Source organism: Leptopilina heterotoma, unplaced genomic scaffold, assembly GCF_015476425.1.
Source record: "Leptopilina heterotoma isolate Lh14 unplaced genomic scaffold, ASM1547642v1 Lhet_130, whole genome shotgun sequence".
Taxonomy (NCBI): domain Eukaryota; kingdom Metazoa; phylum Arthropoda; class Insecta; order Hymenoptera; family Figitidae; genus Leptopilina; species Leptopilina heterotoma.
In genome coordinates, this window is record NW_025110849.1 from 2,172,819 (window position 1) to 2,244,907 (window position 72,089).

Consider the following 72,089-nt stretch of genomic DNA (forward strand, 5'->3'; position numbering starts at 1 on the left):
CGTAAATCAGAATTATTTAAATAATAAGTACTTTAAATACACTTTATTATTATTTAAATACTTTTTTAAGTATCAACTGAGAAATATAAAAAAATTTACCTTAAAAATAAACCATTCTTCATTTTATCGGGATTTTGAATGTTTGTAACTTCGTTGGAGAAAACCCGATTTATGCCAAATTTTTTGAGCATGTTGATTGAAGCAATATCTTCCTGCTACTAAAATTTCGCGATGGGTTTTGCACTAGTTTTCAAAAGCAATTGATTTAAAAAAAGTGTTTATTTTGAAGGTTATTGACAAGTATTATAGCTGACTTGAAGTTGGTTTGTCTTAAACTGACTTTAAAAAAATCGTTTTATTTTGAATTTGACTTTTATTGCAAGTAGCAAACCAACTTCAAGTTAGTTATAATACTTGTCTGTAACCTTCAAAATAGACAATTTTTTTAAATCAATTTCTTTTGAAAACTAGTGCAAAACCCATTGCGAAATTTTAGTAGCAAGAAGATATTGCTTTAATCAACATGCTCCAAAAATTTGGTATAAATCGGGTTTTCTCCAACGAAGTTACAAACATTCAAAATCCCGATAAAATGAAGAATGGTTCATTTTTAAGGTAAATTTTTTTATATTTATCAGTTGATAATCAAAAAAGTATTTAAATAATAATAAAGTGTATTTAAAATACTTATTATTTAAATAATTCTGATTTACGAAAATTAAATTACTTTGTCAAAAAAAATTGTTAAATATGATCGATTTTTGACATTTCATACAGAAACTTAAATAACATATTTTACAGTTTATTATAAATTATTTGATACTTTTATTAAGTTCAAATCACAAATTAAGTCTTTAAAAATAAATATCAATCGCTTTTTTTATATTTCTTAAAGAGATTACTCCTTTTTTAAATATTTTGTAATGCCTGTCAATGTAACCTTTTTTCATGTACTCTCAATTTATAATATCTTTTTTATATGAAATGAAATTATTTTTTACAAATCATTGTGCATTTCGTAATCCCAAAACATATAAGAATATTTTCCCGAAACATTGAAATTTTTTATAAAGATCAAAAATACATTAGGCGAAATAAAATGGTTTGACCCAGGATTCATTCACTTTTGATTTTACTCTTTAATTTTATCCGAACGTTTTGAATTTTCTAAGTTTATTAATAAATTTATTAATACTCATGCCAGATTCGTATGCAGCGACCCCAAAAACCGCCATAAAACGAGTTCTAAGCAAATTCTGTTCATTTTTTATTTTCGCGTCCGCCATATCGGATCCGCCATTTTCAATTTTGAAACTCTAATGCCAGATTCGTATTCAGCGACCCCAAAAACTCCTGAGTAACCAGTTTCAAGCACATTCAGTTTATTTTTAATTTTCGCGTCCGCCATATTGGATCCGCCATTTTAAATTTTGAAAATCTGATGCCAGATTCGTATTCAGCGACCCCAAAAACCCCCGAGTAACCAGTTTAAAGCAAATTCAGTTTATTTTTAATTTTCGCGTCCGCCATATTGGATCCGCCATTTTGAATTTTAAAAATCTGATGCCAGATTCGTATTCAGAGACCCCAAAAACCCCTGAGTAACCAGTTTCAAGCAAATTCAGTTCATTTTTAATTTTCGCGTCTGCCATATTGGATCCGCCATTTTGAATTTTAAAAATCTGATGCCAGAATCGTATTCAGCGACACCAAAAACCCTCGAGTAACGAGTTTTATGAAAATAGGTTTGAAATTTCATCTGAAATACTTTTATTTCATAAAATATTACAAAAAATTGTTATTTATTATTAAAAATTATAAAAAAAAATTTCAAAAAAGTAATTGTAAATATAGTTTAGGATCTAATTTGTAAAGAAAAAAAATTATCATCTCAAAAATTAGTAAGGATAAGTAGAAAATGAATTTTTTCTGAAAAAGAAGCATTATTTTTTGTTATTTATTTGTTTATAATATTTTTATTATTAACAAATTGTGAATCAACAGTTTTCTTAGACTTGTTTAGGTATGAGGAACATGCCCGGAAAAAAAACTCTAAATTTATTAATAAATATGCCATAGATATACTGAAAACTGAGAAGGAAAAGGTGGGTCGCTGAGCGACCCACTGTGACGCAAAGGGTTATTTCACTTATATGTATAGACGCGGTTAATTAATACACTAATAATGCACAACTGCACGCACGACAACGAATTTCACTGAAAGTATACATCTTTGTTTCCTTATATATTGAATGATGAAAATTTACAGCACTTACGAGAAAGCAGTATACTTTTAACAACTTTATTATAAGACATAGTTCTTGGGACAGGAATAAATGCAAAATTTATTAATTTATAATGGTCAATTTCTGAGATAACGAACGACCTACGTTTCACTTTATATTTAATTATTATAGATAATATCCAAATTAATTTTACATACGCGAAACATAGTCACTGTCAATGATCGGACGGCATCGGCTCATTTACGGAGATTGACGAAGTTAGCAACCAATAGAAATGCAGGCGCCATATGACTGCACTCGCTAGCCACACTTGCTTACCAAAAATTACTACAGTGGATAGTAGGTTTTAGTGGAAAATGTTTTCATTTGTCAGATTTTGTCTAATTAAATTAGAGAAAACTATAATCAATTTTCACTACATTTACAACTCTTACACAAAATATTAAAACTTGCTATTTCAATGTAGCAAATTTATCTATTTCTTTTGTAAATTTATCTAATTCTGTAGTACATTATGCTAAAAGTCCCCTTATTTCCGGTCATTGCAACCATTTTTAGTAATTTTTACAAATGTGGGTCTCTCCGTGTAGAGGCCGAGAATCAAAGGTTCTTTTTTCTGCGAAATTTCTTTTACTTTTATAAATATTTTCATCTGCCATAACAGGACATTTCCTTTGACGCCCACGGTTCCACTCGCAAAGTTTACTAGTGCATGCATTGCTTGATTGAACTGTCATTAGGATTTCCAACAGTGCATACAACAAAGCAGCAACGTGGCTACATCGACCCATCGTGGATGCTTCAGGGTGGAGTCCCATGACAGCGTTTTGCGTTGCGTCGTAATGGGAGAGAAAAAGACGCAAATATACGTTTGCTGCATTCTCTCTTATTACAACGCAACGCAAAACGCTGCCATGGGACTGCGGCCTTACATTGACAATTCGCATCTACTACATCTCCAGTCTCATTGTGCAACATTACATTAACATTATAATACTGATGCCTGAAAGAAGCTAATACATGAGCTTTAGAACAGTAATTTTTTTCTTTCCCATCACTTACAGCATCAACAATATTCTGTACGTGTCCACTATCAAAATATTGTTTCCCTCTAGCTAGAGGTTTAGAAGTACTGTAATCCACATTATTATTATTGTTCTCTTTGTCCTCTGTTGCAGAAAAAATATTATTTGTAGAAAGTTGAATGGGTTTCTTTTGTAAAACGCATGTTGTTATTTAATGTTTGTAAATGTGACATAATTGAAATTTTCCGGTATTTGGTTGTGGGGAAATTTCCCCCATGTTATTGGAAATGGAATCAAATTTTTTTCTACCAGAGGTTTTCTTAATTTCTTCTCTTTCATTTTCAACCATTTTCCCGAATCGACGTAAGGATTGACTTTAATTTAATTTTCAATACAATGTTTGACCCTAAAATAAATATATCCTTTCTTTAATTAATTCAGAAATTTTATTTAACATGCATATTTCTATTTTATTCGCAATATTACATATATAACGGTTGGATAAAAAGTACTTCTTATTAAATGATTAATTATATTTTAAATATTTTTTCGTAGAAATTTAATTAATTTCAAAAATTTGTCGAAATTCAATTATTTTCAATATTTTTATTTATTTGGTTTATACACCCATCTTAAGCTTATCTAGCTATACAAGTGTGTTTACATTTTCTCTTACATAATATTTCTTATATACATTTTCCTAATACTAAGTTTTGCGCCTACAGAGCGACTTGAAAATAAGGAGTACTTGCATTTGCCTGGACCACCCGTCTATTGGGTTTTCTCGCCAGCGGAGAGTGAAACTGTAGAAAACCTCTCCTGAGTACAACCGGTTTATCGACAGTCGAGTTCTAATGGTGTGTACCGGACAATAGTCGACGGTGCACATCATTATACCTCGACGTCAAACCTCCCGCTCAGATTGTCTCACGTGCCGGATATGATGATGTGCACCGTCGATTATTGTCCGGTACACACCATTAGAATTTGACTGTCGATAAACCGGTTGTACTCGGAAAGGTTTTCTACAGTTTCCCTCTCCACTGGCGAGAAATCCCATTAGACGGGTGGTCTAGGCAAATGCGAGTACTCCTAATTTTCAAGTCGCTCTGTAGGCGCAAAAATTTAGGATTAAGAAATGTTTGTAAGGAATGTTCTACGGTTGTAAAAACACTTGTATAGCCAAGATTGTAGGCTTAAGACGGGTGTATAAACAAATAAATAAATAATTATTTTTTTTCTTTATGATAACACTACTCTAGAATGCTACAGTTTACACATTTTTTTGTTTTTAAAACTTTTTTTTTAATAACTAAAAGATGTTTGAAAATATAAACACTTATATTTCATATATTGTATTTGTATAGAATATATTTTCCCGTGTTTACGTGTTTAGATGCGCAGAAGTCCAAGTGGTCTATTGCGGCGAAAACTTTCTTTTAAAGTAAACGCCTGACCATAAACCAGCTGAGCGACTCAGCATTGCCATACCCCCACTACCGAAGTTTTACCTCCTGTCTCTAGTCTTCTTGGTGATAGTAAAGCAATTCAGTGGAATAGAAATTTCTACTGATTTGTTGTACTCTCTCACTCTTTTGAATGCACGTTTCATAGTTTGGTGAAGTCAATTAGGAATAATAGATTTTGCAACTTTTCCTTGCTCCACCGAGGAATTAGATTATTTTGAAAATTCGCCCATTCAAAAGAAACGAACTTCTGAATTCTTTTCAATTCCTCGCTTCTTACTTCGAAAAAGTTCTTTGTCTTTAGTAGACATTAACTTAAAACAAAGAACTTTTTCGAACTTTTGACGATTCGATGTTTTTAGCATTCGACGTTTTTATCATTCGACGTTTTGAGCATTCGACGAATTAACAGTTCGATGTTCTGAGCATTCGACGTTTTTATCATTCGACGTTTTGAACATTCGACTACTTTACCATTCTACTACTTGGCAATTCGAACAGATGCACGGAGAGAAGAGTTATAGTGAGTTGTACTATTACGCATTTAGTAAGAAAATTTGAGTTGTGACAAATAAATATTAAGTAAAGGTTACAAAACAGCGTTCAATTTTTTTTTTGTCGATCGAACTAAACATAGTAGTAAGGATGAATGTCTGCTCAGTAAAGCAGACAAAACTAATTCTGTTTACATTTTTAATCTTATTATTAATTGAACTTTAAAAAAAATATTAAAATTAATTAAAAAGCTACCTATTAAAAATTAAACGAAATCGAGAAAAAATATTATTTTTCAAAACTTTATTTGCAGTGTTATACTTATTATTTATGCTTGTTATTACAACAAATATTAGGTTATTGTTATCATAATAATTATAAAAAAAAGTTTAGCTGTTTATTCAAATATGCGACAAATATATTTTGTAAAGAAATAATTATAGCTCTTATAATTTTTTCTATTTAACTAAACAATTACAGAAATTATAATTTTTAAATTGATTTATTATTGTTACCTTATATCACCGTCAGTGTATTTTTGTAAAATATTACTTGATTTTCTTCTCGTTCCCCATATATAATAAATTTTTGGAAAAATAATTAATTAATAATAATTATTTCTAAATAATTAATTATTTATAAAGTGTTAACTATTATATTAATTATTATAAAAGAGGTTAAATTTTATTTTGGTAAATTGTAAACAGAATCGCAGATATGACAATTTATATCGTAGACGATACTAATGAAGTTAGTAGTCTTAATAACTAAACGGCCGTTTAGTGAAGTTTACTTTTTGTTTTGTTGAACGAAAATGTCACCATATTGTTTAGTAACTATGACTCAGGGCTGAGTGAGATTGACTACTTTCTTCTCTCCGTGTGGCGTTTCAACTACTTTACCATTCGACTACTTTAATATTCTACTACTTGACATTTCGAACAGATGGCGTTTCGACTATTTGAGCATTCGACGATTTGAGAATTCGATGTTTTTAGCATTCGACGTTTTGATCATTCGACGTTTTGAACATTCGACGAATGGAAAATTCGATGATTTAAGCATTCGATGAATTAACAATTCGATGTTTTGAGCATTCGACAAATTGATAATTCGACGTTTTGAACATTCGACATGTTGACGATTCGATGTTTTTAGCATTCGACGTTTTTATCATTCAACGTTTTGAACATTCGACGAATTGAGAATTCGATGTTCTGAGCATTCGATGTTTTTAGCATTCGACGTTTTTATCATTCGACGTTTTGAGCATTCGACGAATTAACAGTTCGATGTTCTGAGCATTCGAAGTTTTTATCATTCGACGTTTTGAACATTAGACTACTTTACCATTCTACTACTTGGCAATTCGAACAGATGGCGTTTCGACTACTTTACCATTCTACTACTTGATAATTCGAACAGATGGCGTTTCGACTTTTTGTCCATTCGACTACTTTACCATTCTACTACTTGGCAATTCGAACAGATGACGATTCGACGTTTTGAACATTCGACAACTTTACCATTCTACTATTTAAGCATTCGACGAATGGACTATTCGATGGTTTTACCATTCGACTAAATGACGATTCGACGTTTTGAGCATTCGACGTTTTGAACATTCGACGTTTTTAGCATTCGACGTTTTAAACATTCGACGTTTTGAACATTCGACGAATTGAGAATTTGATGTTTTTAGCATTCGATTAACTGAAGATTCGATATTTTTAGCATTCGACTACATGACGATTCGATGTTTTTAGCATTCGACGTTTTTATCATTCGACGTTTTGAACATTTGACGTATTGAAAATTCGATGTTTTTAACATTCGACGAATTGATAATTCGACGTTTTGAACATTCGTCATTTTGACGATTCGATATTTTTAACATTCGACGAATTGATAATTCGACGTTTTGAACATTCGACGTATTGACAATTCGATGTTTTTAGCATGCGACTAAATGCCGATTCGATGTTTTTAGCATTCGACGTTTTGTCCATTCGATTACTTGGCATTCGACTATTTGATCATTCGACGACTTGGCGATTAGGGGATATGCATGCGTCTCGACGATTCTACTCGATGCTGTTTGGAATCGCACCGATTCCATCTTGAGAATCGATACTTTTTTCGATTTTTATTTGTGAGAGAATCGAGTAATGTGTTTTTAATTTTAAAGGTTTTAACTTTTTTTTTATTTTGAGTGCTTTTTCCACTTAATTAATAAATGTGAAGGATGAAAACTGTAAATGTTGATAAGAAAATGTTAAAATATATATATATATATATATATATATATATATATATATATAATAATGTATTATAAAAAATAACATTTCTATTTTAATTAGTAATTGTATATTAGTGTTAACATTTTTTATGAAATAAATATAAAATTTTTTGCAACACACCATAACCTATAAAAATATGGATTGAAATCTTGTAAAGAAATTTTATTATAATAGATATTAATTTTATTATTATCATAAATTAATTTTTGTGAGATTAATATTGCAGTGTTATATTTATATGACTCTAATATATTTATTAAGGAGATTAATTGTAAAATTTTATCTGATTATTTAATATAAAAATTAAAGAATGTATACTTTTCAATTTATTAAAAATGCTTTCATTCTTTACAATTACTTAAGATTTTAAATTAATATTAATATCATTTTGTTATTATGTTTAATTATTATTTTTATATTCAAAAAGAACGCTATAAGTATTGCACTCGATTCCTCGATACTTTTTGAAAAAAATTGATTCTTAGGAATCGATTCTTTTTTGAGGTACACTCAATAACATATATTATGCTGTCCTTCCGGTTTGGACAACTTTTTGAAAAGTGATGTGCCTTCTATAGGAATGTTTAAGTCTATGGACTTAAACCACAGACTAAAGCCATAGACTTAAAAAATTCTTATAGAAGGCACACCACTTTTCAAAAAGTTGTCCAAACCGGAAGGACAGCATATATGTTATTGAGTGTATCGTCCATCCCTACCCTACTTCTTTTGATTTAAAATCGCATTTGGTTTATTGTGTACCGTGCCAATGTGGAGCTTGCTACATTGGTGAGACTGGTAGATATATTAAAGACAGATTAAGTGATCATAAGAGGGATTGTAGAAACGATAGTAGAAAAACAGCTTTGGTCACTCATGCACATGAAAATGACCATCTATTTAATTTCGAAGCAACAAACATCATCTGTAACGAACGCAATTACAGACCAAGGAAATTTAGAGAGATGTTTCACATTCTCAGATCCGAAAACTCTGTTAATAAACAAACTGTTTTAAATAATTTAAATCAGTTTTATTATTCGTTATAATTCTCAGCACTAATTAACTAATATATTTATTTTATTTAAAAATTTTCTTAAATTGCTGCTGTTGTGAAATTCGAATATACCTACTGTATAGGTTTCTTCCTTACCATGTATAGAGGTATTTTCCATCTTCACATACTATCACTGTTATCCACTACTACATTTAAACAAGAGGGATCAAGCATGCAAACACATGTTTTTGCTTTCCTTTCCTTTTTTCCGTTTGTAATTTCTATAATTAACAACATGTTCTTAATCCTTTCACACCCAGGCATAACTAAGCGGTTAAAAAAACGTAAGTGTAACGTTATTCATAGTTTTCGGGGTCGCTGATTACGAATCTAATATCAAAATTATAAAATTTTTTTTATTCAAAATGGCGTATCCAATATGGCGGGCAACTTTTTTACAGATTGATCGGATTGGCTTGGAAATTATTACTCGGGGGTTTTTGAGGTCGCTGATTACGAATATGACATCATTTTTTAAAAATTCAAAATGGCGGATCCAATATAGCGGACGTTATTTTAAAAATCGTTTAGTTTCACCAGAAACTTGTTACTCGGGGGTTTGCGGGGTCGCTGATTACGAATCCAGTGAGAGTAGAAAGAAACAAGTCCATCTACTGACAGAAATAAATAAATAAATACACAATCGCAATTTTAAAATAAACTACAAATTCGTGATAAGAGACCATAAAAACCCTTGAGTGACAAGTTTCCCTCTAATCCACACAATTTTTACATTTGTCGTCCGCCGTATAGGATCCGCCATTTTAAATTTTTAAAAATTAACACTTAATTCGTAATCAGTGACTCAGAAAACCTCCGAGTAACAAGTTTCTGGTGAAATTAAAATGTTTAAAAAAAATCGTCCGCCATCTTGGATCCGCCATTTTGAATTTTAAAAATATAACACTGGATTCGTAATCAGCGACCCCGAAAACACCTGAGTAACAAGTTTCTGGTAAAACTAAACGATTTTAAAAATAACGCCCGCCATATTGGATCCGCCATTTTGAATTTTAAAAATATAACACCGGATTCGTATTCAGCGACCCCGAAAACCCCCGAGTAACAATTTTCAGGTGAAATTAAAATGTTTAAAAATAATCTTTCGCCATCTTGGAACCGTCATTTTGAATTTTAAAAAACTGATATTATATTCGTAATCAGCGACCCTAAAAACACCCGAGTAACAAGTTTCATGCCAATCCGTTTAATTTTTACATTTGTCGTCCACCATATTAGATCCGCCATTTTGAATTTTGAAAAACTGGCACCGGATTCGTAATCAGCGACCCCGAAAACCCCCGAGTAACAATTTTTAGGCGATTTTAAAATATTTTAAAAATTCATGATTTTTAACAATAATTTATGAATTTTTTTAAACAATAGGAATTTTTTAATATGATCTAGGTTACTTATTTTTAAAGCCCTATTCTTCCTGACGAGAACGCACTAAATTAGTTTCAAAAATATTAAGTTTCTTCAAAGATATTGAGGTTTTTGTAGGTGGGACGTATATGTCCCATGGGCGTGAAAGGGTTAATTAAATGTGTCCTTGTTGACAAATTAAGATGTGGATTTTTAGAATATATATTCAGTAATTTTCCGCGAAGAAACCTTCTTGGTAAGTTATAAGTTATGTTCTTCCAGATATTTTTCGATATATTTCTTTCACTAATAATTGTATGTAATTTCAGTTTAGGATGCCTGTCGTCGACGGGCGAAAGCTAAATAAATAATTATAAAATTATAAGAATGGATTTTTTCTAAAAACAAAATAAGATCTCACTATTTTAATAAAAGTTCAGATATAAATCGCTTTTTTATAATTTCTACAGTGCTTTAAAAAAACTATGGCCATCTCCCCCGGACTTACACTAATAATGTTCGTGGGGTTTAAGATTGGTTTTATTAATTATTCTTTTTATCCTTTTAGGCCACGAAACCCTAAGGTGTAGGCGCATTGCGCCTGCTTCTCTCACTGATTTTTTAGAATACCAGTAATTTCGTAATTTCTAATCGAATTAGGTTAAACAAGTTGTTCAATTCATGATCATTTAGCTTCCTCAATATAATATATATTCCAATTTTTTATTTTAAATTAATTATTCTAATAAATATTACTTGTTTTTCCATAATAATAAAGAATCCTACTTTTTGTTTGTATTTATAATCTCATACAACAAGAATTTAATGAATTTTGAAAAAAAATTCAATGTTTTGTACAGTTATTTGATGTCACCCCATTTGGAATCCCAAATGGGATTTTAGCACTTTCTCAGAAAATACGATATAAGTTCTTTCAAAAATTTTTTTCCCCGCTATTATCATAATTTCCTCAAAGCTAAGTGTACAAAGAAGAATTCTGAAGTTTAGCTGGATCGATTTATTCGTTTGGTTCTCTGTAAACAGCCAATTTCAAAAAGGTAATCCATTTTGCCCCACTCTCCCCTACTTCAATCAATTCGTTTTTATGTCAGGAATGAAATTTTAAAAAGAATTAATGTAAATTTTAATAACGAAAAACGTTATTTCAAAAATACAAAAATCGATTTTTTTCAAAAATTAAAAAATTGCTAAAAATTTTTTTTATATTTTTGAAAATCCTTCTGTCTGATGTTTGGTATTCGTGGCCGTAATACACCTACCAAATTTTATCAAAATCCGTCAAAACGCGTAAGAGAAAATTTGTCCACAAGAATTGGTGACATACACACACACATATACATACACACATACATCCGGAAATTTGTTCCTCTTGACGAAATACATATAATACACTTGAAAATTTGTAAAAATAATTGGTTCTAAAAAATTTAGAAATCGACATCATTATAAGGCTTCCTTTAAGAGAAAGCAAAAATAGATCATTTAGGGTGACAAGTGAAAACGGTTTTTGAAATTCCCTGCCTTTTCCCTGAAAAGACGTCCAAAAGACATCTAAAAGACATAAGTAAGGACGTCTAAAGTACGTCTTAAAGACGTCGTTTGTACGACTAAAAGACATAAAAGGGACGTCTAAAAGAAGTCTTTAAGACGTCTTTTGGACGTCCTTTTTACAATCCTTCAGATCTTAAATAAACATTTCTTTTTTAACATTTTCTAAGTTGAAATTCAGTAATATTGTATTAAATTTATTTTAAGTTTAATTTTATTTTTTCTAAAATGTGAAAAAATAATGAAAAAATTCCTATCAAGCTGGGATCGAAACTCGGATACCTTGGGCTTGAAGCATTGCGCCCACGAAGTAGTATAAGGAAACCTCACGCCAATGCTTAGCAGCGGCAAAAATCAACACATTTTGGGGGGGTTAGAGTTATGAGTATTTGCACCACTAGCAGAGGTTGCGCCATTACGGCTGAAATGTAAACCATGGCCGCCATAACACTTCGTCGTATTTTACTAATTTGTAGGTTATGTTCATATACAGTAGCAGACAAAAAATTTTAGTACAATAGTTTAACCACAGAGGCGCAACCTCTGCTACTGGTGCAATCTCCTATATTTCTCAAATCAAGGAAATCCTCATGAAATCATCGCGAATTCTTCATTCAATAATATCACAAATTGATTAATTGAATAAATTAAATTTTAATTGAATAAATTAAATTTTAATTCAAGAAATTAAATTAAATAAATTTTTCAATTTTTAACAATTTTAGGACTTTACTCTAAGGCTGTCACGAAAAGAATGAAAATCTTTTCCTCTTGTTTATTATTTTCCATGGTTACCATCGTTTCAAAATTTAGTAACAATAGAAAAAGAACTCTACATTTTTAAACAATCGAAATTACAAATCGAAATAATTAAAAATTAAATACAATTAATAAATTCTCTTTTCTACTTTTTCTTTTTATATACTCTTTTTTTCTGGTTTGTAATGATATAATTTATTTTCTATAATTTTCCAGGTGGGAAAGCGTTCAGGATAAACAGAAACCGAAAGAAAACGTCTAGTATACCATAAGGACATTTTTTGTACAACATTTAAGGAATCTCTATTTTCATAAGCGCGTGACAAGGCATCAGGGACACAGTGGAATTTCCCTTTTCTATGAATAATCTCAAAATCGTATTCCTGAAGGGACAATGCCCATCTGGCTAACCTACCCGTAGGATTTTTGAAATTATTCAACCACTTTAAACTACTGTGATCTGAGATAATAGTAAAATGATATCCCTCTAAATAGGCACGAAACTTTTCAATTCCCCACACTACAGCGAGACATTCCTGTTCTGTAGTAGTGTAGTTTCTTTCACTTTCTGATAATGATCTACTTGCATAGGATATAACATTCTCTTTATTATCGATCATCTGTGTTAGGACAACTCCAATACCTGTACCGCTGGCATCGGTTTGTAGAACGAAAGGGACACTAAAATTTGGAGGAGACAAAATAAGAAAACTTAATTTTTCAAAAAAAAACTCGAGACAAAATAGGAGCTTCAACTAAATGTTTCTTAATTTGATCAAAGGACGATTGCTGTTCTTCTTGCCATGATTAACGTTCCTTTTTCTTTAAAAGTTTATTCAATGGAGCCGAAATGGTAGCAAAATTATCAAAGAACTTTCTATATTACGAAGACATCCCAATAAACCGACGCAACTCCTTGACGTTTTTAGGGGTTGGAAAATCAACAATTGGAGCAATTTTGTCAGGATCAATACTACGTAATTTTTGTAAAATTGATTCCATTTTTGGAAGAGGATACGCATCAGGTTTAGTAGCCTTATTCAATTTTCTGAAATCAAGGCAAAATCTGTAGATTCCATCAGGCTTTCTCACCATAACGATTGGGTTGGACCAACCACTTTCCGATGGTTCGACTACATCATCAGCTATCATTTCATCTAAATCATTATAAATGGCTTCTTGAACTTTTGGGGAAACCATGTAATGTCTCTGTTTGATCGGGGGGTAATTTTTCCACATTAATGACATGCTCTGTCAAATTGTCAGACCTGGTTTACCAGTATTTTCCGGTAAATTTTCGCTAAGAAATTTTTGGAGAGCGTCTGTCTGTCCAATCGACAGTTCACATAAACCATTACATAAATCGGGATCTCCGTCTTTCAAATTAAATTCGTATTCTTCAAAAGGATTGTCAGAAAAACTCCAAACTTTACTGCGCCATAATTAATATTAATTTTGAAACTTTGAAGAAAATCTAGGCCGACAATAAATGGGACTGATAACGATGGTATAATTTTAAAATTTATCGGTCAGCCTTTCTTTTTAAGAGTAACAGGGATATTAACTTCTTGCGAGACTAATTTAATATTTCCATTAGCGACTTGTATAAAACTATTATTATTTTTAATATCGAGATTCAATTTCTTTATCAATTCTAATTCTTCTGCTCTAATAAAAGATCTAGAAGCACCACTATCGACTAGCGCTTGAACGGTATTACCTAGAATATTAATTTTTACAAACAATAATGGCTCAGATTTAGAATCGCTTCTTTGTTTATAATTAATTTCAGAAACATTAAAAATAGGAATCGAATTATTATTAGGATTAATTTTAAATTCAATATTCTAAGCGGATTTAGCTGGGTCTAAAATTTCAAAATTTAAATTATTAGTTATTTTAAAAACTTCTTCGTTTTTAATATAATATTTACTACATTCACAATAAATACTTACATCTAAATTTTTGGATTTGTAAACTCCTTTAAATTCGGATAAATCGCTATTAGAATCTAAGTATTTAATTTCAACTAAATCTAAAAGTTTCGGATTATTTTCAATCAAGTGAGGACCATCAGGTTTGACAACATTAGAGGGCTTATTGAGATTCGAAAGAGGCATATTTGCCCTAATGAACGTCTCTTTAATTAGTTTCCCGAACATTTGGGACAATTAGGACGGGTAACATCCTTCTTTCCACATTTGAAACAAAATATGACTCGAGGTTCCAGGCAAACATCATATCTATGACCTGGACCGTCACAGTTCCAACAAATAAGTGATTTGGATGGGTTTTTGGTTAAATTTTGATCTGATTTAGTAATGAAAGGATTAGTCGAAACTTTATTTTTATCGGATTTATTTGAATTATTCAAATTGTTAGATTTATTACTAATATTTGGATTTGACTGGGCATTTTGATGATTAACCTTTTGTTGCTTGGTTTCTTTAACTGAAAGAACATTCTCAATCAAATCTTTGGAACTCGTATTGACATTTAGATCGCATTCGTCAAGTAAAGAAATTAATTCTCTAGCCCCTCTGTGTTTGGAACGAGCTGGTTCCTTATATGCCAGATCTGGCAATAGTGATCTTTCTGGAATCGGTGGGGGTTTAAAAGTTTTACTAACAAGGTAACTTTTCTCCACTGAAATAGCAATTTTTTCAAACTGAGACATGTTCTGAATATTATGTCGGGGAATAACCAACTGAAACCTAGGAAGGAGATTGCGATGTAAGAAACTAATTTCTTCATTAGGAGATAATCTAGGGACAACTCGATCAAATAGAGATATTAAGCAAGTGAAGAAATCAGCCACCGGTTCGAATTCTCCCTGGGTTCTTTTATGAATTTCCTGCCGCAGTTCAAATTGAAAGTCGGCGTCACCGAAGCGTGATCTAAAATATTCGGAAAATTCTTGAAAATTTCTCCAAATACCTCGCATCCCATGATACCAATTTAAGGGCAATCCCAGAAAGAAAGAAAGGAAGGACTTGAATAATTATAGAATCATCAACTGGAACTATTGATCGTCCATCTTCAATTTTTAAAATAAATGCCTCAGGATCCTCTAATTTAGTGCCAGAAAACCTTAAACCCCATTTTCTCATGGTTTCAAAAGCTTGAGATGCTGTTACGGAACAATCCTGTCTACTACAATTATAACAATTAAATCTTCTAGCATCATTATAGTTTCGAAATTGATTGCTGTCTCGAAATTGATAATTATATCGAAATTGATTGTCTCCACATTGATTAGAATCTCGAAATTGATTAGAATCTCGAAATTGATAAGAGTCTCGAAGTTGATTGTAGTCTCGAAATTGACTATAACCTCGGAATTGACTATTATCTCGAAATTGATTGTCTCGGAACTGACTATTATTTCGAAATTCATTATCTCAAAATTGACTATTATCTCGAAATTGATTGTCTCGGAACTGACTATTATTTACAAATTGATTATCTCGGAATTGACTATTTTCTGGAAATTGATTATTTTGAAATTGATTATTATCTCGAAATTGGCTATTTTCTCGAAATTGATTATCTCGGAATTGACTATTGTCTCGAAATTGACTATTTTCTCGAAATTGATTATCTCAGAATTGACTATTGTCTCGAAATTGATTATCTCGAAATTGACTATTTTCTCGAAATTGATTATCTCGAAATTGACTATTGTCTTGAAATTTATTGTTTTTTCTCAATTGATTTTCTCGGAATTGACTATTGTCTCGAAATTTATTGTCACGGAATTCATAATTTCGGAATTTATTGTCATAGAATTTCTTGTCTTGAATTTGATTATCACGAAATTGATTGTTGTCTCGAAATTCATTGTCTCGAATTTGATTGTCACGAAATTGATTGTTATCTCGAAATTCATTGTCTCGAATTAGATTCTCACGGAATTGATTATTATCTTGAAATTCATTATTACCTCGAAATTCATTTTCTCGAATTTGATTCTCACGGAATTGATTACCACGGAATTGATTATTTTCTCGAAATTCATTGTTATCTCGAAATTCATTTTCTTGAATTTGATTGTCACGGAATTAATTATTATCTCGAAATTCATTTTCTCGAATTTGATTGTCACGAAATTGATTGTTATCTCGAAATTCATTGTCTCGAATTTGATTCTCACGGAATTGATTATTATCTTGAAATTCATTATTACCTCGAAATTCATTTTCTCGAATTTGATTCTCACGGAATTGATTACCACGGAATTGATTATTTTCTCGAAATTCATTGTTATCTCGAAATTCATTTTCTCGAATTTGATTGTCACGGAATTGATTATTATCTCGAAATTCATTTTCTCGAATTTGATTGTCACGGAATTGATTATTATCTCGAAATTCATTTTCTCGAATTTGATTGTCACGAAATTGATTGTTATCTCGAAATTCATTGTCTCGAATTAGATTCTCACGGAATTGATTATTATCTTGAAATTCATTATTACCTCGAAATTCATTTTCTCGAATTTGATTCTCACGGAATTGATTACCACGGAATTGATTATTTTCTCGAAATTCATTGTTATCTCGAAATTCATTTTCTTGAATTTGATTGTCACGGAATTAATTATTATCTCGAAATTCATTTTCTCGAATTTGATTGTCACGAAATTGATTGTTATCTCGAAATTCATTGTCTCGAATTTGATTCTCACGGAATTGATTATTATCTTGAAATTCATTATTACCTCGAAATTCATTTTCTCGAATTTGATTCTCACGGAATTGATTACCACGGAATTGATTATTTTCTCGAAATTCATTGTTATCTCGAAATTCATTTTCTCGAATTTGATTGTCACGGAATTGATTATTATCTCGAAATTCATTTTCTCGAATTTAATTGTCACGGAATTGATTATTATCTCGAAATTCATTTTCTCGAATTTGATTGTCACGGAATTGATTGTTATCTCGAAATTGATTGCCACGCAATTGATTATCACGGAATTGATTATTATCTAGAAATGCATTATCTCGGAATTCATTATCACGAAATTGATATTCTCGAAATTCATTATTGTCTCGAATTTGATTGTCACGAATTTGATGGTCATCTCGAAATTCATTATCTCGAGTTTGAATTTTGATTGTCACGAATTTGATGGTTATCGCGAAATTCATTATCTCGAGTTTGATTGTAACGAATTTGATGGTTATCTCGAAATTCATTATCTCGAGTTTGATTGTCACGAATTTGATTTTTAAAAAAAATCATTTGATTGTTGTTGATTGACTCCGAGGACCAACAGTTATACTATTACGAAGATCTGGGTTGGGGTTAGGAATATTATTAGTAAATTCTGAATTGAAATTTTGACCTACTAAATTATCTTGAAATTCGTGATGCATTTCTAGATTTTGTAATAAATCTCCATCCTGATGATCATTAGAAAAATTACCGATTGAATATTCTAAATGGGAAGAATTGACTAAATTAGGGTCAAAATTTAAGCTATATTATTTTCAGGATTTCTATCAGAATCGTCTTGCATTTGATCGCGTAAAAATTTAGTAATCGATTACGTTTAGCTGCAATTCCACCAACTGCTGTTAACTCACGATTTCTTAATTCATCAGCAAGTTGGACATTGTCTAAATTATAAATCCAAGCAAATGGATCATTCATTTCATTAGCTTCTGCCATTATGAAATCAAAGTTTACTAAATTTAAAAAAAAATTAGGGAACAAATCTAAATAACAGTTTTGATAAGAATCGTTGTTAAAAAGATCAAACAATTTGAACTTTTAGGTTACTTATTATGAATTCAAATTATTGTTATTAGTTTTATAATTGATAATTATAATAATTTAAATTTTATATAAAAAGAAATAATATTTTTTTTAACCTCAAAAAAAAAAAAATAATAATAATAATTGTAAATTAATCCTTTTAAATATTTAGATGTTAATTAGTTTATTGTACCCCCACGTTGGGCGCCAAATCGTAACCGCTTATTTAATTCTTAAATTAGAATAGTTACAAATAGAAGATTTTATTTTATTTTTTTTTATTTAAATAGATCAATATAAATAGTCAGGCGCCAGATCCTCTTAGATCAAATAAAAATTAGAGTTAGAAAACTTGATAAAAAAAATATATGATTGACAACTGAAAATAATCAGGAGCTCAATCAGGCCTAAATTAATAGCCAAAAAAATGACAAATAAGAATTAAATTAATTAATCTTCTAACAATTAAATTTAGCTAGATAATTAATTAATTAGATTTAGCTCTGTCCCGAACTGGATAATAGTAGAGGGGGCAGTTCTTGATTTATTTGAAAAGATTAATAGACGATTAATTTATGAAAACAATTTAGTATTTATTTTAACAATTTAATAATTTCTTGAGGTTATTTTACAAATTTTAAACAATCTTTTATAATTAGTCAATTTAGTTAATGATAAGATTGTTTCATTCCAAGACTTGTCATGAAAAAAATGAATTTGAGTATTAAAGAGGAAAAGATTCTAAATATTTTAAGCGAAATAATTAATGGAAATCCAATTTTGAAATTTATAGAATTAAAATAAAAATATATTTTAATATTTAGAATTTAAATTATAGAAAAGGGATTATGAAAAGATTTTGAAATGTCACTCAACTTTAGCTGCTCAAAATCAAGGAAATCCTTATGAAATCATCGCGAATTCTTCATCCAATAATATCACAAATTGATTATTTGAATAAATTAAATTTTAATTCAATAAATTAAATTAAATTAAATAAATTTTTCAATTTTTAACAATTTTAGGACTTTACTCTAAGGCTGTCACGAAAAGAATAAAAATCTTTTCCTCTTGTTTACTATTTTCCATGGTTACCATGCATTTCAAAATTTAGTAACAATAAAAAAAAGAACTCTACATTTTCAAACAATCGAAATTACAAATCGAAATAATTCAAAATTAAATACATTTAATAAATTATCTTTTCTACTTTTTCTTTTTATATACTCTTTTTTTACGTTAAATTTTAAAGAAAGTCTCTAATTAAATCTTGATTTTAACCAATTTCTTCTGAATTAAATAATGTTCTTATTAATTCGGTCCAATTGATGGTAGATCACCACATTCTCTTCCAGAATTAAGATAATAAAACATAATGACGACTGAAATCCTCAGAACTTGGTCCAATAATGGAATCCAACCATTCCAAAAAGATATAGTCTCAACTGCATAAATAATTCGAAATATGGGCCCATGAGCAATAAGAGTTCCATAGGAAAATGGCGAAGCCTTCCAAGGTTAATTAATTCTTAGATATCACTCCAGGTGACGAAGTCGATATTTAACACAGGACAGAACGGCAACAGGGATAAATTCGGCATTCCATAGAACTAATTGAATCCTTGGGTTCGACCAGAAGAAATTTAAATCAGGAAAAGTAATTTTGTAATATTTGAAACAGGAAAATCCAAAAGTATTCTTCTGAATGGAATTTCAGTTTGGTAATTTCAAGACACAGAAAAAATCCTTAGCAGTATTCTTATTTCTTCAAATTCGTAAAATGTTGACTCGACATACAATTACATAAAAAAATAAATGATAAAAGTTAATTTCCTAAATTTTAAGTTTACATAATTTTGACCAAGATTGATTAATAATATATATTAAATTTAATTTTTTTTTTTTAAATTAACTTAAAAGTTTGAAACAAATAATAAAAATAATAATATTTAAAAAAGATAAAATTTAGTCCCAACCCCCAAAAGATTAAATGGATGTTTAAGACCAATTAAATTAAAATTTAAACTCCTCCCTCTTAATAAAAACTATTTTCTATACGTGTGTTCAATAGAACAAAATGGAGAAAATATCAAACTTTAAAAAATATAAGTCTCAACCCCTAACGAAAAAAAACTGCTATTAGCCAATAAAAAAATCAAACTCCTCCTACATTTTTATTCATTGGTTCAGTTAAACAAAATGGAGAAAAATTTATTATTTAAGAAATAAAACATATAATTCCAACCCCCAAAAAAAATGAATGTTCTAGACCAAGTAATTAATCAAAGCTTTTTTTCTATTTGTTGGTTGTGCTAAACAAAATGGAGAAAAAATGATAATTTATTTTTTATAATTATATTGTAAAAAATTATCATAATATGATTATAATATAATTATTATTTGTAACATTACTTCAAATAATAAAAAATATTGATAATAAATATGAAAATTATATTATTCTTATTATATTATATTATTTTATAATTTTTTTATATTTTTTATATTATTTATTATATTATTTTTTTCATTTTTAAAAAAATTTAAATAAACATAAATTTAATATTTTAATGACCTCTAAAATCGACTTGTCATTGTTAAATTTTTTAAAAGAAATTTTTAAAAACGAATTTTTAATTTAAAAATTTTTTGATATAACAAAGGTTTTTTACAAGAAAAAATTACTAGAATCTATAAATCATTTATTTATGATAATGTTTGATTAAAATTAGAATAAAGTTTTAAACATAAAAAAACATTGTTATAAAAATAAATTAATATAAATTTTTTATTTTTAAACAAAATTGATAAATATTTGTATGAATGTGTGTGTATGTTCCCGATTTTATGGGATAAATTTAATTTTATACATATGTTTAGATGGAGTTTGCTAGAATTTTGTAAGTGAATTACGTCACGAATTTATATTTTATATGTTGAGGAAGCTAAATGGTCATGAAATGAACAACTTGTTTCTTTGGAGGTTGTTAATATATGTGTTATTTTTCAAATATTAATTACTTTCTTCATTTTCTTTAAGTCAACCAACAAATAAAAAATTGCACTTTGAAAATAGGAGGAGCTTATTTTTGTTGGCCAGAAGTCTTTTTTTTCTTAATGAGTTAAGACTAAATGTAACTTTTTAAAAATTAAATTTTTTCTCCCTTTTTGTACTGTTGAACCAACGAATAAAAAAATTGCTTTTTTAAAGTAGGAGGACTTAGATTCGCAGTTTAATTGATCTGAAAAGTAAATTTTCTAATTATTTTAGAAAAACGGGAAAATATTGTCTATTTTATCTTTCTTAGTATAATTGATTGTAGCATTAATTCTATTTGTTTTCTGCTTTTTTATTTTTTATATTCTACTAAATATATAATAATAATTAATTTTTATTAAAAATTAATTGTTCATGTTATTTATTTTTTACATGAAATTGTTTAAAAAATTTTTATTCAAATTTATTTTTATAAGTAAAATACTGATTTTTAGCTTTGAATAATATTTATTTAAATAAATTCATTTATTTTAATAATCGAAAAAGTATTGCTAAATTTCTAATTTTTGATCACATTGTTTTAAAAAAACGTTTTTTAAAAGTTAAAGATATGATTTATTAGTAATATCTCTTTAATCAAAGAAAGCCATTTTTTTCAATGTTTACTATATTTACACATCATTTTGAAACTTCGCGCGTTTATCCAAATCAGTTCCTTTCGTTCCGCCGTTTAGAATATGATCGTAGTGAATCGTAGTCTGCTACAAGTATCACGCATGTTACCAATACATTGACAGGTCTTACAGTTTGCATATTTATCTTAACGAGAACGATCGCGCGCTGCCGCGCGCGCGTTTTTTCTCTTGCGCAATCCTTTTTTAAATTTTTTTTAACAAAAGTACTTATAAAAGTTATAGAAAACCTTTTTATAATCAAAATAATCTATATGTTAATTAAATTTTGTAACATTTAAAATCTTCCATAGTAAATTTATATTTTAAAAAATAGTGATGAAAGAAAAACGTTACTAAATAAACAATTTTTAACTATTTTTCACTTAGCTAGCAAAAAAACATCTCCTACTGTCAAAGAAAGCCATAAACAGAGGATATTAAATTAAAAATTTACTTTTGTTTCTTAAAATCGTTCCTACTTTTGCTATAAATTTTTGTCCGAGACTGTTACTCAAGAGATATATCTTTATTTTTTTAAAGTCATCTTTTTTCTCAGTTCTTTACTTATTTTTGCTTCCTCTTATAGGAAGCCTTATAGAGATGTCGATTTCCGAATTTTTTAGAATCAATTATTTTTACAAATTTTCAAGTGTAGTATATATAATTCGTCGAGAGGAACAAATGTCCGGATGTATGTGTGTATGTATGTGTGTATATGTCACCGATTCTTGTGGACAAATTTTCTCTTACACGTCTTGACGAATTTTGATAAAATTTTGTAGGTGTATTACGGTTACGAATACAAAAAATCAGACAGAAGGATTTTCAAAAATATCAAAAAAAAAAATTTTTCAAAAATTTTTTAATTTTTAAAAAAATAAATTTTTGGATTTTTTGAAATAACTTTTTTCTATATTAAAATTTTAATTAATTCTTGTCAAAATTGCATTCCTGACATAAAAACGAATCGATTCATGTATATAAAGTATATATTTTATCAATATTTATAGAGTTAATAAATATTTTAATTTTTCTAAAAAAATTGAAAATTTGTATTTTTTGAAATTTTATCTTAATACTTTAAAATAATTATTATAAAATAAAAAATTAAACAATTGGTAGGGGAAGTGCGCCGGTTGTGGGCACCCTCCGGTTGTGGGCACCCCTACGTAAACTTCGACGGCAAGCAGACTTTACTGAACTAAGTATTGCAAGTCGTAATCGTTGACAATACGGACTTTTCGTATTGATAACGAAACAAATATATGCATTTGTGTAATAGCTGTAAGCATAATAAAGAAAATTTGCATTAAATAAATAAAAAAGTAATTTTGTATTGTTTTCGAAGAGCAACATATGGGTGTAGATTCGTTCAGAAAAAAGGGTTTAATTTTTTTTTTGCAGTGTTGTCATTATATTTTGTGATTTACCTTCGTGTTTAACCAAAATCCTGCATCACAAAATGTGTTGGTCTTTTTAAAAAATGACTTTCATTCCCGGTTGTGGGCACCTTTATGTTAAGGAAGCTCTACCATCTGACAATGATGAGGACTACTGTCTCATCTATCTAAACTTTCTGCCAAGGAAAGTGACAGCCGCAAACTCCATTAAATGCGATGAATATAGTCGTTCAGTGCATTCGAAGTGCGTTATGTTATGCGTACTAGCTACTTCACATGCAAGCATTATGCTTTTGTTAGCGATGAGCATAGTGTGAAAACGTGTCATCATTTTTGTTCTTTATCCCGGCAAATTCTCTTAAAATAAAGAAACTTTCATTTCTTCTTTATTTGTGTTGGTTTCCTTTAATATTTTTCCATTTTTAGCGGATTTTTCAAGGGTGCCCACAACCGGGTACAAAATTTTTTTTGTCAAAAAATTCCCATTTCACTAAATTTCTAATAAAACTTTTTTATTTAAAGGAATCAATTTACTTCCTTCACTGACAGTCACCTTAGACCTCTAGCTTTAAATTCGTACACATATATTTGTATAATATACACATGGAAAAATGTTATGAGGCAAAAACAAAAAGGTGCCCACAACCGGAACACTTCCCTTATATATTATATTGAGGAAGCTTTTTTATCTTCTTTCAATTATTGATAGTTAAAAGTGCCAATAAATTTTTTGGTATTTTTTTTAACTTTACGTTCTGTAGGCCTCTGAAAATAATTTACTAAATCATACTTCTATCTCAGAAAAAAAAACAAAAGAAATATTTATAAAAAAATGCATGTGAAAATAAATGGATTTATACAATATAGAATAAAGTAAAGATAATTTTAGAAATGTAAAAAGATTTATACAAGTCAAACTTACTATTTATTCTAATTAAGGAAGATTTCGACTATATCAGCAATTAGTGACATCTATTAGACGTCAATTGAACTCTTTGGTTTAGAGTCAGGTGTTATTCTTAAGATAATTATTCCGATATGGTTGTCGGTAAATAATTATATTTTTGAATTTAATTTTTGATCTGAAAAAATAAGCTGCGTGAACGACTGCACTGTGCATCTGTGAGGACTCGAACCCCAGTTAATAGCTGCCTTTCGCGGGACTAACGCCTACCAATGCACCATGCCAACACAGCCTGGACGTTCACGTTTCTTATAATCTCAGATCAAGCCCATACACTAGTCGAAGAGCTGTATAGTTAATGTAGGAAATTATTTGCTGATTGAGAATTTTAATTAAGGAAGATTTCGACTATATCAGCAATTAGTGACATCTATTAGACGTCAATTGAACTCTTTGGTTTAGAGTCAGGTGTTATTCTTAAGATAATTATTCCGATATGGTTGTCGGTAAATAATTATATTTTTGAATTTAATTTTTGATCTGAAAAAATAAGCTGCGTGAACGACTGCACTGTGCATCTGTGAGGACTCGAACCCCAGTTAATAGCTGCCTTTCGCGGGACTAACGCCTACCAATGCACCATGCCAACACAGCCTGGACGTTCACGTTTCTTATAATCTCAGATCAAGCCCATACACTAGTCGAAGAGCTGTATAGTTAATGTAGGAAATTATTTGCTATTAACTGGGGTTCGAGTCCTCACAGATGCACAGTGCAGTCGTTCACGCAGCTTATTTTTTCAGATCAAAAATTAAATTCAAAAATATAATTATTTACCGACAACCATATCGGAATAATTATCTTAAGAATAACACCTGACTCTAAACCAAAGAGTTCAATTGACGTCTAATAGATGTCACTAATTGCTGATATAGTCGAAATCTTCCTTAATTAAAATTCTCAATCAGCAAATAATTTCCTACATTAACTATACAGCTCTTCGACTAGTGTATGGGCTTGATCTGAGATTATAAGAAACGTGAACGTCCAGGCTGTGTTGGCATGGTGCATTGGTAGGCGTTAGTCCCGCGAAAGGCAGCTATTAACTGGGGTTCGAGTCCTCACAGATGCACAGTGCAGTCGTTCACGCAGCTTATTTTTTCAGATCAAAAATTAAATTCAAAAATATAATTATTTACCGACAACCATATCGGAATAATTATCTTAAGAATAACACCTGACTCTAAACCAAAGAGTTCAATTGACGTCTAATAGATGTCACTAATTGCTGATATAGTCGAAATCTTCCTTAATTAAAATTCTCAATCAGCAAATAATTTCCTACATTAACTATACAGCTCTTCGACTAGTGTATGGGCTTGATCTGAGATTATAAGAAACGTGAACGTCCAGGCTGTGTTGGCATGGTGCATTGGTAGGCGTTAGTCCCGCGAAAGGCAGCTATTAACTGGGGTTCGAGTCCTCACAGATGCACAGTGCAGTCGTTCACGCAGCTTATTTTTTCAGATCAAAAATTAAATTCAAAAATATAATTATTTACCGACAACCATATCGGAATAATTATCTTAAGAATAACACCTGACTCTAAACCAAAGAGTTCAATTGACGTCTAATAGATGTCACTAATTGCTGATATAGTCGAAATCTTCCTTAATTAAAATTCTCAATCAGCAAATAATTTCCTACACTTTACTATTTATTCAGTATGATTAATTAATATTAATAAAAAAGAAATATAAGTGTGGTTTCTGTAAATATTATACAAAAAATGTAAGTACTCCGTCATTTCGAAGAAAATAATTTATTTCAATATATGCTTTTCTATAAGATTCATGAGATGCAAAATTTCGTTAATAATCTTGAGAAATATTATCTTTAAACTTTTTTCAAAGTTTATTTAAATGAACTGGTTGGCAGTACATTAAAATACGTACAAATAAGTGTCTTAATTATCTGAAGTTTGAACTATTATTTGAAATTAGGAAATTAAAACGTCTTTGACCAATTGATAAGAAAGAAACGTGTAAAGAAATCTTACGTGTGAATCTTATTACGAAAAAATGACGTAATTTACCAATAAGAAGCGTCGAAGAAAGTCTTACGCGTAAAGACAGCCATACTGAGACACACTCCTTTTTTAAGAAAAAAAAATATATAACGACTCAGACATTTTTATAGAAAAAATATTTACTTTTATTTCAATAATTCAGTGTAAACATAATTCTTGATTAGTAAATTAGGTCTTTGATTTCCTAAATATATAATTGATGATTCCCAAGATTTAACTCGTGAAAATGCAACATATACTTGCCCATGATTAAATACATTTTTACGAAGGTCTACACCAATCTTGTCAAAATTTGTCCTTGGCTTTTATTTATTGTCATTGCGAATGCTAATTTTATAGGAAATTGCCGTCGTTTGAAAGTAAAGGATAAATATCCTCACAATACAACGTAATACGATTTATAAATACAATATCTCCAACCTTATCACCTGTTAAAATACGACAACGTAGCAGATTGTTTGATAGTTCTAATACCTGCATTCGCGTACCATTACATAAACCTTCATTAATACTAAGATTTCGAAGTAGCATGACAATACAATTGGCTCTTAATCGTAATTCATAAGGCAGGAAATTTGATGGATTTAAAGTATTCAAATACTCTGTTAAAATAGCATCATTTATACTTCCATTATCACAATTTTCGGTACTATCAACACTTGTATAAATTCGCTCACTTTTATTATCAAACAGTTCGAGTACCTTGTTGTTAATTTCATCAACATCAACATTTCGAGCAGACAATATTGCTACTTTTGCTAAATCATCGTATTTTTTATTGATAATTAATTCTCCAAATATTTTATGAATGATATCACCATTCTCTACACATTGCTCTGGTGCTAGTATATTATTATCATTATCATTTAAAGTACCATTTCCAACTGATAATAAATATTCTAAAAATTCTATTTCACCAGGTAAAATTCTCATATTTTCTGTTAATGATATTACCTTAAAATGACTCCATAATGTGCTAGATTTAATAGATAAATTAACTAATTCGCTTCTAGTAGCATTAACTTTAACAGGCAATAATTGTCTAAAATCACCACCCAAAAGCATAGTTTTTCCACCAAATGGCATATCAACATTCATAAAATCGCGTAATGTTCTATCAATTAATTCCATAGCATATCTTGGCGCCATTGGAGCTTCATCCCAAATAAAGACATCAACCTCTTTCAAAAATGTAGCTTCCTTAGACTGACTTTTAATATTTGATGTAGAATCATAGAACAATGGAACAGGCATCCCAAATGTTTTATGTACAGTTTTACCACGGGAAAGTAATATTGCGGCAATGCCTGTAAATGCCATAGTACAAACACATTTTCCTTTACTTCTTAACAAATGGTATAAAGTTGTATAAACAAAAGTTTTTCCGGATCCACCTGGTCCATCAATGTAATAACATGAAGAAGATGGTATTCTTTTATCTTGGATAACTACATTTAATACTTCATCAACAATATCCTTCTGTTTGGAATTCAGTTTCACATATTGCATTTCACCAATCTCTTTATGTTGTTGTAATGACATTTTGTTGTTCGTTTGATTTTCTGTTTCAATACTTATTTCATTTAACTGTATCACTTCAAAAAAAAATTGCGAATATTTGATCCTTCATGCAACAGAAAGTTAATTATATCATTATATGCTCTTTTATGAGCTTCATTAGATGGAGAATTTTTCTGATAATCTTCAGACATAGCCTCTTTAAACTTTTCCCAAAGTTCGTTTGGATGAACTGGATGGCAATAAATTAAAATACGCACAAATAAACGTCTTAATTGTTGTGGCATCATCCATACTTCTCCTTCTGTCAAAGCACGTTCCCATTCTTCATCATCTTCAATAAGACCTAATGCTAAACATGCACTACGAAAAGTGTCATGTACAATATTGTTGACAGTTCGCAGATGATCATAACTTGTAGCGCCTATAACTACTATTAAAAGTAATCTAAGATGAAACAGTTTTGATTGACTGGGCGAAATTGAATACATCCGTAAATGACCCTTTACGCTTCACCCATTTTAATGTATTTTCACCACGTTCTTTCTTAAAAACATAATAACATGGAATTTCTGCATATATATTTATTGTCTAGCTTGTGGATCTCGCCTATTTAAATCAAAGTATTCTAATAACATAGTCCGTTTCTGTAAAGCTTCATGTATAGCATCATCATTTGCTTCTTCACTAATGGTTACAGTATGCCGATTAATTAAATGAAAAGGTAATCGGAGAATAGAATGACTTTTACTCTGTAATGGTCTACCAAATATTCTATCACATGCTTCAACAGGACTAACATACCGAGTTTCAATAAAGTTTTTTATTTCATCATATTCTAAAGAACTTGTATTATTACTACTATCGGTAATTACTACAGCAGCATCATGTCCCTTAAAGATATATTTATACAAATATTTTACGGATTTAATACTTGAAACTACTTCTACATTAATATGACAATTAAATAACTGAAGTAATGTAGGATTGTATGGAACAACGTATTGATTATCTGTAGTTCCTCCATTTAGGCGATCGTATTGTCCTGTATTAAGGCGGCGATACGTTGCGTATCCGTTTTCATCCATTATTGTCTCAGAACAGAATTGCTTTGGGAAACCTTTCAAACATTTACTATTATTATCTTTACACCAATTTCCACATGGGCCATGAATCATATTTTTCATAACGATGTCATGAAGTATAACATTTTCTAATTGATTTGGAATTTCTGCCGAAATATATTTGTCTACAATCTCGGGTGTTGTTATTTTATAATTTTGTTTCAAAGTCACTAATAAATGCATATGCGGCAATCCACGTTTTTGATATTCAATGACATACACATAAGCAATCACTTCGCCAAATAATTGTTCCTTTACAATAGTATTAATAAGTTTATCTTTTTTATGGTAAAAACACGCGATACAATATCTGGTCTGTCAGAGGCAGTTTGGTTAGGTAATAAATTTTCCTTTATTTCACGCCAGTTTGGATTACACGTCATCGTAATAAAAAGATCAGGTTTACCAAATTTTCTCACAATAGCCATTGCATCTTGGTAATGCTGTAACATATTTCTCGGAGAACCTGTGAAAGATGATAGAAGTATTATAATTTTCCCAACTTCATTGTTCAAATCATCAGCTCTTCTTTGTAAATGATCAATTAGACCTTCGTAAGTATCTGCACGGAATTTCTTTTGATTATTTCGACAGAAATTTGTCCTATCTTTTTCAATTTTCACATAACTGTCGACAATCCATTGCTGAAATAATCTACCACCCTTTAAAAATACATTGTTGTCCCTAGAAGCCATTTTATGCCTGATGTATGCAGCTCTTGATACACGTTTATTTGTATTAGCGCAGGTCAGATTTTTGTCTTAACCTCTTGTTCCATGTGGATAAAATAAAGGATATATCCATGGCTCAACATTGGGATTCATAGAACTTATATATTGTAAACTTTTTGTATTCTTATTATATACGGTAACATATAATTCTGAAATATCACCATCAGCAGTTGTAGTAGAAATTGCTGCAACTTCATTGACACTTTGTAAATTATAACGTCTACTATCCATCCCAGGCTTTAATGAAAATAATAATTGCATCTCAGGCTCAATTTCTGCATTATTTTCAGTCATTGTTTTTTTAATTTCTTCATGCATCATACGGTAGGACTGTGCAAATAGGTTACAATCCCGAAGGGCTGTATCAATTCCATCAACAATATCTCGGTTTAATTGAACATTATTCTTACAACGAATTTCGGAAGCTTCGTTTTGATCAACAATAAATAACTGTCCAAATGAAGGAGTATCGTTTCTTTCTGCATACAAAGATGTATTCATTTGATAATAAACCTGACCATGTATTTTGAAACAATATGGTCCTGGTCGTCTATTGTTAAAATTAACTAAGTTAGCGTTGAAAGAAGCAAAACCAAATGAATTATTGTAAGGTCGTATATTATGAAGAAGATTCCCAGATAATTCGTGGGTGCCATCAAATAAATTTTGTAATATGAGTGGAGGAGCAGGTAGATCTTCAAGAATGACTTCGCCATGTTTACAACAATCATGAAATGAGTTTTTTTATTAGATACTCTTTCTGCTTGGAAATGTTTAGCATTACAATGCTCACATGAAATGTTCATCGCACCAGCAAAATGTTCTTCTATATGCGAGACTGAAATACTGTCAGAGAAATTTTGATTCTGTGCAGAAGCCCGTTTTTTTGGCGATGAGTTTTTCGATAAGCTACATTTTTTTGACGACCGGAAATATTAGTATTTGATAAATTTGCTGTAACAGTTACATTATTATCTTTTGCCAAAGATGTAGTAACAGATGTAGAGGATTTTTCATAATTATATTTGATTTTGACACTGTAATATTACTGTCCTTTGTTTAAAGTGATTGAGGGTTGAGAATTCTATTATTCTCTTGTTTTTTTTGTCGAAACTTTCTTTGATAAGCAGCTTTCTTTTGACGTTTCATGACTTGATGTTGTTCTCCTTCCTCTAAAGAACGTATTATTGATCTTTTTTTTACTTGATTTTCATTTTTTAAATTAGTATATTTTGTAACATTTCTTGAATCATTACAATCATCATTAGTTTTTGATTTTATAAATAATTCACTGTTAACTTTATGTTCACAAAGTTTTACATAAGAATGATCACGTGTAATGTTCATTTCATTACAATAACCTATCTCTATATGTGACTTAGAAATAATATCAGACTGATTTTGTTTTTGAACAGAAGTATGTTAATTTTGTCGAGAGGTGCGCTTGTAAGCAACATTTCTGTCACGAATTGACATTTTAACTTTAGAAGTAGAAATATTTTCTTCTGCTGATGATAAAGCTGTAGATGTGCTTTGGGGCCTCGTATTTAAAGTTTGCTCTGCACTAATGAATTCATTCTTTTTTCTTCTTGCTTCTCAGTTATTATTAATCTTGTATCTTTCATTCCATTGCTTGAATCAATAGAAATATTATTAACATCATTTGCAGGAATTAAGGTTATGTCCAAGTTGTGAAATGTAAACAAACCAAAAGGTTACTATACCACCACTAAAATCGACATTTTGCGACAGCCAATTCTCCCACAAAAAATAACATTTTTACACTTTCTTTACGAAAATGGAAAATTAGAGTATCAAAGTTTCCAAAAAAATCATTTTTGACTATGAGCAATAAAAAGCAATTAGTAAAATAACTAATTAAAATGACCTGTAAAACAGCATTTTTGACGCGTCGCGAAAAATAAACTGTTTGAGTATATCAACCGCACGGATGATGAAGAAGTTCCATGTCAGCGATTGGACCTTCAACATGTGGAAGGGTAAATTTTTCCCTTTCCTCCTTGAAATTACAAGAGAAAGGGTAAAAACTTCTTCATCGTCCGTGCGGTTGATATAGTCAAACAGTTTAATTTTTCGCGACGTGAACTCTGTTGCTCGCTGCGCGTGCGCAGACCGTACCAAGGTCGCAATGACATCACCATGAAAAAAGGCATATTTTGTTTTTGACTGAAACTCAGTGGATTTCTCATTTTTTTAGTTATTTAAAGTTTAGTAACCAAATTCGATACTTTAGTTCACCATTTCCATAAAGAAAATGTGAATTTATATTTATTTACGCTAATGGGAGCGGCGAAAAAATGCTTCATTATAGACCGAATAGTGAAGCATTTTTTCGCCGTTCCCATTTGCGTAAATCAATATAAATTCACATTTTCTTTATGGAAATGGCGAACTAAAGTATCGAATTTGGTTACTAAACTTCTCAATAATTTTTCGAATTCATCAATATGAGTATCATTTAACATTCCTCCTTCAGTAAGTATAATATTAAAATCTGTAACACTTAAATTAACAGTTTCTTTTTTGTCCGACATGATTTCTTTCAATTTATTGAAGAGATATCGCTTCTAAAAAATAGTTTTTCATAAAATTAATTAATTCAGAACACATGTAAATAATGTTACTATTGTCACATTTAACAGTAACTGAAATTTTTATCTTATCCTTTCTTATTGAAGATTATTAAGAATGTAAAGAATGTATCTTCATCTATTAATATTATTAATATTATTAAATATAAGTATATTTTTGGTAAGTTTTTCTGTTTTGTATCTGTTTATATTTCTTATTTTTTTATCTTTTATTCTAGTATCTGTTAATCTAGTAGCTCTTGGCTAAATCTCTGTTTACCAAGTATTTGGTATCTCGTAATCACATGTTATCAATAGTACTTATCTTTAATTTTTATATATTTTATCAACAATAAATATATGCGTATTTTTTGTAAGCTTTTCTGTTTTATATCTGTTTAGTATCTGTTAATCTAGTATCTGTTAATCTAGTACCTCTTGACTAAATCTCTGTTTTTCTAGTATCTGGTATCTCGTAATCACATGTTATTTTTAGTACTTATCTTTAATATTTATAAACTCTTTTTCCAAATAATAAATAATAACTAACTAACTACCAAAATGTTGAAAAATCAATAATTAAGATTAAGAAAACAAATATAAATCAATATTAAATCACAATTATTACCACTATAATATAATTATGTAATATACAAACATCAGAATTTAAAAAAATCAATTAATATTCTACATTCAGAAATCAAAATAACAGGCAAATGTCCTTTATTCCTTTAAACTTTAATTTAATTAAATTAATGTCTTTAACTTTAATTAAATTTATAATTAATTAATTAATAAATCAAATAATTCACATTATATTTACAAACTCCTCCTAATAAATATACAAATAATATTAACAAAAAATATAATTAGTATTTACATGTCTTTTAATACTTACGTACGTAACGTATGTAATGTACTTTAACTTTTTTTAATATACAAAAAACAAAACCACAAAATTCACAATCAACACTTTCAGAAGAAAAATCACTCAGTAAATAACACAGGCCGACAAGATTTACTTTCCAAGAATCAGATAATACTTTTCCGAAGGTTTTCGACGTGCTGAATCCGAATTCGGCCTTAAAATAGACCCATCACGTCAGGTTTTCGAGATATTTTAACCTAAAAGTGCAAAAAACCTGTTTTTAGTCATATTTGATGTCATGTAACATCAAGAGATAATTTTTTCATTTAAAAAGTCAATATTGCGTCTAAAAGTGCTACTCTTCCCCTTTAATATCCATTTTGAAAATTTAAAAAATCTTTATTTGTCTCTGAGTAATCGTTCATTGAATTTTTTGAGTTTGGCGAATTCTTCAAAAACTAAGTAGAAACAGACAAAACTTCGATAATAAAGCAGATTTTAACTACAAACATCTAAATTTTAAATAGTTCTGAGGATTTTCGATATAACTGAATACGAATTCGATATTAGATTCACAAAATTCAAAATGGCGTATACAATATGGCAGACGATTTATTTCAAATTGATTGTATTTTCCTCAAATATGCCATTTTGAATTCTGTTAATCTGATATCGAATTTGTATTCAGTTATATCGAAAATCCTTAGAACTATTTAAAATTTAGATGTTTGTAGTTAAAATCTGCTTTATTATCGAAGTTTTGTGTTTCTACTTAGTTTTCGAAGAATTCGCCAAACTCAAAAAATTCAATGAACGATTACTCAGAGACAAATGAAGATTTTTAAAATTTTCAAAATGGATATTAAAGGGGAAGAGTAGCACTTTTAGACGCAATATTGACTTTTTAAATAAAAAATTATCACTTGATGTTATATGACATCAAATATAACTAAAAACAGGTTTTTTGCACTTTTAGGTTAAAATATCTCGAAAAGCTGACGTGATGGGTCTATTTTGAGGCCAGATTCGGATTCAGCACGTCGAAATCCTTCGGAAAAGTATTGTCTGATTCTTGGAAAGTAAATTAAATCAAATTTTGTTGGCCTGTGTAACAGTCAATATTTCTTATCGAAACAATACACGTGTCACACTTTGCAAATGGCTGACAGTTGCTAACACTTGTTACATTTCGTAATTTTTCGTATCAAAAACTATGCGTTTCACACTGAGGTGATGTTACATAGCTGTAGCGAACAAACAATTTTTGTTTGGAAAAAAGATGCGCGCGCTACAATTTTGAAGTGTCTAAAATGAATCATAAAATTAAATATATTTTAATATTAAACTTATAATTTATTACAAACCAAACCATAATTAAAAATTATTACATTAAACTACTTTTAGTTAACTTTTAGTTAATAATTTTAATTAATTATTTTTTAAATTTTAAATTTTAAAAAAGAAAAACGAAAATATAAAAGTGTGAGGTCACCATCATTATAAAATTCAGCCAATGAGGAACACTCATTATAAAATCAGCCAATGAGGAAAAAGTTCTACACTTGAAGTTAGCTGCTTTGACATCAGTAAGTAGTGTCACGACGATTATATCCAATCAAAGTAATGGATTTTGAAAAAGAGCTAATCAAGAAAAAGTTCTACACTTGAAGTTAGTCGATCTTACACACCTCGTTTTTACGAAAGGAATAATTGAACAATTTACGATTTAATTCAACTTAAATAATGGATAAATTGACTGTAGAATAGTTAATTTATTAATTATAAGAGCTTTTTCTAACATTTTTAGTTTTTTTGATGAACTTTTTTCTACTATTTAATGTCTAACCACCTATACGTTTATGTTTATCGAATCTGTCAGGAATTTCAAGTAATTATTAATTATTTAGAGATTTATTTATTGCAATATTTGCTAAAATCTATTCTCTAAACATCCATTTTACATATTTAACACTTCCTTTTGCTATCAAACACCTTCTAAATAGTTTATTTCCACTTTTACCGTATGTCTACTATATGTCTACCATTTGTCCACTTTAAAAGTGGACATATAGTAAATCCAAATCTGGCAGAGACATCTAATGGCCAAGACATAGAACATGTATAGGACGTCTTTAAGACGTCTTTTTGTACAAGTCCAAAAGACATCCGCAAAAAGACATCTTTAGGACGTCTTTTGAACAAGTGTGCCCACTGGGTTATAGTTAAAAAATTGGACAAGTGCGAGTTGTACTCGCACTGCAATGGCGGGTTCCGTACACAAATATTAAAACAATACTTGCAACATTTATCGGTAATTGGTAGAATTAAGATAAACAATTAAAAAAATATATTAAAATCATTTGATAAAAAAATAACTAAAAAAATTAAAGTATTGTACATATCTAATATTGTAAACAATAGGTAATAAGCAGAGGAACAAAATTTTCAAAATTATAGTTCCTCTGCTTATTATTGTTTACAATATTAGATATACAATACTTTAATTTTTTTAGTTATTTTTTTATCAAATGATTTTAATATATTTTTTTAATTGTTTATTTTAATTCTACCAATTACCGATAAATGTTGCAAGTATAGTTTTAATATTTGTGTACGGAACCCGCCATTGCAGTGCGAGTACAACTCGCACTTGTCCAATTTTTTTTATTTTTAGTTAAGAAATTAAAGTCAGAAAACAATTTCTTATTTATTCTCTTAAAATTTCACTCTTCCTCAAAATATTTAATGCCACGTGTTTAAACTAAAAAAATTTAAAAAAAAATTTTTTTTGAAAAAAAATTTAAAAAAAAATATTTTTTGATTTTTTTTCAAAAAGTTTCTTAAATAAATTTTTTGTCGTCAGACTGTAATAATACACTAGGATACCAATTTTCAGCTCATTAGATCAAATAATGTAAATGTTAGAAAAAATTTTTTTTTTTAAATTTTTTAGTTTTTCCTTGACCGTTGTCACCGTTGCTATGGCCATCGTTACATATCAAGTTCTCTATATTTTTCCTGTAATATTCGAGTAAAAATACACCAGCATGCAAAATTTCAGCTCTTCATGACGATTAGTTTAGAAGTTAAGGGGGGGATGGTCACTTTTTATGTATTTTTGGCCAAAAATCTTGTTATTTCCTTGACAACGCTATGACCATCACGTCCAATCACATTCGCTATATTTTTCCTGTAATCTACGAGTGAAAATACATATCTGGACCAAATTTGAGCTCTTTAGGTCAAATGGTTTAGCCCCCAGGGGGGGGACACAATTTGGCTACGGACACAAGAGTCTCACTAATAGGGTTCCGCCGATACACCGTAGGTGTACGGAACCCTAAAAACAACGAATTTAAGTTTATTTCAGAGCTAATAATAAACTTCTGATTATATAAAGAAAAAAAAATTTTTTTAAAAAGCAAACTTGTTTAAAAAATTAGTAATTGAGTAGAGTTAAATCCTTCCATAATTTAATTGATATAGTTGTTGAATAAATGATCATGGGAAGGTGGAAATTGAATAAAAATCCAATTTGTATTGTCAGTATAGCGACGTTTCGTTGGCTAAGGTTTGCCAACCTCATCAGGCTGAATTTATTAAAAGAAAAAACACTTCAATATTTATAAAGATCTAAAGCACTATTTTTATAAAAGTAATAACAATAATATTATCATACCTAATTCATTAAAACATAGAGGCACGTTTTAACTTGTCAAGAAATAAAAACAATAAATAGATAAATAAATAAATAAAATACAACACATGTTCCACATTAAATAATTAAAAATAAAATTAAAATTTAAAAAGGAAGACATTTCATTACACTGTCTCAGTGTCAACTGAAATAAAATTAGAATTTACCGATATAAAAAAGTCAAATTGATACGAGAAGGGGCAATGAACTTATATATAAACACAGGTTGTCAGGAAGTTATGTTATTGTTGTGTATCATTATAGGCAAGAGTCTATACATCTGAGAAGAGGAAAGAAGGTTTTGTTTAGAGTGAAAATATCTTCCTTTCTGTTGATAGTGGAACGATTAGTTTTAATATGGATCATTTCAGATATTCGTAGTTTTGTAAATTTTTTTCATTGTCCAAGATTTTTGTGTTTTCCCAGTCAAAATCGTGATTAAAATTGGTTCGGTGTCGATAAACTACAGAGTTGTCATTCACTTTTTTGTGTTCATTTATGCGAGTAAGTAATGATCGTTTAGTCTCGCCAATATATGTTGCAGGACAGTTTTTACAATTAAACTTGTATACAACATTAGTTCTATCCCATTTTTTCGTCGAATCTTTACCTAGTCTAATGATGGAGTTAGAGTTTTTATTTATGAGGGGGATAGAAGTGCAATGAAACTCTTTGAGAATATTTAACAACTTGAAAAAACATTTTTCATTGAAAGATAGACAAGCTTTAGGAGTTTGGCTATAAATTTTATTATTATTATTTGCATCAGAAAATTTTATTTTGTTCATACGAATTTTTATTTGATTTTCAATGAAATCGATAGGATAGTTATTTTATTTTTCGAAATAGTTTTAATTTTTTTCAAGTTATCAAAATGGAATTTTTTGTTGGACAATGAAATCGCTCTGTCGACGAGATTGTATACAATATTCTTTTTTTGTTGAATTGGATGATCTGAAAAATAATTGATAAGTCTATCCGATGAAGTCGGTTTTTGATACCAATTTGTATTAATTTTATTATTATCTCTAACAAGATTTAAATCGAGAAATTTATTAGAATATTCTTTTTCTTTTTCTACGGTAAATTGTAGTTTTTGATTATAAGAATTAAAAGTATCAACGACCAAATGAACATGTTCTTTTTTAACTGCTAAGATTGTGTCATCCACATATCTAAAATAGAACAGAGGGACACAATCATGTTTTTCTTTTAACTCTTTTAAACATTCAGTTTCCAGATCATCCATAACAATATCAGGGACAAAAGCTGAGATTGGAGAACCCATCGGTTAATTCGTCTATCCAAACTCTGAGTGGCAAGTTCACAAGACACATTAGTGAACATGGAACTTACGTCAAGTGAGATAAAAGTATAAGTATCGTCCATAGTAATATCATTCAATTTATTTTTGAGTTCTAAACTGTTATTAATGTGTGACTGAGGTAAAGGTATGCAATTTTTTAAAGAATTATATAAAATTTTAGCAAGAAAATGAGTAGGACTGTTTATTAAAGAAATAATAGGGCGGAGTGGGACATTTTCTTTATGTATTTTTGGTAGTCCGTATTTTCGTATTTTCACTCTAAACAAAACCTTCTTTCCTCTTCTCAGATGTATAGACTCTTGTCTATAATGATACACAACAATAACATAACTTCCTGACAACCTGTGTTTATATATAAGTTCATTGCCCCTTCTCGTATCAATTTGACTTTCTTATATCGTTAAATTCTAATTTTATTTCAGTTAACACTGAGACAGTGTAATAAAATGTCTTCCTTTTTAAATTTTAATTCTATTTTTAATTATTTAAAGTGGAACATGTGTTGTATTTTATTTATTTATCTATTTATTGTTTTTATTTCTTGACAAGTTAAAACGTGCCTTTATGTTTTAATGAATTAGGTATGATAATATTATTGTAATTACTTTTATAAAAATAGTGCTTTAGATCTTTATAAATATTGAAGTGTTTTTTCTTTTAACGAGAACGATCGCGCGCTGCCGCGCGCGCGTTTTTTCTCTTGCATTTTTATTCTTTAAATTACAGTCTTTTGTTTGTTAAGGTATCAATTTGAGTAACAGTTTCTGATAATAGGAATTTTTAAATATTATTCAATTTAATAAAATAATAGCCTATGTTGTGCGTAAAACAATTTTTTATACCTTTACAATTCTAGTTCTGTTTTTATCTGTTTCTAAATGTATTATTTCTAAAGTTTATGGTTTTGATAAAAAAAACAACACTTTTCTTTGCTTAAAGAAAAGCGTATATTTCAAGAATGGCACATTTTATAAAAAGTTTTGTACGATAAAGTTATAGAAAACCTTTTTATAATCAAAGTAATCTATTTGTTAATTAAATTTTGTAACATTTAAAATCTTCCATAGTAAATTTATATTTTAAAAAATAGTGATGAAAGAAAAACGTTACTAAATAAACAATTTTCAACTATTTTTCACTTAGCTAGCAAAAAAACATCTCTACTGTCAAAGAAAGCCATAAACAGAGGATATTAAATTAAAAATTTACTTTTGTTTCTTAAAATCGTTCCTACCCTCACAGCACCGGGATATTCAGGATATCCCAGAGACGTCCTGGGGATATCGATTTGTTTTCGGAAGTTTGGATATCTCTGGGATATCCTAGGGACGTCCATGGATATCCAGAGGATAATCCAGGGATATCCAAACTTCCGAAAACAAATCGATATCCCCAGGACGTCTCTGGGATATCCTGAATATCCCGGTGCTGTGAGGGTACTTTTGCTATAAAAAAGAAATATAAGTGTGGTGTCTGTAAATATTATACAAAAAATGTAGGTACTCCGTCATTTCGAAGAAAATAATTTATTTCAATATATGCTTTACTATAAGATTCATGGGATGCAAAATTTCGTTAATAATCTTGAGAAATATTATCTTTAAACTTTTTTCAAAGTTCATTTGGATGAACTGGTTGGCAGTACATTAAAATACATACAAATAAGTGTCTTAATTATCTGAAGTTTGAACTATTATTTGAAATTAGGAATTTGAAACGTCTTTGACCAATTGATAAGAAAGAAACGTGTAAAGAAATCTTACGTGTGAATCTTATTACGAAAAAATGACGTAATTTACCAATAAGAAGCGTCGAAGAAAGTCTTACGCGTAAAGACAGCCATACTGAGACACACTCCTTTTTTAAGAAAAAAAAATATATAACGACTCAGACATTTTTATAGAAAAAATATTTACTTTTATTTCAATAATTCAGTGTAAACATAATTCTTGATTAGTAAATTAGGTCTTTGATTTCCCAAATATATAATTAATGATTCCCAAGATTTAACTCGTGAAAATGCAACATATACTTGCCCATGATTAAATACATTTTTACGAAGGTCTACACCAATCTTGTCAAAAGTTTGTCCTTGGCTTTTATTTATTGTTATTGCGAATGCTAATTTTATAGGAAATTGCCGTCGTTTGAAAGTAAAAGGATAAATATTCTCACAATACAGCGTAATACGATTTATAAATACAATATCTCCAACCTTATCACCTGTTAAAATACGACAACGTAGCAGATTGTTTGATAGTTCTAATACCTGCATTCGCGTTCCATTACATAAACCTTCATTGATACTAAGATTTCGAAGTAGCATGACAATACAATTGGCTCTTAATCGTAATTCATAAGGCGGGAAATTTGATGGATTTAAAGTATTCAAATACTCTGGTAAAATAGCATCATTTATACTTCCATTATCACAATTTTCGGTACTATCAACACTTGTATAAATTCGCTCACTTTTATTATCAAACAGTTCGAGTACCTTGTTGTTAATTTCATCAACATCAACATTTTGAGCAGACAATATTGCTACTTTTGCTAAATCATCGTATTTATTATTGATAATTAATTCTCCAAATATTTTATGAATGATATCACCATTTTCTACACATTGCTCTGGTGCTAGTATATTATTATCATTATCATTTAAAGTACCATTTCCAACTGATAATAAATATTCTGAAAATTCTTTTTCACCAGGTAAAGTTCTCATATTTTCTGTTAATGATATCACCTTAAAATGACTACATAATGTGCTAGATTTAATAGATAAATTAACTAATTTGCTTCTAGTAGCATTAACTTTAACAGGCAATAATTGTCTAAAATCACCACCCAAAAGCATAGTTTTTCCACCAAATGGCATATCAACATTCATAAAATCGCGTAATGTTCTATCAATTAATTCCATAGCATATCTTGGCGCCATTGGAGCTTCATCCTAAATAAAGACATCAACCTCTTTCAAAAATGTAGCTTCCTTAGATTGACTTTTAATATTTGATGTAGAATCATAGAACAATGGAACAGGCATCCCAAATGTTTTATGTACACTTTTACCACGGGGAAGTAATATTGCGGCAATGCCTGTAAATGCCATAGTACAAACACATTTTTTTACTTCTTAACAAATGGTATAAAGTTGTATAAACAAAAGTTTTTCCGGATTCACCTGGTCCATCAATGTAATAACATGAAGAAGATGGTATTCTTTTATCTTGAATAACTACATTTAATACTTCATCAACAATATCCTTCTGTTTGGAATTCAGTTTCACATATTGCATTTCATCAATCTCTTTATGTTGTTGCAATGACATTTCGTTGTTCGCTTGATTTTCTGTTTCAATACTTATTTCATTTAACTGTATCATTTCAGGAAAATTGCTAATATTTGATCCTTCATGCAACGGAAAGTTAATTATATCATTATATGCTCTTTTATGAGCTTCATTAGATGGATAATTTTTCTGATAATCTTCAGACTTAGCCTCTTTAAACTTTTGCCAAAGTTCGTTTGGATGAACTGGATGGCAATAAATTAAAATACGCACAAATAAACGTCTTAATTGTTGTGGCATCATCCATACTTCTCCTTCTGTCAAAGCACGTTCCCATTCTCCATCATCTTCAATAAGGCCTAATGCTAAACATGCACTACGAAAAATGTCATGTACAATATTGTTGACAGTTCGCAGATGATCATAACTTGTAGCGCCTTTAACTACTATTAAAAGTAATCTAAGATGAAACAGTTCTGATTGACTGGGCGAAATTGAATACATCCGTCCAATGACATTAAATGACCCTTTACGCTTCATCCATTTTAATGCATTTTCACCACGTTCTTTCTTAAAAACATAATAACATGGAATTTCTGCATATGTATATTGTCTAGCTTGTGAATCACGCCTATTTAAATCGAAATATTCTAATAACATAGTCCGTTTCTGTAAAGCTTCATTTATAGCATCATCATTTGCTTCTTCACTAATGGTTACAGTATGCCAATTAATTAAATGAACAGGTAATAGGAGAATAGAATGACTTTTACTCTGTAATGGTCTACCAAATATTCTATCACATGCTTCAACAGGACTAACATATCGAGTTTCAATAAAGTTTTTTATTTCATCATATTCTAAAGAACTTGTATTATTACTACTATCGGTAATTACTACAGCAGCAGCATCATGTCCCTTAAAAATATATTTATACAAATATTTTACGGATTTAATACTTGAAACTACTTCTACATTAATATGACAATTAAATAACTGAAGTAATGTAGGATTGTATGGAATAACGTATTGATTATCTGTAGTTCCTCCATTTAGGCGATCGTATTGTCCTGTATTAAGGCAGCGATACGTTGGGTATCCGTTTTCATCCATTATTGTCTCAGAACAGAATTGTTTTGGGAAACCTTTCAAACATTTACTATTATTATCTTTACACCAATTTCCACATGGGCCATGAATTATATTTTTCATAACGATGTCATGAAGTATAACATTTTCTGATTGACTTGGAATTTCTGCCGAAATATATTTGTCTACAATCTCGGGTGTTGTTATTTTATAATTTTGTTTCAAAGTCACTAATAAATGCATATGCGGCAATCCACGTTTTTGATATTCAATGACATACACATAAGCAATTACTTTGCCAAATAATTGTTCCTTTACAATAGTATTAATAAATTTATCTTTTTTTATGGTAAAAACACGCGATACAATATCTGGTCTGTTAAAGGCAGTTTGGTTAGGTAATAAATTTTCCTTAATTTCACGCCAGTTTGGATTACACGTCATCGTAATAAAAAGATCAGGTTTACCAAATTTTCTCACAATAGCCATTGCATCTTGGTAATGCTGTAACATATTTCTCGGAGAACCTGTGAAAGATGATGAAAGTATTATAATTTTCCCAACTTCATTGTTCGAATCATCAGCTCTTCTTTGTAAATGATCAATTAGACCTTCGTAAGTATCTGCACGAAGTTTCTTTTGATTATTTGGACAGAAATTTGTCCTACCTTTTTAATTTTCACATAACTGTCGACAATCCATTGCTGAAATAATCTACCACCCTTTAAAAATACATTGTTGTCCCTAGAAGCCATTCTATGCCTGATGTATGCAGCTCTTGATACACGTTTATTTGTATTAGCGCAGGTCAGATTTTTGTCCCAACCTCTTGTTCCATGTGGATAAAATAAAGGATATATCCATGGCTCAACATTGGGATTCATAGAACTTATATATTGTAAACTTTTTGTATTCTTATTATATACGGTAACATATGATTCTGGAATATCAGCATCAGCAGTTGTAGTAAAAATTGCTGCAACTTCATTGACACTTTGTAAATTATAACGTCTACTATCCATCCCAGGCTTTAATGAAAATAATAATTGCATCTCAGGCTAAATTTTTGCATTATTTTCAGTCATTGTTTTTTTAATTTTTTCATGCATCATACGGTAGGACTGTGCAAATAGGTTACAATCCCGAAGGGCTGTTTCAATTCCATCAACAATATCTCGGTTTAATTGAACATTATTCTTACAACAAATTTCGAAAGCTTCGTTTTGATCAACAATAAATAACTGTCCAAATGAAGGAGTATCGTTCCTTTCTGCATACAAAGATGTATTAACAGTTGTAGAGGATTTTTCTGAATTTATATTTGATTTTGACACTGTAATAATACTGTTCTTTGTTTGAAGAGATTGAGGGTTAAGAATTCTATTATTCTCTTGTTTTTTTTGTCGAAACTTTCTTTGATAAGCAGCTTTCTTTTGACGTTTCATGACTTGATGTTGTTCTTCTTCCTCTAAAGAACGTATTATTGATCTTTTTTTTACTTGATTTTCATTTTTTAAATTAGTATATTTTGTAACATTTCTTGAATCATTACAATCATCATTAGTTTTTGAATTTATAAATAATTCACTGTTAACTTTATGTTCACAAAGTTTTACATAAGAATGATCACGTGTAATGTTCATTTCATTACAATAACCCATCTCTATATGTGACTTTGAAATAATATCAGACTGATTTTGTTTTTGAACAGAAGTATGTTTATTTTGTCGAGAGGTGCGCTTGTAAGCAACATTTCTGTCACGAATTGACGTTTTAACTTTAGAAGTAGAAATATTTTCTTCTGCTGATGATAAAGCTGTAGATGTGCTTTGGGGTCTCGTATTTAAAGTTTGCTCTGCACTAATGAATTCATTAGAATCCAATGATTCAGAGCGAACAATTTTATTATTTTCTCGCTTTTTTTGTCGATATTTTTTTTGATAAGCAGCTTTTTTTTGACGTTTTATGATTTTATATTTTTCCTCTTCTTCAGGAAAATGAACCATAGCTCTTTTTTCTCCTTGCTTCTCAGTTATTATTAATCTTGTATCTTTCCTTCCATTGCTTGAATCAATAGAAATATTATTAACATCATTTGCTGGAATTAAAGGCAAATCTTCTAAACAACTATCAACAAAATTTTTTTTACAAACATTGCTGGTTGAATTCAACGATGATAAATTATTGTCAACAATTTTATTTTCTTCATTTTGGAAACTTTTTTCTCTAGCTCGATTCCTAAGAAGACACTCCCAATTACATTCAACAGTCATAGTTCTAATATTAGTCGACCTTACTGACGGAAATTTACTTAAACGATTGTTTTTGAACATTAACATTAAATGATTTCTCATGTTATAATAATAGTAATTGACAGAGTAGGGCATAATATTAAAAAATATCGATGTTGCGAATGCTATTGCATATATTCCACAAGCAAGACTATTGTTTGGTTGTTGATCAACAGTTGTGAAAACTACTGGAGGTTTAAAAGGATATAATCTACTTAAATATTTCCTTTGATCTTCATTTAAACATCCTTCATTAAGACTATCATAAATATAAAGTCTCATTCCATCATAATAAGTGCAAATCCAATGACCTTTCTTGATAGGTCCACTAAAAAGTATTTGAATATGCTTTTTACCTTTTTCAATCGGACTAATAAATTCAAGCGTATAAAAATACAAAGTGCTTTGCATGCTAAAAGCAGAATTTGATTCCCTTCTCAATAATTTTTCGAATTCATCAATATGAGTATCATTTAACATTCCTCCTTCAGTAAGTATAATATTAAAATCTGTAACACTTAAATTAACAGTTTCTTCCTTGTTCGACATGATTTCTTTCAATTTATTGAAAAGATATCGCTTCTAAAAAATAGTTTTTCATAAAATTAATTAATTCAGAACACATGTAAGTAATGTTACTATTGTCACATTTAACAGTAACTGGAATTTTTATCTTATCCTTTCTTATTAAAGATTATTAAGAATGTAAAGAATGTATCTTCATCTATTAATATTATTAATATTATTAAATATAAGTATATTTTTGGTAAATTTTTCTGTTTTGTATCTGTTAATCTAGTATCTGTTAATAGAGTATCTGTTAATCCAGTACCTCTTGACTAAATCTCTGTTTATCAAGTATCTGGTATCTCGTAATCACATGTTATTTTTAGTACATCTTTAATATTGATAAAGTTTTTTCCAAAATAATAACTAACTACCAAAATGTTAAAAAACAAAATGTTAAAAAATCAATAATTAAGATTTAAAAAAACAAATATTAATCAATATTAAATAATAATTATTACCACTATAATATAATTATGTACAAACATCAGAATTTAAAAAATCAATATTCTACATTTAGAAATCAAAATAACAGGCAAATGTCCTTTATTCCTTTAAACTTTAACTTTAATTAAATTAATGTATCCTTTAAACTTTAACTTTAAAACTTTAACTTTAATTAAATTAATGTATTTAACTTTAACCTTTAACTTTAATTAATAAAATTAATAAAATTTTTTTTTTATTTATTAATTAATTTTTTTAATTTTTTTTTTAATTTTTTAATTAATTAATTAAATTAATAAATTAATTAATTTTTTTTTTTTTTTTATTTATTTTTTTTTTATTAATTAATTAATTAATTTTTTTTTTTATTTTTTTTTATTTTTTTATTTATTTATTTTTTTTAATTAATTAATTAATTAATTAATTAATTAATTTTTTTATTTTTTTTTTTATTTTTTTTTATTTTTTTTTTAAATTAATTAATTAAATTAATTAATTATTTTTTTTTTTTATTTTTTTTTTTTATTAATTAATACTCTTCCTAATAAATATATATACAAATAATATTAACAAAAAATTTAATTTGTATTTACATGTATTTTAATTTTAATACTTACGTACGTAACGTATGCAATGTACTTTAACTTTTTTCAAATGTACAAAAAAATTGCAACTTTTTTCAAATGTACAAAAAAACAAAACCACAATATTCACAATCAACACTTTCAGAAAAAAATCACTCAGCAAATAACAGACAATACTTCTTATCGAAACGATACACTTGTCACACTTTGCGAATGGCTGACAGTTGCTGACACTTGTAATATTTTGTAATTTTTCATACCAACCAAAAAAACTATGCGTTTCACACTGAGGTGAGGTTACGTAGCGAACAAACAATTGTTTGGAAAAAAAGATGCGCGCGCAACAATTTTGAAGCGTCTAAAAAGAATCATAAAATTAAATATATTTTATTATTAAAAAACTTTTCATTTATTACAAACCAAATCATAAATAAAAATTATTTTTATCTTAAACTACTTTTGGTTAACTTTTAGTTAATAAATAAATTTTAATTAATTTATTTTAATTTTAATTTTAAAAAAGAGAAAAACGAAAATTTAAAAGTGTGAGGTCACCATCATTATAAAATTCAGCCAATGAGGAACACTCATTATAAAATCAGCCAAAAATCAGCCAATGAGAAAAAAGTTCTACACTTGAAGTTAGCTGCTTTGACATCAGTAAGTAATGTCGTCTCGATTATATCCAATCAAAATAAAGGATTTTGAATTTTATCCAATCAAAATAAAGGAATAAAGGATTTTGAAAAAATAACCAATCAAGAAAAAGTTCTACACTTGAAGTTAGTCGATCTTACGCACCTCGTTTTTAAGTCTTTTAATAAATTCAGCCTGATGAGGTTGGCAAACCTTAACCAACGAAACGTCGCTACACTGACAATACACATTGGATTTTTATTCAATTTCCACCTTCCCATGATTATTTATTCAACAACTATATCAATTGGTTAAAAAATTGTTTAAATAATTGTTAATAACAATTAAATTTAATATTAATTTTGATATTTTGCTTTCCAAAATAATAATTATGTTTTAAATCTGCATCAGTATTTATGTAAGGTCCGGTAAATTGCAAAATTAGATAAAAATACACCTCTCTAGGTACAATATGTAAAAAGTTAGTAATTAACAATAATAATAATAATTTGTTTAAACAAATAAAAATTTAAAAATGCACAGAATTCTTACAAATTTATTACCTGTCATTTTCCAAAAAGAAAAATTGAATTGTCGTGCACAGTTCTTTAGTAACACAGATAAAAAATTTGTTCTTATGGCTTAATGCTTTTGTAAGCAAGAAACTGTCGTCTTGGTGCAGTATTATGTGAAACATGATCACGATTGGTTAATTCGTTTGTTTAATATGGACGGTACCCCTTGCCCCACTCTCCCCTAAATTAAAAATTTTATAAAAAACAAAATATGTATAAAAAAACTGTAAAATTTATAAAAATGTTAACAAAATTTTATTGTATGATTCGAATCGAATAATTTTAATTTAAAGATAATATTAAATATTTTTTTATTATATACAATTTTAAATATTATTTTTCATAAAGTTTCTATCAGATATAAACGTTAATTCGAAGTGAAGCATGAAACCGATTGCAAAATTATTTTCGAGTAACATTTATCCGTTGGTGTCTAAAGATATTGTCTTCAATTATTTTCAACCCCTTTTAAATGTTCCCTTAGAGATTTTTCTATTAAGAGCTTATATGCGAAATCAATAAGGAGAGCAAAAGGCATATATTAAACGGAAATAAATAATTACAGGTTTGACAAAATTTATACCATTCGATATACATACAGAACAATGCGTATTGATTCGCAAATTTTAATTACAGAGTAAAATAACAAGAATCTATATCCTTATTGCCGTCTATGATTAATTTTCTATACAACGAACTGAATAATTATTTTCCTCTTGTAAAATTATCTTAAGATTCCCCTACAATAATTTTGATCACAGATTCTTAATCATTCCTTCTGCTATTTTCATTCGTAAATTACTTGAAAATTCTTAACCATAACTAATAAACGCAAATTTAAAGGACTCAAAAACTATACAATATTATTTTCTAAAATGTTCTTATAATTTAATTATTTATTTATTTTTAAAGATAAACATTATTTTTTGTTTATTCCTAAAAATATTGATTTATAGTTATAATTGTGTGAATCAATCTAAACATTATTTATAGAATTTAATTGAAAAAATTAAAATAATTTAACTAAGAATTACAAATAGATAATTTTACTTTCTTAAAAGTTCCTCCACAGAAAAACTTTTTTAAGAATATTTGAATGAAAATGAGTGCATACATTTTTTTTAATCAGAAAGAAAAATAGAATGAGTGAAAATTAATTTGAAAAATTTGTTAATAGATAATTTTTGGGAAAAAAAAATTTTCACAATGTCTATTCTTGTAAAAAAGATTATTCTTGAACCGCATTATCACTTGAAAATTAGTTTGAGAATTTTACGATTAACTGGAACTTGGCTTTTTAACGAGTCAGGTTTTATTAGTAATTTTAAATACATTTATAGTTTAGTTTATTTTTTATTTACACTAGGAATGTATGTTTTTGTGGAATTTGTTAATGTCCTTTTGCATTACAACGACATTAATAAAATTGCATTAGGACTTCCTCACCTCATTACAAATTGTCTGCATACATTTAAGGTATATTCAAAAATAATTTTATATTTTATAAGTAAAAAATTATTGTTACTATTTTTTTAATTATTTTATTTTCAGTTTTTTAAAAGAAAATAATTTGCACCATTTATATTTCTCAATAAGAATTTTTTAACATAGGTATAGTTTAAAAGTAGTTAGATATTATGAAGAATTCAATTAGTATATCTTTATTTACTCTCCCTGCTTCACACAGAGTTCGAGGCTCCATACAAAAATCCTTAACCTACTGTACATTTTTTACCTTATATACTAACGCTTACCCTACCTACTCTTACAATCCAACTTATGTACTATCCGCCACTGCCAGGGTTTTCGTTTACAGTTTTACTTTGCCCTTTCTGGCTCCCCCCAAACGTTAAACCCTTTCATTCCCATCTACTCCTGTTGCTTTACTCCTCTCCAATCTGTTCAATTCTCTTTCCACTTCTTCCTTGGTTATTTCACTCTGATCCTTTCCTGCTCCCTTTATCTTCCCCTCATCCCTAATTCTTTTTTCCATCCCCCCGCTCAGATGTGGATTGCCTCTTTGCCTCATGCATGTTCCATCTGAATCCTTTAGGTAACTTCCTCTTCACTGCATTCCAATCTATTTCTTCTCTAACCACGTTTCTTTCCCCCCTCTGACACACCGCTTTCTCCGAGACCTCCAGTTATCTCCTGCCCCCTATCGTCTTCTAACGGCGATCTCGGCATGTAGAACATGAAGTCTCGTCTTTAGCCACGCACTCTTTCAATTCACTCACTCACTCCCCACGCTCACTTCCTAACCTTCAAGCAAAATTTTTCTTTTAGGGTTCCGTACTCGGTAGGAACTCTATTAAAACGGTTACGGAAAATGACCATGTACCCACCCCCTAGCGCTCACAGTTTTTCATCTAGAGAGCTAAAAATTGGTACACGTATGTATTTTCAAAAATGGATTACAGGAAAAATATAGCGAACATATTTGGTATTGATCTTCATAGTGTTTTCAGCAAAAAACTCGAAAATTTCTTTCAATAAGAGCATTTTAAATTTTATCGTAAGCACTTTGCGTCTTTTAACCATATTTTCACTAGTTTTAATATTTAATTTTAATAGTTTAGCTGTTTCGCACTGAAATTACAATGTTATTCACACGACGCGAAACATAACCGTCACTGCGTTTTATTTTAAGACAATAACTAGAGGAGCTCTTACAGACAATTAGAAAAATTAGGCTTTTTCAAATTGTTTGTCAAAAGTTCTATTCCTTTTAATGCGCTTCTGAAATTCGATGCAGTCAATTGAGAATAATAAACATTTCAGATTTACTCGTCGAACATTCTATTCTTTTGAATTGACTACTTAGAATCGTTAGCAGTCAATTCAAAAGAAAAGAAGTTCATATTTTTTTCAAGAACTTGCAATACCATAAAACTTTGCGCATTAGGAAAAATAGAAAATTTGAATTCTTTTCTATTTCCCGATCGACGAGAGCAATAAAGAAGAATTAATTTTTCTAAAATTTTGACGGTTCCCGTAGAATAGAACTCTGAGGTAAATTCGCGTATTCAGAATAATTCAAAATTCTCGTTTTCAAGCATATTTTCTAGAAATTGAATTCTTTTCTATTCTACGCTTCTTACCGGGGTGTCCCGTCCGACATATCTTTTTTTAGGAGTGAAGTCAGACGTTACATAGACAGAAAGAAAATTTCTAAAATTTATTTGGTTGTTCGTGGTTGTATATCAAAAAATATTTTCATAAATTCATATTAAAACGATTAACACGCTAAATAATATATTATTATTGTTTAACAGGTAAATTCAGTAATTGAATAATTAAACTAACTAAAAATAAAAAATTAATTATTACTATAAACTTTTTTTTGTAATTTCATCATATTGAAATAGGTTAAATATGTGATTACTAAAAAAATATTATTAAGCTAATAAGTATTCCTTGATCTTGGATTTTATGATTTTTGACATATTTTAGAACATAACTAACAAAACAGACAATTTTTTCAACATTTCCAAGATTTTATTTTCTTTTAAAAAGTTAGGCACATATTGTCGATTTTTTTATTTTGACCCTTATATGGATCTCAACGAAAAAATTAATATTTTTAAAAATTTAGTCAAAAGAGTGTGTATTCATCCCTGGTGGTTACTATTCTTGACCTAGTGGACTGCAGATTTATATTCGTATATATTTTTATATTTAGACTTCAAGAAAAATTTAGTACGGGTACGGAACCGCCTCGGTTTTAGTACGAGTTCTACACGCACTTGTTTTACTCTCTTTTGACACACACTATTACAGCCTTACTAAATTTTTTATCACTCTCGTGCACCCATACCGATCCCCACTCACTTTAACAATTCTTACTACCCTACCCTAAAAAACAACTTAAATATTTATTTATAGTTAATTGTGTAAGTCAATGTAAATTGACTATCACAATTTTTAACTGAAATTAAAACTGAGAATTTGAAAAGATTTTTTTATAAAATAAAGAAAAAATTTTTCCTAATTTTGATTTGGTAATATTAAATTTTTTTAGTTACAAAATTTTTAGTTGTTTTTGAAAAAAAGATTTTCTATAATTGTTATTTCTTAATCATGATTTTTAACAAAATCTCAGAAATTTCTAGTAATAATGGACAACATTTTTTATAAACTCGATTTGTCAATCAACATTTTTAATGAAAAATATAACTGAGAAGATTGAAAGATTTTTATAAAATGAAAGACAAAAATTTACATAATGTTGACTTTTTAGTCATATTTTTTGGTTAGAAAGATTTTAGTTTCTTATAGAAAAATATTTATATAAAATAGAAATCCAACAAAATTTTTTTATTTTTAATGAAAACTAAGAATATTGTTAAAAAATTGTTATTGAAAAAAATTGTTAATTTTTTAACCCCTTCGCAATCCAGTTACAAATCGCTTATGGGCCTAAAATGGTCCGAAAAATAAAGTTTCTGCTAAATGTGATTTCATCATATAAGGTTTTTGGGTCGCTGAATTAGAATTTGAGGAAAATTTTTCAAAATTGAAAATGGCGGATCTAATATGTCGACCTAAGTGGTGAACAATTTTAAAATTAATGCGTTTCGATTCAAGCGAATCTTATACATTTGTCAATTTTTGTAGTCTCGACATTTTGAATTTTTTAAATCTGACTTCAAATTTGGATTCAGCGACCCCAAATTTTTAGTGTGTAATAAAATACTATTTATTTTGTTGATAATTATTAAAAAGGTACTGATAATTATTCGAAATCATCGACGATTACGTAAACTTCTTCTGTTTATTGATGGTCCAATTTTTTCGAAGGATAATTCAAGGTATAGATATATAATTTTTTTAAACTTGTCGTAATTATTTTATTTTTGTATTGTTTTTCTGTTATTAAATTTTGTTGGAACAAATTTAAAAAAACATTTTAGATATGAAAAAATTGTATCGTCATATGCGTGGCAGGGAATATTTCATCACAGTGTTTTTCAAATTTTTGGTACTTTTGCTGTTTTATTCTGGATATGTATTCCAATTAGCGGATTCATTAATGGGACTGAGAAAACATTACCTTTGGATGGCTGGTATCCTTATAAAACAGATGAAAATATTGCTTTTATTCTTACTTGGACACATCAGGTAACTATTTTCTTAAGATTGATTAGTTTTAACTTTAATTTTTCACAATAACAGGAAATATGACATTCCTCTGATATACTTTAATGGGAATGTAAAAGAATTAAGTCATGACGAAATATATTTACTACTCTGAGAGACCTTTTGGTCAGCAGCAGACTTTCGATAGGCTTCTGCTGACCAATCTGTTGGGGACTCCGAATTTGGCCTTCGGAGAGTACAGTTGTGAAATGGCGAGAATGTATTTCGCCTAACCTAGTAATGAAGTGATATAGTGAATAGAACTAAGTGAAATCATACAAACATTCTTAAATTTCCAAACCACATAAGACTACTACTACCTTATATTCCTTCCATAATAAGTCGAATTTTAAATATAAATATATCTTATAGCGAAGTAAGTCTTTCACTTAAATTTTATTTTATTCTACGATTATTTTCAAATTCTTTTGAGCTTAAGTTTTTCCAGCTTGAGAAATATACAGACGCTTACATTGCTTACATTTGCTGCTAATTATTACAAATAAAATAATCAAATATACATACATTTGCTTGGAATAAAATATATTAATTTCACAAATTTGGATATTTACTTAATTTTGTTTTTTGCTTTTTGCAATTTGTTATTTTAAGAGAATGTTTATTTGTAGCACTGGTTAATCCAATATTGTAAAGAAAATTTCAGGTATTATCCAGGAAGACAGACGTCTTTATGTATCTGGAAAGAATCAAATCAAAATCTTTTGCGTTCAGGCTATTGACGCTAAGAACTTGTTAACACTTAGAAACGAAGGTTATAGATTATTTATTCCTAAATCCATTGCTTTCAAAAAGGGTTTCATTCATGCTAACAAGGAATCATCAGTTTTAGAGATAATCATCAATATGGATCCAGATACTCAGGCTATCATGATCTCTGCCAGAGGCAGAAGGTCCAAATCAGATGGCAACCTCACAGATATTATCGATTTGACATTCCGCTCAATTACTGTCCCTCGTTTTCTTTATTCGTGGAGCGCTCGAATCTTTGTTACACCTTCAATCCCATTTCCGAAACGTTGCTACATATATGCCAAAGATTTGGGCATGTTACTTCGCAATGTATAGCAGCGGATGAGATCTGTTAACACTGCGGCCAATCTCATTCCTCCGAACCCTGCAAAAAACCCACTTCGCAGGATTATTGTGTCAATTGTGGTGGTAACCACAAAGCCTCATCAAACACGTGTCCGGCATACAAGAATGGATTCGAGGTGATGAAGGAACGCTATATACAAATGATCCCACCATCACATAATATGAAGAACTCGGCGAAAAGGAGAGATTCTATATATTAGCACTAACTGATAGTTACAAATGAACCAGTAAGAAGTAAGGAATTAATAAGAATTCTAATTTTTAATTCTTTTGAATTCCGTTTGTGACCAATTCTTTTCATTTTTATTTGGAGAAGCCGAAAAGAAGCTAAGTTTATTCTATTGAATACCGTTTTAATATTTTAAGCTGAAAAAAATTTGACGGTTCGAAGATTTGAACCCTCAAGCTTCATTGTCGGAGACAAACAGCTTGTCCGCTCAGCTATTTAAACTGTACTATGACTACCGAATTTTAGAAGCACTTATCTCAAAGTGTTGCAAACTTCAAAGGAATTAAAAAATTACAAAATATTAAAACGGAATAGACAGGAATTGAAATTACCGAGTATCACACAGTATTTCGGAATTCACAAAAATTCAAAAATTAAAGAAATATTAATACGGAATTGATTGGAATTCACTTTCAAGAAATCTTTGCCTCAAAAAGGAATACATAGGTCACGGTGGTCTTGAAGCAAAATAAAGTTTTTCTACGTCGCCAAAAAAAATCATTTGTACAATCTTTTAGAGCGTCATCTCAAGATTCAAAATCAATAAATATTGAAATCCCAGCTGCTCGTCCTTGCGTTTTTTCAACCAATACTGTTTTCATTGAGGTGTACTTGCGTTTGCAAAGGCAAAATATTGGCCCCACTTTACTGTTTTTTTCGCAGTCATAATATTTAAAAGATTAAAAACTGTTTTTGCACCTTAAAATATAATATTTAAACTATACAAAAAGAAATAATTGTTTCTTTTTTCAACTATTATTTACGATTTGTAGAGGGCGCCAAAGTATGGCAAACTCTAATTCGTAAGATTTTACGGTGCCCCCGATATAGCCACTCCTGACAGTCTGAAATAAAAAAAACAAAATTTTTTTCTTAGTATACATAAATACCTAGTGGACGTATGTGATGGAATTAAAAAAAAGTAAAAAAACGAAAATGACGCCCTTTTAAAGTAAAAAATTTAAAAGATCAAAATCATCGATTCTTAAAAATTGACTTTAAAAAGTCGCCATTTTCGTTTTTTTTACTTTTTTTAATTCTATCACATACGTCTACTAGGTATTTATGTGTACTAAGAATTAAATTTTGTTTTTTGACTTTAGACTGTCAGGAACTGCTGTATCGGGAGCACCGCTAACTCTTACAAATTAGAGATTGCCATACTTTTGTGCCCTCTACAAATCGTAAATAATAGTTGAAAAACGAAACAATTGTTTCTTTTTGTAGTTTTAATATTGTATTTTAAGGTGCAAATAAAGTTTTTATTATCTTTTATTATCTTTTAAATATAATTAGGACTTTTTTCGGAGCAAGCAGGTAAATCTATTCATCGACATTTTTTGGAAACTTGGAAAAGTTATAAAGTTAACGATTTAAATCAGGGACCGTCACGGAATCAAAACAAAATTAAAAAATACTTTTGTTTTGATTCGGATATAGGTATCAGAATCAAAATTCCACTCTATTTAGTTCTGATTCCAATATCAAAATTCCACTCTATTTAGTTTTGGTTCCAATATCAAAATTCCACTCTATTTCGTTTTGGTTCCAATATCAAAATCAAAATTCCATTCTATTTAGTTTTGATTCCAATATCAAAATCAAAATTCTTTTTTGTTTTAATTTTGATAAAATACTACTGCGCATGTATAAGTCTCATTGAACCTAAATTTTGTTGCAAATGTCAAATATATCAGAAGATAATATCGTTTTTACATAAGAAATCTGAAGTAGAATTCTAATCGACTTCTGTTTCTATAAGAAAACCGAATTACAGTATCAGAATCAAAATAGGAAGTAAATTTTGTTTCGTTACAGTATCAGAATCAAAATAGGAAGTAAATTTTGTTTCGTTACAGTATCAGAATCAAAATAGGAAGTGAATTTTGTTTCGTTACAGTATTAGAATCAAAATAGAAAGTAAATTTTGTTTCGTTACCGAATCAAAATCAAAATACATTAATAATTCCGTTTTGTTTTGGAATATCGTAACGAAATCAAAATTTGATTTCCGTGACGGTCCCTGATTTAAATCATCCTGCATACCTAGAGAAATTGAAAAGTGCTGTTACACAATTTTCTTCTCTGAATATTTGAATTACAGTTTTGTAAATATATATTAAATATGTATGTATATTGTGTATTATTGTACAAGTAGTTTTATCGTATTAAAAAGTATAAATTGTTTAATCATATAAATTTGTAACTATTTTATTACAAAAATACCACTCTTATTTGCGACCAGTTGTTTTTATTAATTTTTATGTGCACTCACCATTGATAATTTTTTTATTCTTATTTTTTTATATAACAAATTATTAAAAAATGTTCAAATTATAAAATCTAACTCGAATTAAATTGATATATAAATTTACTAAAACGGAAAGAAAATAATTTTAGAAATTAAAAAATTTTTTTTAATGAAAATCTTATTTTTTCGAAAAAACGCTAGGACGAGCAGCTGGGATTTCAATATTTATTGATTTTAAATCTTGAGATGACGCTTTAAGGGATTGTACAAATGATTTTTTTTGGCAACGTAGAAAAACTTTATTTTGCTTCAAGACCACCGTGAGGTATTGGACAGAAACGGAGTTCAAAAAAATTGATAATTTAACATTTTCTGTAAAAAGTTAAAAATGTCCAATTCTTCTCAATTCCTTACTTTTTACTGGGGAGAATTAAAATGGTAAATATAATTTTAGTGCGTTCCATACATAGTAATAACAAATAATTAAAACTAACTTATCTCAATTTTCAGTTAATATAAAATATCTAGTTTTAGGTGTCCTTTTATACTAATCTAATTTAATTATTCAATTAAAATGATTAATTATTAAATGGATAAAGGGGAATCAAATTAACAAATACACTAAGTCTAATTAATAATTAACACCGACAGATTAGCTCAGTCGGATAGATGCCTGGCGTTGGCAGTCGTTTAAGGACCAAGGGTATAAGTATCCTTGGTTCGCGTCCACTTGGCTTGGTATTTTTCCGGCACGTGAGACAATCTGAGCGGGAGGCTTGACGTCGAGGTATAATGATGTGCACCGTCGATTATTGTCCGGTACACACCATTAGAACTCGACTGTCGATAAACCGGTTGTACTCAGGAGAGGTTTTCTACAGTTTCCCTCTTCTCTGGCGAGAAAACCCATTGACGGGTGGTCCAGGCGCAATGCGAGTACTCCTAATAAAAGTCGGCTGTAGACGCAAATTAGGTTAATATTGTATAGAAAATTTATGTAGAATGGTTATGCTTTCTCCAAAAAAAGTATTTCTCAGGGACTCTTGTCGAAGTGCGTAAGGCCAATAGGGCAGGAGTATAAACAATAAAAAAAATTAATAATTAACAAACGGTTACTGAGTCATTTCACGTCAGAAATATCACGATTTGCAAAGGGTCTGCCGATTATCTCAAAACTTTGTGGGATTATAGTTCTATATAAGAGACTTCTTTCCCCCAAATTTTTTATAAAAAAATCTGCCCGCCCTTCGGGCGGACACATTCTCATCCGCGCTTCGCGTGGGAGGCTCGCTTCGCTCGCAAGTTTCAGCGCGCCTCGGAGCGCGCGAATTTTGGTCGTCGCGCTTCGCGCTCCGAGGATTGTTGCGCGCAAATATCTCGCTTCGCTCGCAGTCATCCACGACCGTTGTGCATTATTTGCGTTCTTTTCCTTTTTTCTATTATATGTTTTAAGGAATTATTTTTTCTTAAAGTTACTACTACTTTAAGGATTACATTCTCATCACATATTTTTGTTTGCTGATAATTGCGAGATTAAGTGAACTTAAATGCAAATTTTTGTTCTCGCTGATCGAAAATGAGAAATTATTTTAACTACTAAATATTTTCGCAGAAATATGGGTTGTTGAAGAAGCTACAATATTTTAAAAATACAAGTCGGGTAACAGTGACAAGACTTAAGCCGCTCACTGCTACTTGACTAGTATTATTCCTTTCAACCACGCGTTCGTCCCCTTATTGCAGTTAGCCTTTCATTTGTCAATAACAATAATTTGTATAAGCTGCTGCTCAAATTGATCAAATCATAAAATATCTTCATGTTTTTATGAACATCTTAATTATTTGCAAAATTTAAAAATAACCCTAGTTTTTAGGTGCTTTAGATAAGAAAAATAATAAAATAATAATAACTACATAGTATACTTCTTATGAAATTCAATGCAATTCCAGGGGTAAAACATATAAAAAAATTCAAATTGTTTATAAAATTATTATTAAAAATATGAAATTTTTAAATTTACAATCATGAAAATATTTTCATTTGAAAGAGTGAATTACTATGTGTAGTCAGTGTAAATTTCATTAATTTACTGTAAACGCATTTTAAGTTATTAATTTTTTTTTAAAATGATGTACTATTCTGTTCTAATGCAAACAAAAAATTTCAAATTTAAAAAAACAGTTAAAAGTTTTAATTTATTTATTCTAAACAACAGATTGTTAGAGCCGAATTTGAAAAATTAAATAAATTAATTTAATAATATCAAATTTTTAAAGAAACTTTAACTAAACGTGTCCTTCGGACAAAATAATTTGTAAAGGGTAGTGGATTCTTCCCTCTACTTGGTTATTGGTTCAACCAAGGGGTGAGAATCCTATCCCTTGAATTTGGAGAAGATAGGATAGTTTTAGGAATAATTAAATTATCATCAAAATTAAGATTAAACAATATAAGATATATATTTTCCCAATGAGTCCCTAATACAAATAAAACTAATCTTTACGTGTGTAAAAAGTACGTGTGAATCTGTACGTGTGAATGAGATAATCGTGTGTGTCGTAAAATGTAAGATGTTTTTACTCACTACTTGGTATTCTGTACTTCGAAATTCGAATCCAATGACGAATCTTGTTTTTATCCTCTTTACTATGAACTTTAATATTCCTTAGATAATGCACAATGCTGAGAATTCAATTCTTTTACTCTTTAATATAATTTATGATTTCTTTAAATTTATTTTCACTTCTTTTATTTTAATATTTCTTTTCAATTCCCTATATTTAATTTTTATTACGTAAATTCTCTCTATTTATTTTCTTTCACTATATTTCAATATTTTTCTTATATTTCTTTGATTCCTTTAATTACACACTTTAATTATTTATATTCAAATATATATATTTTCAATTCAATCTTCTTTAACTTTCATTTATTTATATTATTCTCAATTGTATTCACTTTCTTTAAACAAACTTTTTATTCAACCGTTAGACTTTCGATACGATTAACACGGCTAAATGCCGGACTTAGAACTTCAGGCTACAATGGCCTGGACTAAAACTGCGGGCCTAAACTGCCCGGGCTAACTGCCGGCTACAACGGCCTGGCTTAAACTGCCTCGATTTCCCGGTGTCAATCAATTTTATTGAAAGACGATTTAGTGGGGAAATCGTATGTTAAGTTCATTGTACTTGACTGTTGTCAAGTCAATTTCTGCAACCTTGCAGATTTAGGCAGTGGTGTGATCCGAGTTCAGTGACTTGGATGCACCACTCCTTATATTGAGCAATTTAACTTTGATATTTTCTAACTAATTTTCAAAAGGGTCAATAAACTGTTTGTCCAAGAAAAGGAATTTATTAAGAAATACCGTGTTTTATTCTTAGGCTTTTCATTTCAAATTGTGAAACTTAAAGGAATGTTAAATCTATTGAAATATATATTATTTATATAAAGTTAGATCTTTTTCCAATTAAAATATTCTGGATTAAGATATTCAAAGAGAAGAATGTCCCTTTTGTGAAATTTGTTGTTGTTTTTGTGTAAATGTTTTGTGTTGTTTAACAAAATCTCATATTGCGTGTAATTGTTGCATGTAATTTTAGTTTAAGTATAATTAAAAAAAGGTATTAACAATATAAAAAGTTACGGAGTTCGGCCGTAACAAATGCCCCCCTTTTATTAGGCTGACGTCCCTTGTCAGCTGCTATGAATGCGTTATCGAAGATCCTCTTTTAAAATTTGTAGATATAACTCGTTTGAGTTTTACAAAAAATCGTATCCTGGTTATCTTGCTTTACAGAAGTTTATGTTTGAGATTGATTATGTTAATCTTTCTTAAAAACTTGCCTTACAAATTTTAATATATTTTTCATTTATAGAACATGTTCAAAATGAAATGCGATTTAACATGCCGTATGCCTAAGTTCTTTGATTAAAGTATTTTTCTACAATGTTTTTACTTTATCGTTGGTAAAAATGGTTATACAGGTCATTGTGTTTTTAGTATAATTATATAATTTTAAAAGAATTTTGTCGAATATGACTTTAAACGCTGACAACGTCTTTCACTAGTATCATATGAATAAACGTAACCATGTCTACCTAAGTTGTATTGTATGTGATTGTCATAATGAAAAAAAAAATTTTTTTTTATTTTCGGAAAGAGAAGAAAAAAAATTGTGACGACAATTCTGTTGTCATGCCCCCCTTTTAATTAGGCTGACGTCCCTTGGCAGCCATTTCTAAATACTCTTGTTCTTTCTTTTCTTTCCAATTTTTCTAATTCTTTTTGCATTGTAAAGATTTGTTATAAATAGAGGTAAATTATTGTTGTGAGTTTTACTTTAGTTTCAAGTTTAGTTTACAATATAAGCAAAAACAAAACTGGTTTTCGATGGTTTACAAATTATTTTTGTATTTATTATGACGCATTTTAAAGTATTTTAAGGTCTAGAGTGGTAAAAAACGGCTTTATTATTTTTTGTTTAACTTGTCTCTTTAACTATATTTACTAAGAAACAGAATTTTAATGGTTTATATTTTGACTGCATTTTTACCAATCTAGGAATTCGTTTATTTCAAGATATGTAATTTTTCTAAATTTTCATTTCACTTTTTTTATAAAATTTGAGTGACAACGTTTATTATTTTAAGTATTTTTTAATTGATCCTTATTTTTAAATGTATATTGGATATTATAAAACCTATAGCTAATTTTAGTATACAATTTTTTAGGGTGCTATTAATTTCAAACGAAGAATACATTAAATATTTTTACTTTTAATGATTTAAAAAAACATAATTTCATAGTATCAAAATTTGAATTTATCATAACAAATTGTTTTTGCTAGAAATTTATAATTATAACTTTTTTTTAACGAAGATTGTCGAATTTATTTATCATTTCAATTTTTCTTAATGCCGTTATGAAATAATTTTACATAGGTTGCAGAATATTTTTATTACACAATAATAAGATAAAAATTTTATTTTCGAAAAAAAAAATACTTTCATAGTTTGGAATATTGTAAATTTTCATAGTTTTCTTGAAAAAATTCGATTTAAAATATTTTATTTTGAACTGTAATAACATCTTTTTTTATCTTTATATCATTAAATTATTTTAATTTGTGGTAGCGAAAATAGTTTTTTATTTAAAAAATGTCTTTTTAACTATGAAATTTTTGTGAATGTTTTGTAGTTTTTTAAAAGACGTGCAAAATTTAAGGAAAAAAATGTTAAATTGTATTAATTTAATTCTGTTTCCTTATTACATTTTTGTGCAGTATCAAATAGAATTTGGTAAACAGTATTGAGAATTTATAGAAAAACGGAACATTCTGATTTTTTTTTTAATTTCATTACTAATAGTAATTCTGGTCAAATAGTTTTGATAAAGCAAAACTTTTCAAATTATTTATTATGCTTATCCGTGTAACGATTTTCTTATTTCATGAAAATAAATAAAAACCGCGACAATACAAAATACAAAAACAATAAAAATTATAAAACAAAGAATTTAAAATAATAAAATAAAACAATGAAATTGCACAAAATACAAAATACTCGATTAATAAACACACAAATAATTTACAAAAAGAAATAAAATGTATATTTCCGTCAAAAGTTTAATTCAAATAGGCCTGACGTCAGGGATTTATACAAGTATAGAAAATAAAATGACAAATGGACACACAAACATACGCACATCCAAATAACAATATTTAAAAAGAAATCAATCAAAATAATAAATTAATAAACAAAATAATTAAAAAAGAATAATTCGCAATTCATCACACGACTAAAATCACTCTCTTTCTTTTATACCATCAGACATAGACATTTTTAAATAATAATTTAATTTTAATTATCAAAATTTATAAATTTGTGCACCTGAAATCTCCAGGGCCACTTTATTAATTACGGTCGTGCACTTACGAGTCACCCAACAGTTGGCAAAGAATACTCGTTCTGTTGAGGAAGATTTTGGTTTCCCGACCGGTTCCGACTTCCAAGTCACCATATTCGTCCAATATTATAAATAATTATCTTCATTTTATTAAATCCGTATCCAATGGTCATTAACGGCCACACTTTATATTTAACACAAAAAGAAACACATATTTTACAAAACAAAAAATAATAAACTGAATTTTTAAATAAATTTGAATTTAAGAAAAAAAAACTACCTTCCGTGTCCTCGGCCGGCACGTGAGAGCGTAGCCGCTGTTGATCCCGTGTCGATGAATTGCGAAAGTCAATTAATAAATTAATCAATCGCACTTTTCATCGACCCCACGATTCAACCCGCCAAGCCCCACTCTTAGCCGAATATTGAGAACACGAAAATAATTAAATTTTGGAAATACTTTGAAGTCGGACCGGTAACATTTTCCAGGAGTCAATCTCTCATGAGATTGTATCGCTTCATCCGTTTTAAAATTTTATATAGGGCATATAAATATAGTGCTTTGTATTGAAAATTTTCATTCTTTAAACATTTCTTTATAAGTTCATGTTAGAAATAGTGTAAGTTGAATAAGTTTTTTTTTAGACGAAGAAAATGTAAAGCATAACATTTTGTTTCAGATTTTCTTTTACAAAAAAATGCTGTTTATCATACTTTAACTTTTTTTAAAAAAAAAAAGAAATGAATTACACTTTTCTTAAAAAAATAATTGTTTAAAATGTTTTTAAGAATTTGCCTTTTAATATTTATGTTTCAATTTATTTATGTATTTTTTATAGTTTTTTAACAAAGAAAAACAATAAAAATACATTCTCGTTTCTTTAAGACAAATAAATCTCTTTAAAGTGTTTTTATATTAATATTTATAATTGAATAGTATTAATTTGTTAATTTATATTAGTATTATTGGTGCCGCAATAGTTTCATTTATGCTCGAAGTTTAAAGCATTCCCTTTAATATTATTTAGTGCATCGTGTCTTTTTAAAGAATTATAAAAAAATAGTCGCAGATTGTAAAAGCATTTAAAGCGAATTTTAATCTGAAATTTAATATAATTTGTCAAGAGCATCAATGAAACGAAATTTCTAAGTATTTCAACAAATGCTATTATTTTTTTTTTTAGATCATTGCAGTACTTTTTATTTTTGAAACACCGTTCGTTTATGGATTTAGTTAATTTGGTTAATAATAATTAAATTATGTGTAGTTGCTGTTTTATAAATAAATTAAAATGTTAGAATTTTTTTTAATTTTATTATTGCAATTTGTTAAAAATATGTTTTGTTTGACATTTTAATTTTTTTATTCATTATTATAATTTTACTTTTTTTTTATTACAGCATATCCCATTTTATTAAATTTGTTATTCCATTAGAAGCTTTTACTAGACTTATATATTTAGTGTTAGTATTCGAGCCATTGTTAAACGTTTTTTTTTTTTAAAAACTTATTTTTTTTTTTTACTAAATTAGTAAGCGAGAATTTTTTAACATTTTATGTCTCATTTTTCAATCTGATAATTGTATTCTATATTTTTAATCATTTACTTAAGTGTTGGTTTAGTTATCATTTCACTTTATTTATCATTTTCTTTTTATTGTTATAATTATTTTAACCTTTTTTTTTTTTCATTAAGGAATTAATATTTTCGAACTACTTTACGTTTATCAATGTAGTTAGTTTGGAATTTTCTTAGTTTTATTTTTATAAATTATTAGGCAGAAAAATTTTAGTTTGACATTTTCATGCGTCTCTTCATGACGATAATTTTTATTTATTTTAGCAGCGTATAAAATTTTTAAATTTACTTAAAGCATTTATTAAGCTTATATTTTGTATACATGTTAGTAATCTACTGTTTATAAAATATGTTATAATAACTTCTGTTTTATTCCATATTTCCTTAATCTTTTATTTGTATGTTTACTTAGTTATTATTTTACTTTATCGATCTTATATTTTTTTGTATTTTTATAAGTATATTAGATATTTTACTCTAAATGAGAACATAAAATAAAGATAATTATAGTGTAATGGAAAGAGAATGATAAACTCAATTAACTAATATCTATATTACATTTAAGTCCTTGAGACTTGTAAAGTTCGAGTAATAAATTAACTATTTTACCCGGAAAAAATCGTTGAAGATATTTTGTGCTTTCACTGTTATTATTTCTGTCTCCTGCTTGATTTTACATACGTCTAACCTATTCCTAACCTCTCTGAGTAGACTTTTGTTACTACTATTTTAGGTATTTTATTTTGTAGTAGTTCATTCCCTTCGAATTTGCAGATAACTTCATTTTTCTCATTTGTCCCGAGTAAAAATGTATCCCAAAAATATTTTTGATGTATTTCTGATAATCCGTTATGCAATGAGATACAATATTCTACCATTTCTAAAATTTCTTGATTTAAACTTTTTCTAGATGATAGAATCTTATTTACGACAAATTCTTCTACCTCAGCATAAGTATTTGTTGAAATGATGACGTCTTCATTTGATACTTCATCGCCTAATTCTTCTTTTTTTTCTTCTTCATTTTTTACACTTAGTTGTTCTTGAGTTTTTGATTTGATTTTACCAGGAGGTTTTCCTTTTCTTAGTTTTTTCATAGTGCTGTCCGAATTCATATGTTGTATTAATGAATTTGAATCATCCATGACTGCAACATTCTCATTGTTTGCTTGTTTAATATCTAAAAATTCTTTACTTTTCTCAACAATTTTTTCTTCACCTTTTTGATCTGATCTTGTTTCATTTAATTCATGGCTAATTTCAGATCGTTTTGCATTGTTTTCTCGCTGTAATGTTTCGTGATTATAACAACTATAATTCTTTACGTCATTATCCTCTTCTAATTTGATTATATTTTTCCTTTTCTTCGAACTTGGCATTTGTAGTGTTTCCTTTCTATTCTCTTCCTCTTTTTCCAGCATTTTGTTGTCCAAAATACAAGTTTGGTTTTCTTCTAACGATAAACTGATTTTTCTGTCTAAATCTCCATGTATGTCCATCTTTTTCTTGTTTGGTGGTTTTTCATTGATGTTGATATCTTCTTTGTCGTCGTCGAAAGTACTTATAATAGGATCCATATACATTGCTGTTTGTTCTTCTTCTTCCACAGGTTTTTGTATTTTTTGAATGGTCTTTTTGTTAATTGATTCTTCGCTTTTGCTTACAACTTGTGGCTCATTCGCTGGGGTTGAGACACTATAATTTAATTGACTTTCAACCCTAAAGGAGTTTTGGTCTGTGAGTGAGTTCTGCAAACACATTGAATTATAAATATTAGAATATATTTCGTTAAAGCTCATTGTATAAGACTCTTCGTAGTTGTCATATCTGTGGTCTTTTTGATCATCTCTACTGTAACCATCCTGGACGTCCTTGTATCTTTTATATTCGTTTCTAAATCTGTGTTGTGAATTTCCGTATTCGACATTGTACTCGTCGAAATTCCGATCATAGTTATAAAAGTCTTCTCTTCCATAATCTTGCCAATCTATGTTCCTGTTTTGTCCATTTTTTCTAAAACTCTTGTCCATATTCTGATTGTTAAATTTATTGTAGCCTCTATTTTTTCTTCTATGTTGTTGACCCCATTTTTGTCGTTGGTTCCTTGGTTGATACGTGTTGTAATGGTCAATGGCATTGTAATTTGTTCTCGAAAAATCGTAGTTAGAGGGAGAGGAGTTGTCGAATAGAACATTTGGAGAAAAATTTTCTTTTAGATGATCTAATAAGTCTATCAAAATTTTAAATTGGATGCCAACAGTGCTAGCTTTTGCGGTACCTTCTAATTTATCCAGTATAATTGTTATTATAAGGGCTTCACAAGTAATTGGCATTCGTGAAGCTACAAATGTTATTTGTTCTATGAATTCTTCAACTGGTATGTTGTATCCATCAAAAAATTTTAATTGTTTTTCGAATAGTGTTAATGACAATGCAAGATTTAATCTTTGATTGACTATCCGAGAATCTTCTCCACGGTTTACTTCCGACATTTTCTAAACGTTATTCCTCTGTTTGCGTATTTCTGCTAATTCAGCATGATTTATTTATTGTTCTTCCAACTGATGAAGGTTTATTTTTAATATGTTACTTTTCATTCTTCTATTTCGTAGACTGATTTCACCTAAGTCATTATCTTCAAAATTTTTGTGCTATAAAATTTAAAATAAAAATCCTAAGTTTTCTTAATTTTCGAAGTTTAATAAAATACTAAATTTGTCTCCATTTTTCTATGCGTTTTAACTAAGATTTTTATTCAATTTATAATTTTAGGTTTTTTAATTTCGTTAAAATTTTATTTGCTATTTATCAAATATGAATTTTATTGAAAAAGAAACAATAAAAGGTGTATTTATTCATTTAAATTATACAGAAGTAAATGAGTTTTTCTTTAATTGTCTATATAAGCATTTCTTTCAATGTCTACTTCCTACTGACCTACACACCTGAAGTGTAACCTGACACAGTGTCGCGTAACCGAGTTCGTATACCTATCTAATTTAGCACATTGTCTCTCTATATTTCATTTCCAATTATTCTTTTTATTTACTCATAAAAATAAATTTAATTAATTTCGCAAACAATTTTTGTCATTTCCCGAATTTTATCTTCATTGTTGCTCTTCAAGACGGAGGATTCTTTTCTGGATTACTTCGAACTTTGAACCTCGTTTTGCTTCTTGGGTTTTTATTCTTTATGTCAATTCTCGTTTATCAATTTTTTCAGTTTATATTACTTAAATTTGAATTTAAAATAAATGCTCCCTGTTTAGGCAGAGGTAGTACGAAAATCAAACTCTACTAACAACAGTACGGGGAGACTGTGGTCCGTTGTGAGATGTATGATTAAATTCAATATTAATTAAAATTTTACATTTAATTAATATTGTATTGTTTCGTTTTTGAACAAAATTGCTGAATATTCACTGCTAACGAAACTTTCGTTTTCGCTTGAAGAAATAAATTCTAAGCGTCCGTGAAAATCGAGCGTATGAATGGTACAATATGCTTTTTTAAAGGAATTAAAAATACATATAACTCACTTCAGTAACTTTGAGGATTTGGTTAAATAAAATAAGATGGATAGATGATGATTCTGGAGCATTTATTTACTTTATTTATTTTTATTATTTTTTTTTTTTTATTAATTATGTATTTCTACACCTTGTTAAAATTCGCAAAGTAAGCTCTAAATTCTTTATTATTTATTTTTTATAATTTTTTATAAAAATTCTTAGACTTTTTTTTATAAAAAACTTTATTCAAACTTGTATTTTAGTACCCGTAATTAATGGGGAATTTTAATTTTTGTAATTTAAAACAAAGAATTTAATTTTAATCCTCTCACTTGCCCAAGTGGCTACACACTTCCGGCAAGGTTAAGTCAAGGAATTGGGCGCGATTTATTGAAGAAACCAGAGCTTGCCGTCGCAAGGGTAGTTACTGTTCCCTGTGTTCAACTTTAGTGAACATAAAAAAATTCTCTTTTACCGCACTTTTTTTTTAAATTTGATATATTTTTCTCCTGTGAAGAAACAGATAGACAAGTTTTATAAAATAGAAAATAAATGCATATAAATATATATCTATATCTCATAAAATATATTAAACTTTTGTGTTAATGTGCTTAGTGTAACCCTGTATGTAAAAATTTAACTTTATATATGTCTTTAAAAAAAAATTTTTTTTTTAATTGTTAATTTTTTTTTACTTTTTCTATCTTCTCTTTCCTTCAAAGAATAAAGGGGAAAAATCCCACCGCTGCCACCAGTTTGTTAGAGCCGAATTTGAAAAATTAAATAAATTAATTTAATAATATCAAATTTTTAAAGAAACTTTAACTAAACGTGTCCTTCGGACAAAATAATTTGTAAAGGGTAGTGGATTCTTCCCTCTACTTGGTTATTGGTTCAACCAAGGGGTGAGAATCCTATCCCTTGAATTTGGAGAAGATAGGATAGTTTTAGGAATAATTAAATTATCATCAAAATTAAGATTAAACAATATAAGATATATATTTTCCCAATGAGTCCCTAATACAAATAAAACTAATCTTTACGTGTGTAAAAAGTACGTGTGAATCTGTACGTGTGAATGAGATAATCGTGTGTGTCGTAAAATGTAAGATGTTTTTACTCACTACTTGGTATTCTGTACTTCGAAATTCGAATCCAATGACGAATCTTGTTTTTATCCTCTTTACTATGAACTTTAATATTCCTTAGATAATGCACAATGCTGAGAATTCAATTCTTTTACTCTTTAATATAATTTATGATTTCTTTAAATTTATTTTCACTTCTTTTATTTTAATATTTCTTTTCAATTCCCTATATTTAATTTTTATTACGTAAATTCTCTCTATTTATTTTCTTTCACTATATTTCAATATTTTTCTTATATTTCTTTGATTCCTTTAATTACACACTTTAATTATTTATATTCAAATATATATATTTTCAATTCAATCTTCTTTAACTTTCATTTATTTATATTATTCTCAATTGTATTCACTTTCTTTAAACAAACTTTTTATTCAACCGTTAGACTTTCGATACGATTAACACGGCTAAATGCCGGACTTAGAACTTCAGGCTACAATGGCCTGGACTAAAACTGCGGGCCTAAACTGCCCGGGCTAACTGCCGGCTACAACGGCCTGGCTTAAACTGCCTCGATTTCCCGGTGTCAATCAATTTTATTGAAAGACGATTTAGTGGGGAAATCGTATGTTAAGTTCATTGTACTTGACTGTTGTCAAGTCAATTTCTGCAACCTTGCAGATTTAGGCAGTGGTGTGATCCGAGTTCAGTGACTTGGATGCACCACTCCTTATATTGAGCAATTTAACTTTGATATTTTCTAACTAATTTTCAAAAGGGTCAATAAACTGTTTGTCCAAGAAAAGGAATTTATTAAGAAATACCGTGTTTTATTCTTAGGCTTTTCATTTCAAATTGTGAAACTTAAAGGAATGTTAAATCTATTGAAATATATATTATTTATATAAAGTTAGATCTTTTTCCAATTAAAATATTCTGGATTAAGATATTCAAAGAGAAGAATGTCCCTTTTGTGAAATTTGTTGTTGTTTTTGTGTAAATGTTTTGTGTTGTTTAACAAAATCTCATATTGCGTGTAATTGTTGCATGTAATTTTAGTTTAAGTATAATTAAAAAAAGGTATTAACAATATAAAAAGTTACGGAGTTCGGCCGTAACACAGATATTTATAAAAGTTTTAAGATTTTAAAAAACAATAAATTTTTTTTAACACAGTAGAACTGGTCGGGCCCAAAAAATTAAAAAAAAAAATTTTTTTTTTAAAATGTTATAAAGAAAAGTTGTTTGTATTTTCCTAATCTAAAATAATATAAAGTTAAAAATTCTGAAATTTGAAAAAATTGAGTTTTCAAAATTTTGAAACTACCGTAGTTTTTGTAGTTTTCAACGAAAATGGCTGGTTAACGAACTTAACCTTCATTTTTACACCAACTTTAAGTGTGTTAAATTTAAAAACGATCAGATAAAATTTTCAAAAGTCATTGTGTCAACAACATTTTGGTCTACAGACGGACATACATACATACATACATACATACAGACAGACAGACACACAGACAGACGGACTCGCCGGACCATGCTTTTCGGGTTCAGGGGACCTCAAAACGTAAAGATTTCACAAAATTAGCAAAAGTCAATTTTCGACCAAAACTAATACTTTCTCATGTGATGAGAATGTAAAAATTAAAAATTGTTGAAGATATGCCATTTTAAATTTTAATATTAATTTTATAAAATTTTGGATATCTCGGGATTTTGTTTATGGATTTTTATGAAATTTACAAATTTTTAGGTAAAAGTATGTACTTTAAAATGCAAATAAAGTTATTAAAGAAAATTAATTTTTAAATAAAAAATTCTAATTAAATAAAAACTCAACTGGGTCCGGAGATATTAGTTTTTGTAAAAAAAGCGTCGCCGCGCCATAGCACCATACTGCATGTGGCATCTGGCATCAGTGCCTAGTAAATTTTATAGGGAATTTTCAATTCTATATAGATGAACTAGGAATTTTCGATTGTCATCTTGGAGGATTCAAATTTAAAAATCTAAAGTTATATTTATATTACAATTAAACATCATTAATATTGTTATTATTGTTATTATTATTAATATTATTATTATTATTTGATCCAGAAAATGAAAAGACCTTTTATTTGACATTTGTTCTTTTTCTTTCTCTCTCTATCGTATAATCATTGTATTATTATAGGTTATTATAAAATTATTGTAATTATTTTAGAAAACTGTAATTAAATATAGTATTAATTGTATTAATATTAATTTAAATTTATTATTATTATTAGTATTTAATTAATTAAGGAATATGCATTAAATATTTTATTTATATTTGAAAAATAGAACGAAACTATGATTATGAAATACTGAATTTGTACTTCTTATTATTGATAAGAAAAACTGCAAAATTATATTGTAAATCTTCGTATGACGGTTATTTTATTGTGCAGTTAAAAACTGCGCAGTAAAATATATGACAATAATGAGTCATTTGTAGGATGCGTAATAATCTGACCTTGAGATCTGTTAAATGCGTAATAATTTAACCTTGACACGTGTCATTATTTTGGTCATTTGGAAAATGCGCAATAACTTGACCTTGAATGTTTAACGCTTATTGGTCAAGTGCCACGTCATCAGCGCTCTGATTGGTTAAACAAAGAGGGGAGGGTAAACCTCCCCCCTTTTAGTTGGGTATATAAAGAGAGCGCCTGAGACCCAAAGTGTGAGACAATTTTCGAGACTTGAAAAGAAACCACTTCTTGTTAGTGCATATCTTTAAAAGTATTACATTGTTAAATCAACGAATCTTATAAAGTGTGAATAAACGAAATCAAACCTTCGACAAACAATTAAAATTGTTAAATTAATATTTAACAATAAAACAATTATTTGTAAAATCGAATTGTGAAGTGTATATTTAAAAGAAACAATATTTTTTTTTATTGTTTATACTCCTGCCCTATTGGCCTTACGCACTTTGACAAGAGTCCCCAAGAAATACTTTTTTGGATTAAGCATAACCATTCTACTTATGAAAATTTTCTATATATTAACCTAATTTGCGTCTACAGCCGACTTTGATTAGGAGTACTCGCATTCCGCCTGGACCACCCGTCAATGGGTTTTTTCGCCAGAGAAGAGGGAAACTGTAGAAAACCTCTCCTGATGTACAACCGGTTTATCGACACTCGAGTTCTAATGGTGTGTACCGGACAATAATCGACAGTGCACATCATTATACCTCGACGTCAAACCTCCCGCTCAGATTATCTCACGTGCCGGAAAAATACCAAGCCAAATGGGCGCGAACCAAGGGTACTTATACCATCAGTCCTTAAACGACCGCCAAGCGAGGCATCTATCCGACTGAGCTAATCTGTCGGTCAAAGAAACAATATTTGAACTTAAATAAAATTGGTTTTTTACCCGAAAGGGGTTTTTCCAATCAAATATAAGTGTATATTTATTTATCCCACCTTTAATCTGAATAATAAATTCAAATTTAAATTCAGTGCCCGCTTTCAAGCGGTTATAACAGTAAAAAGAATCCAGCCATTGGTTATTTGTGAATCCAACGGAAATATACGTAAAATATAACCTGTGACGCGACATATCCAAATTTTTGGTGACAGCGGTGGGATACTGCACTGAACATTAATAAATAAAAATAAATAAACTGTGATAAGAAAAGTACATCATCATCGAAAAATACTGACATCGCTGGACCTTGAGAAGTAGAGCCTTGCGCATGCGCGCTTGAAAGACTTTACCAGAGGAGGAAGCAGTGACATCTCTATCATCATAGTGAAACCCGAGGATCACCCCACTT

At 28.9% G+C, this 72,089-nt stretch overlaps 1 protein-coding gene across 1 annotated transcript; it reads right to left on the reverse strand.

The window, feature by feature from the left end:
- Window positions 1–17,528: 17,528 nt before the first annotated feature.
- Window positions 17,529–42,375, reverse strand: LOC122513026. The gene is made up of 9 exons (XM_043629254.1): window positions 42,222–42,375; window positions 41,532–42,068; window positions 41,154–41,321; window positions 28,563–28,748; window positions 27,885–28,061; window positions 27,505–27,672; window positions 26,539–26,712; window positions 17,841–17,978; window positions 17,529–17,728 (listed from the first exon to the last, which is right to left on the reverse strand). The coding sequence occupies exons 1-9, from the start codon at window positions 42,373–42,375 to the stop codon at window positions 17,529–17,531; spliced, it is 1,902 nt and encodes a 633-aa protein (XP_043485189.1).
- Between the last annotated feature and the right edge of the window lie 29,714 nt (window positions 42,376–72,089).

Excerpts from the sequence above, each read along its gene's own strand:
- LOC122513026 (XM_043629254.1), bottom strand. The coding sequence starts at position 42,375 with ATGGATGAAAACGGATACCCAACGTATCGCTGCCTTAATACAGGACAA. Across the intron at positions 41,322-41,531 it reads ATTAAGACGTTTATTTGTGC|AAAATCAAGCGAACAACGAA; the intron begins GTATTTTAATTT and ends GTATTGAAACAG. Across the intron at positions 17,979-26,538 it reads ACGTTGTCGTATTTTAACAG|TAAACTTTGATTTCATAATG; the intron begins GTGATAAGGTTG and ends TTTTAAATTTAG.